The 71,542-nt window shown below is 46.5% G+C and overlaps 1 protein-coding gene across 1 annotated transcript; it reads left to right on the top strand.

Annotated features, from left to right (window-relative positions):
- The first annotated feature begins 758 nt into the window (after positions 1-758).
- On the top strand, positions 759-33,336 carry ATP1A1 (ATPase Na+/K+ transporting subunit alpha 1). The gene is made up of 23 exons (XM_059058221.2): positions 759-1,138; positions 12,210-12,314; positions 13,004-13,063; positions 15,197-15,400; positions 16,054-16,167; positions 16,556-16,690; positions 16,803-16,920; positions 17,380-17,648; positions 18,176-18,374; positions 18,631-18,740; positions 20,650-20,784; positions 21,433-21,625; positions 22,896-23,071; positions 25,373-25,509; positions 26,360-26,510; positions 27,117-27,285; positions 27,431-27,585; positions 28,183-28,306; positions 29,481-29,626; positions 29,741-29,871; positions 30,160-30,261; positions 32,426-32,517; positions 32,979-33,336. The coding sequence occupies exons 1-23, from the start codon at positions 1,127-1,129 to the stop codon at positions 33,005-33,007; spliced, it is 3,066 nt and encodes a 1,021-aa protein (XP_058914204.1). The 5' UTR covers positions 759-1,126; the 3' UTR covers positions 33,008-33,336.
- Positions 33,337-71,542: the final 38,206 nt, after the last annotated feature.

A 71,542-nucleotide genomic window follows, 5' to 3' on the forward strand; every position in this document is an offset into this window, starting at 1 on the left:
CATCTCCTCGGAGGAACCCCTTTTGCTAAGGATATGCATTCCCTTAGGTTTCAGTTATTCCTCCCCCCCAAAATGAATCCCCAAACTGGAAAAGCAGCTTTCATTCACACAGTAGCGTGAATGAATTCTTAGCAGGCCCTTTGGATTATCATTTGGGGGTCTTGAAGCAAAGGAGGGAGAAGGCACTTGGGACCTTCGGCAAGGCCAGCTCAGGCCCTGTGGGGATATGGATAACGGGGATACCAAGACCACAGGAGGCATTCGGGAGGGCACCAAGAGGCTGGCCGGGGAGGCCATCGCAGGTGGGCGCGGGGGCCTGGACTCCGCAGGGGGGCGCAGTCCCTCCTGCGGGCGCTGGCTGCAGGCACATCCGACCCCTCACCCCCATCCCGGTGCTTCCCTTAGTCCCAGAGGAGCTTTCCGATGCCCAGAAAGGCCCCTCCGCGCAAGGTTTCTGCCCCGGGTCCGCGGAGATTCGGAGACCCAGTTCGGTGGACGTCCCCGCACCCACTGAGGACCTTGCGTGCCCTCCAAAGCAGGCCGGTCACGCAGGGCGGCGGGAGGGGGTCGCGGGAGCTGCATGGCCGCCGAGTCCCCGCTGCCCAGCCAGCCGGCTCGCCCGGGAGCGGCGCGGCCGCGGCCTCCCGGGACGTGGGCACACGCGCCCCAGGGCTCGGCGCCCTCCAGCCGGGAGCCCCGACCGGCCGCAGCCGGCGCGGCCCCGGCCTGGGGGTGGGGCTTGGGGCGGGGGCGGAGCCAGGCCCGCGGCCGGTGTCAGGTTGCTCCGGTAACGGTGACGTGCCGCGGCGTGGGCGGGGCTAGCACGCAGGTTGCATATTTTAGGAAGTGAGGAGGAGGCGCGGGCTTGAGCTGCGGCTGGGTCTGGGGCGCAGAGCAGCGGCGGGAGGAGGCGGACACGTGGCAGCAGCAGCGGTAGCAGCCCCGGCAGCGGCGGCAGAAAAGGCATCGGCCCGAGCCGCCGGCCGTCTTCCCTCCTTCCCGCCCCGCGGCAGCCCTAGCTCCCTTCTCTCCGCTCCCCCGGTCGCGCTTGCTCGGCCGGGAGCCGCTCTCTTCTCTCTGATTCTCAAGCAACAGGACCCGGCGCGGGGCACAGACCACCGCCAGTATGGGGAAGGGGGTGAGTGTCGGGGGAGCCAGGGGAGGGGCACGGGGAGCCCTGGAGGGGAGGAGGAGGAAGAGGAGGAAGTCAGGAGGGCGACCACAGCCAGCGGGAGGCGGAGGAGGAGGAAGCGGCGGGGCGCGGAATGGGTTGGCAGAGCGGCGAGGCTTAAAAGACGACGCACTTTGGAAATGGAGGAAGCGCAGTAATGAGGGGCGGGCGGGGGAAGGGAGCGCCGGGGGGATGGAGGGCGGCAGCGCCGGGCAGCGAGCAGACCCTGGAGAGGGGCTGCGGGCCCTCGAGTCCGAGCGCGCCCGGGGTCCGGGGCTCCTGGAGGCGGCGCTCGGGAGCCGCGGGCCCGGGAGGAGGAGGGAGGACGGCTGCTGGGCGGCCCCGGCAAGGAGCGGGCCGCCGGCGGCATCCCCAACCCGCTCCTTCCCTCCCTTCCCCCCTCCCTCCCCCCTCCTTCACCTCGCGTCTCTCGCCTTTCTTTTTTTCTCCGCCCTTCTTGCCCCGAGGAAAGGCGTGCTCCTCCCCTTCCCCTGGGGCGCTCTGCTCGGCCCCTTCCCGGGCTGCCGTTCCCGCCGCGGCTCCGGCCCGGCGCTGGGGGGCTTGCGACGCGGGGGCGGCCTTAGGGTTCCAGGCTCCTTCTGGAGGCGCCGGGCTTAGCCAGTTGCCCGCAGGGGCGGCCGCCCTCTCCTAAAGGAAAAAACTGGCTTCCCCTTACTGTAGAGCCGGTCTGGCAGGCTGGTGCCAGAAAGGGTGTGTCTCTGCCCTAGGATGGCCTTTAAGGTATACTTTTGAGAGCTTTAATGGGCCCCTTTCCATAAACATGGGATGCGCTCGGGGCAGCTGGAGCAACTGGAATGGTTATCTTACTGGTGGGGAGGGCGTGTGTGTAGATTTTTTGGAGGGATGATCCAGGAAGGAGCACAGGCTGATCCACCAGGGTTTCCGGGTACTATAAACACGAAAAAGGACGGGAAGCCAGGGCAGTACGCGGTAGGAGTGCCGACCTGCAGAAGAGGGGTGTTCCCGAAGGAACGAGGGGGTCCCCTGGGCAGGAGAGGCGAGCGCTGTGGGGATACCAGAACGATGGCTGGTTCCTGCATTTCTGTAATTTGGAGCTGTGATAACCCGTAGCCACAGCAAGAGACTGGGTGCCAGACCCCAACGGGGCCAAAGTCCAGTCGAGAAAAGTTTATACAAAAGAACAATCAGAAGTGTCAGTTGATGGGATAAAATGACCAGGTCAAGAGAATACTGGTAGGAGAGAATCCGCTCCATTTGTGTCCAGGGCTTGCACAGTGCCTTGGCGGTTAGTAGGTCTTGAAGGTTCTGAGGGCTCCTTGGTGTCGAGTGAGTGATGGGCGAAGAGGGACGGTGCATTCTTTGGGGACTGTAAGTGGATTTTGAAGGAGGTCATTGAAAGGCTTGGACCTGGTGGAGAAAGTAAGAAGTGGGAATGCACATCTTGCATCTTCTAAAAGCACAAAATGTGGAGGGCTGGCTCAGGTCAAGTAGCTGAAAAGAGCTGAGTGCCAGCCTCTGTACTTTCAGGATGAAAACTGGGTTAGTGGCCTGTGCTTGTACCACACTATCAAACCCTAAGTCATTCCAGTAAACAAGCTCTTTAAAGCTCATTTCTTTGTCTCTTTCTCCTCAAAAAAAAGTTTATTTCTTGATCCTCACATTACTGACTGGGGGCCTGTAGAGATCGTAGATATGTACCCGGGGCCTAGGAAGGTGAAGTGATTTGCTCAAGGTCAAATGGTTGGTTAGTGACACACCAGACGTTCCTGATTCGTGAACAGCCTGTGGTCTCCCAGCCAGAATACTCACTCACTCCTTAACATTGCCTGATACTCAGAACTCTCAAGTTATTTTTCAGAGGAAACTGGGGTGTTTGTGAGGCTGGATTAATGGACCAGAGAGATGTTTGAATAACTAAGTTATGTCCATAGATCTGTATGTCCCTTTCGTAACCACACACATGCAGAGTGGTGGTAAAGAAAGCGCAACATACCTGGGTCGTGGAGGTTCAACCTAGATATCTTATGGATTTTTAATAAAATGTCTAGTGGCTGGCAAACATAAAATTGCATTGTAACTGGTTAACACAGGCTGATATGCTGCTTATCTGCTGGGTTGTAGTTAGTATTTTGGGTACTCTGATAAATTAAACAAGGGGGTGGTGGCGTTGGGGGGGAGGGTGATTCCCCTGGGATAAAGTTACCCCTTTGTCCCCAGTGACTTAACGTGATAGTCCAAATGTTCAGAAGAATATTTTATGCTCAAATGTTGGGATTTTTCCACATGGGGATTAAAATGTGGGTGGAGTGGTGACTAAAGCCCTGCTGATAATTGGTTAACCAGGAAGCCAGTGTTGGCAGCTAATTTTTAAGGTCATTGTTAATTTCTTCCCCTCCCCTTCCCATTACTGTTGGGAGCCCAGGTTTTGACGATATTTCAGGTGATTTTATTTCTCCTTAAAAATCGATCTCCTAAGCTTTTGGTAAAGAAATGGAAGAACAGCTCCTGCTGAATCATTGCTGGATGAAATAGGATTTTGTCCTTTTTTTCATACTGGGTGTTTTTGCCAGTCACTTGGCTTAAATCCACAGCTAGGCCTACCACCCACAATCCTTTAGCTCACCAAAGGTACGCAAGAAACTTTCTTTTTTCTCAAGTTTACAAAAGGTGAGGGGAGGGGGATGTCACCTGGTCCTTCACTGCAGTTCTCCATTGTTTGAACATTAACTTAGTTACCTAGAAAAGAAACCATAGTTTATGAGTAGTGATTTAAAGAGGAGCCTGGAAAAAGGTGCAGGTGAAGGTTGTACAAGGGATACAGATGTCAGCAGAAATCCTGGTCGTATGGTAGCACTATCAGCTGCCCTCTGGGAGCTCAGCTTGAAAGTGTGACTAAATTCCCTCTGGCTGCTTAGAGCTAGTACTTTAGACTGAAAACATCGCACGGCAGAGTCCTCAGAGTGGAAGGTTGCCCAGGCCTGGCCCGAGCAAGTGGAGTGGAGTGGTTACTGGAGGAACTGGTGACTAGCCCTAGGGACAGAGAAGAAGGTCGAGGATGCATCACACCGTTTGCCCCTGTCAAGTGTTCAGTGTATGAGTGACGAACACACCCCCCCACACACACCCCTCGCCTTTCTGTACCCTGCTCTGAGGGTGTATTCTCTTTGGGTAACTTACTGTTTGTTAATTTGTAGTTTTCTCTGCCAGTAAGTTTGTAACACTCTGGTGACTCACCTTTAGGTGGGAGGGTAGGAAAGGGGTAGGTCTGCATCATACGTCTGAGAAGATTGAGAGTAGGCTAAGCCTGACAACCCCCGTCCCCAAAAGGGGGCGAGGAATTTTTTTAAATCCAGTGAAATGTTTATTCAGGTGAGGAATAAAACTTAAAATATTCAGACCCCTGGCAGTGTTATTACTAAATTGCACTTAAAAAGTGAATTCAACATTATAAAACCCAATAGATTGGGTACCCATCCATTCTCCATCCCAGAACCCTTCTAAAGCATTGTTTTCTGATTATTTTAGCAACAAATGAACAGATAAGTGACTTTCTGTTCAGTCAGGCTATGTTCCTTTTGGGTTTTTTTTTTTTTTTTTTTTTTGGCTGCATTGGGTCTTCGTTGCTGCGTGCAGGCTTTCTCTAGTTGGCGGCGAGCGGGGTCTACTCTTTGTTGCGGTGCGTGGGCTTCTCATTGCGGTGGCTTCTCTTGCTATGGAGCACGGGCTCTAGGCATGCGGGCTTCAGTAGTTGTGGCGCACAGGCTCAGTAGTTGTGGCTCGCGGGCTCTATAGAGCACAGGCTCAGTTGTTGTGGCGCACAGGCTTAGTTGCTCCGTGGCATGTGGGATCTTCCCGGACCAGGGCTTGAACCCGTGTCCCCAGGCGGATTCTTAACTACTGTGCAACCGGGGAAGTCCAGGCTATGTTCTTTCACATAGTATATCCAAACTTAAGAATGAAAGAAGCTTTAAGGAAAATAGTTTTCGAAGGATTTTGTATGGAAAAGTAAGTAAAATTAGTTTTCTTTATTTAAAACAGAAAGTTTATTAAAGCCCTGAAGTGTCAGTTTCTCATCTGGCCCTTAGGTAGAATACTCACCCAAGTGAAAGTCACCTGTGTTCCCTTTACAGACGGTACAGGGCAAGTGTGAGTGACAGCTGTTGTTGGGTTTTTTAAGCATTTGGCATTGAGAGATCTAATCTCTATCAACTATGGGTTTTTGCTGTTCGTCAGTCTCAAGTCTTTTCAAAACTAGAAAACAGGTTTTTCTTCCACCTGGAAAAAAAAATACTGAAGATTGAAAAGAATGGGAAATATTGAAGACTATGAATTACCCTCCAAAGGGAAGCTGAGTGGAAGTGTCATTGGACACTGCTGGGATGCTGTTGAACGAACGGCATCTTCGAGTTCTCGTTTACTTTCACTTTCCAAGTAAAAGGCTTTACGTTTTTAGAGTCTTGGTCAAAGTCTTGTGAAATAAAATGGGCTTTTCAGGCCTCTGTGAGGGACAGGAGGGTGAACATTTGTGCTGTGGTGCCGCCTTCTAGTCGCCCAGGGCGCTCTGCCAGCCAGCAGGCCAGAAGAAGAAACACGAGTGTCAGATCAGATGGGCTCACAGTAATCAGAGTTGCTGCTTTTGGCCAGCAAAACACTGGGCAGAATGTCTCCCCATCGCTGCCAGAGCTGTCCAGTTTTGGATTCCGCTGAAATTACGTGTCCAGTAAGGGATAACGTGAAGGACAGAGAATTATAAAATCCACTATTTTTTAAAAACTCTCCTTCGTTTATATATTTTTGGAAAAGGAGCCATAACCAAGTCAGGTCTGAACTTTCTCACGTTGCTATGAATCGAATGTGTGTGAGAGGAAGTGTATTCTTTGGCTGTAGTCATAGAGAGACTGTTCTTTGCATATGAGTCACCTCCTTAGTTGCGCTTAAATCTGTCGTCAGGAGTCCACAAGCAGTTCTTCACATTTATTTGACTAATGCTTCAGATAGCAGATTCTGTCAGTGAGAATAGAGGCACCCCACTCTATCCCCCCAACCCACCCTGCAGTTTTTCTCTCTGGTTTCATTTGGATCCTGAGCCAAGGGAATTTTGGCCAGTGGACCCCATTCCTTAGTTCCTTTGTGACTTTACAATGGATTATATCTGAACATTAATTATCTCTGTACCTGGTTTTATTCAAACCCTGTTCAGTAACAGCTGTTAGATGTTTTTGGTTGGTGATCTGAAAAGTTGATCCTTGATGGCTTGTGTTTTTGTCTTTGGGACCCGTATTGTTTGGGGGCCTGATAATCAGTGTGTTAAGGTTTTGTGGATCATTGGGACTTGGTGCCTGGTTTATCTTTCCAGTTTCTCATCATGGTGAGGGCAGGGCCTCACGCACCTGGGGTGTTTATCTTCTTGTGTTTTTCCTTTATCCTCCACATGATGCTTCCATGGTGCCCTATTTGTTTTATTGGTTTCAACTCAGGTGGCATTTCTCTAGGGCCTATCACTGTCTTTGTTCTCTTCAGCCCTGCAGCTGTTTTACTTCCCACCCTAGGCTTCAAGGTACCAATTGAGGAGTGATCAGGACTTATTGGAAATTGATTCAGTCCCCTTTTAATGCTTGTGCTGGTTATTAAGCCAGGGTCTCTCAAACCAATAACTTCTTTTGAGCAGCACTAGCTAAAGAGTGGTCTGACAAAATGATAGAAGGCATGAGGAGGGCAGCAAATGGGGGGAAACGGGCAGAACATTTTAACTCTTCATAACCCAGGTACCTAATGTAAAAGTAGAAAACCCCATTGAAAAAAGTTTTTTTTTTTTAAAATAACTGAAAAAGCGTATTTTTAAAGAGGTCGTAAATCTAAATTATATTGATTATTTAGATGTTTTAGAATCGTTTTGAATGATCATGGATGTATACTAACTATTGCAGGGAGGGTGGGCTGGCAGGCTCATTGAAATTTCACATTCAGGCGGATTGGGGGGGAAGGTTAAGCCTTGTTCATTTTAGGCTGAGGGAACCCGCTGGCTAGAGCTGGAGCTGTTTTCTTTGCCCCCTGCTGGCTGATGGGCTGCAGCCCAAGTTTGGAGGGACTGAGCTGGGCTCACAAAGAGACCCACTGCTTTGGCCTGGCTACTTGATATTCCCCAGCTCGGGGCAGGTTTAGGTGAGTGAGAGGAGGACTGTGAAGGCTAGGTGTCCCTCGGGTCACGTCCTCTTCCTTCTCTGCCCTAAATGCTGCTCTGGGCTGCAGAGCCCGGCAGTGTCACGGCAGTGCCGTTCCTCTTTCAGCCGCAGCCGTCTCCAGCCTCAGCTCCCTGGCTGGAGAATCCCTTGTACATAAACTAAACTACTTAATCATTTAGGAGCCATCGGAGGTGTGATGAACTGGGATTGGTCATGTCATATCTTTATAAGTTTCAATTGACGATGAAATTAAAAATGCCCCAAATGAGGTGGTTGTTTTTTTTTTTTAATTCATAAAGACTTTTCATAGTAAGTGATGAGTGGCAGTGATTTACATGTTCATTAAAACCAAGTTATAATAACCTTTTTGTAGTGCTTTGCAGAGTACCTTCACGTACACATTTGTATTTGATAATGATTAATAATATATCATCCCAGGGAGACTGGAAAGCCTACCGGCGCCCCCCTTTTTACACAAAGGAAAGATGTAGCCCAGACTAGGCAGTGCCTCTAGGCAACCAGTGAGGATCGGAGACCATCCCTCCAACTTCCTGCTAAGGTGGAATTTGCCAGTCGGGTTCAGAGGTATCCTTTCTACAACCCTCTTGGCCAGCTTTGAAATGCGCTGCATTTGGGGCTGTTACTTTTACCCTCCTTCTGGCCCCTCCTGATAGTCCAAAGCTTTGTCAGTTTTGGAAACAGTGCTGTTTTTAGGTGTTTTGGTTTTGGATTTGATGGCAGCCCCTTGATTCATCTGACTATCAGAATGCCTCTCTAGAGTCTTTAGTAGGTACACCAAGTGTTATTCCCATTTTAGGCAATGAGGAAACTGAGGCTGACTGTTCAGGGTCGTCTAGCTGGCACATGGCAGAGCTAGAATGACTTGGGACTGACTTAACTACCATCCACAGTCCTGTCCAAAGGGTGTGGACATCTCTGCTTCCAAGTACCCTCCAGACTTTATCAGCAGCAATTTCTGAAGTCTGAAGACCTCTGACCTCCTGGCTGGCCACAGGGTGTTGTGCTGATGTGGTGGGAGCTGTGGCCAGACATCACACTGCACAGTTGAGAAAGCCTCTAAGGCCTGATGGGGGCCAGTTGAGATGGGTCCGAAGGCCTCGGGGCAGTTTCAGCTTAAGCAGACGTCAAGTGACTCACCTCTAAGATGGAAGCTTGTCTCCTAAACTCATTGCACCTCCTTTGTGTGTCTTTGTAAAAATTTTTGGGATGTTTCTCTGCACCTGTCATATCCGCTTCCCACTCTACCCCCCTTTAAATTGTTAATTACTGAAGAAGAGGAAGGAGCATCTCCAGCTCTAGCAGGCCTTGCTCATTGTAAGGATTTGGTCTGTGTTTTTAAAAAAGTGAACATTGGGGCCTCAGCCCTGGGGGCTGAGAGTGGGCACCTTCCCAACGTTGCACACCAGCCCCCACTCTGTGCGTAAATTCACAGACAAAGGTGAATGGATGACAACAGAAAACAGTCTTAGAATAGTGGGAATCAGCAACTTTGCACAGGAAGCTTTGGGAGATGTTTACTGACTGTAGACTCCCTGAAGTTGGGACAGAATTGAACAAATGAGGAGTTTGGTGCTTTGGAAAGTGAAAAAGCTGCTAGTGAACTCTCTTCTCCTCTATCAGGAGAAGTCACTGAAGTGAATGACGCTTTTGCAGAAAATCCAGGGCTTGTCAACAGATGTTGTTATGAAGATGGTTGGCTGATCAAGATGACACTCAGTAACCCTTCAGAACTAGATGAACTAATGAGTGAAGAAGCATCTGAGAAATGCATAAAATCCATTGAGGAGTGAAAATGGAACCCCTAAAGAAACTAGTTTGAAACAACTAAAAAAAATAAATAATAAACAAGCGCACCTTGCTCCAGGTTTCAACCTTGGTTCCTCCTGTCAAGAATTTTCTCACCCCATCTCCTGAGCACCCTTTCCCTCTACTCAGATCAACTGGTGGCAAAACTCATAGTGAACCATCGAGAGGATGAGATCCCCAGGAAGCACAGGGCGAAGTAATGACACTTTATTTTAGGCTGTGTCACACTGGGCAAGCCCCTGCCCTTGTTGTGACCTCCCACTTCCTAAATTAGAATGGGAAAAACAAATGTTCACAAGTGGCCCTTTTGGGGGTGGGGGTATGACAGTGGCCTTGAGCCTCCATCGCACGCTTCCCATGCCTCAGAGACCACACAGCGGTGCCCAAGGGTGCTGTCGCAGGGAGCCCAGTCACTGCCCGTCTTCTGTGGAGGAAGGAGAACTGACCTGCATTTCCTAATGGAAACAGTGGGAATTGTGTGCCCAGAGGAGTGGGCAGGTCATCGCAGTAGATGCGGGAGACCATATTATGATTCCCCTTTTCATGACCTTTGTTTTTCCCAAATGCTTTTAAAAGAAATAATAAAGAAAATGCCGTCTACCCAATTTTAGGTTGTTCCCTGTCCTACCCTGCACCACCGCACCCCACCCAAAACATGCACACACAGATTTTTTTTTTCTGCTTTGAAACTAGTAATTGAGATTGGTAGGGACTCCAGTAATATTTGGTTCCCATCAAGATAAGCTAGTGTTATTGTTTTACTTGTAAGGAAGCACTGAATTGCATAAGCTGCCTGGTCTTCTGGACATTGCCTAGTGAAACAATTAAAATCGTGAAGGAGAAGAAGTATCACTTGTTAGCACTTCCCCTGTCTCTTTCACAGATATCCTGTTTTAAATCACCACCCCTTATATGCCGTGAAGGGATGAAGAATGGGGAGGGTTATTAGGGGATCTTGATTTCCAGCTACCTTAACCATTGATAACTGAGAAGCTTCAGGCAGGAGATCTGTTCTGTAAATGGGGATAAAACTCTGGAACATGTCCAAGGTCTAGCTGCTCCAATAATTCTCTCCCCCTCTTTTGGAGTGGAAAATATTGAAAGTCAGAGAATAATCAAAGCCTATAGGTGGTGAGGCAGAGGGCTTTTAACTCTGATTTTCATATATTGAAATTAAATATGTTTTAATGATACTCAACTTGCTTAGCGAGAATTTGTGAACTGGATTTAAAAAATCAATACAAACGGGCCACGTGAGTCTTTTAGAGATCCCTAGTCAATGTCTTTAACATGATTTTTCAGTGTTGTGCTTCCTTATTAAATACATGAAGGAAGTCCCACTTTAGTTCCTAGCTGGTGGGAGCCCCATCCTTTGTTCTGTTTGTCTGTTTGCTTCCAGTGTGTGTGATGATGTTCCACTTTAACTCTGGCCCCAGGGCTCTCCCAGAGACGCTCTCAGCAATGGTGGTTGCTCTGTAGTGGAGAGAATGTGGAGAATGTTGACTATCTTTAGACTTGTTTCTTTCTTAACAGATAAGATACAGAAACTAAAGAACACTCTGAAAAGTTAATGGGCAGGGAACACTGTAAATGTGACCACACAAGTTGAGCAATGTGAATACTGTATGTGTCTCTGTGTTTTGGCAATGCCAACTAACCTGGGGCCGGGATCTCTTTACAGTCATAAGAGGGTATTTTCATATTCAAGTGAATGTTGTATTTATTTGCAACCATATCAGCTATGACTGAAAGACACCTATATGCTTTGATTTTTTAATTTATGTTATATTCAGCACAGTACAATTTTAATCTAGACAGTGTTTCTACTTGTTGCTTTAGTAGCTGGTGAGGTACTCCTAAAAATCAGAGATGATTAAGGGAGAGCCACAAATGAAAACAAATAGCACCACATAGCATCCACTGTAAGAAAATTGCTAATATAATTTGCCTTTCCTTGCCCTTCTTAGGTGATAGTGGCAGTTTGTGGGCTGGGGGCCTCTGGAGCGAGGGGCGTCTTCTCTCCAGTGACTGCTACCCTTGGGAGCAGGCTTTGTGTAGTTGAGCTCAGGCATTTTTAACAGGAGGTGGGGGAGTGGAACAATCTTAATTTAAACTGTGGAATCAACGTTTTCTCTCAAAATTGTTCCAGTTTTCGAGAGGGAGGCGTAGGTGGATCCTGCGAATCGTGTGAGAATGCACATGCTTTTCCTACATCCTGCTTATGTCAAAACATTTCCAGGGACTTTCATTTGGGGGCTTTATTCTCAGGCTGCGGATTGGGGTGGGGACTCCCTTTTTTTTATCTTTCACTTGAAGAATTTGAGGGATCCTTGGGCTGACTTTTTTTCAATAAGATGTAAAGGTCAGTGCTCTTAAGGCAAACCCTAAAGATATTTAAAGTTGATCCGAAATGACTTCTTTCCAAAGATAAGAATTTAAACATTATAATAAAAGTCATTCGAATTTAGGTATATATATATCATTTAATCCTCTCAAACCTCTAAGGAGGTAGGCGCCATTATCTCCATTCTAGGGAAGAGAACAGAAGAATTTCAGAATTAGTGACTTGCCCAAGGACACACAGCTATTAAGTGGTGGAGCCCAGGGTATGAACCTGTCTCCTTCAGAATCCAAGTGCATAAGTTACTATACTGTACTCTAAGTTAGTGATGTGAAGAGAGTTTCATTCTTTAAGTGGGGAAGATGGAGGGCCGTGGCATGGAAATGTTGACAGCACAATCCCCCCCACCACCATTTACCCCAAATGGAAGCAACTGGCAGGGCCATTCTGATGCCTGACAGGACTTTCCCATTGGTCTTAATGCCCTAGGGTGCAGATGGCCTGACCTGAGCTAATGATGGCAGTATTAATCCTAGACTGCTGTTGAGTGTGCAGCATTAGAAACATATATTTCTGTGGATATTAGCCCAGTGACTCTTCAAAATGATGGCTGTCCCAAAACTGCTGAAAACCCTTTCTCCACAATCTTGAGTTTCGAAATGCTGTTCCGAATTCACAACCACACGTTGCCCACATTCCTCTATAGGTTGGACGTGATAAATATGAACCCGCAGCTGTCTCAGAGCATGGCGACAAAAAGAAGGCCAAGAAAGAGAGGGATATGGATGAGCTGAAGAAAGAAGTTTCTATGGTAAGTACTAGGATGAAGGTTGCTCTTTGTTCGTCTTAAAAATTAATTTTATCTTACATCCTTTGAGTGTTATGGTACCCCCTCCCCCCAGTCATCCTTCAGTCAGAGACTTGCTTCGTTTTCAAAGTAAAGAGATTATAGCAGTTGTACAGATTTTACTGAATTGTAGAGGTTGCTATGGAAAAATTTCATTATAAAAGCCATGAGAGGGTTGGACAAGTTACTCAACACCCTGGCATAATCAAAGGTCCACAGAGGAACTGTGGATGATATCGTGGGCCTTTGCTTTTGTGTTTCTGCATCATACTGAACACGGGGAACTTCCAGCCTCCTCAGTCTGCAGAGACGTCCACAGATGCAACCTGTCTGTAGTCTGCCTGGTCACCAGAGAAGGTAGATGAGGTCTCGTAGGTCTCTAAGACTGTTGGGTTTCTCTGACGATAGGTGGCAGACAGTCGGGCTCCCATCACATAGCTTGAGCCATTCTCCAGTGAAGACCATTCAGTAGGTAGCTGTATGGTTGCCAAGCCATTGGGGAAACAATGGTGAAAGTATACTAACTTGTGCACTGAAGAAAAACTTGTCTTCTGAGCCTAATGATAGTGAGGAGTGATGATATTGATACTTTTTTAAATCTTTTTTTAAAAAATTGTACAGTGTTTAATTCTTTTCCTTCTCTTTTCCCTTAGGATGACCATAAACTTAGCCTTGATGAGCTTCATCGCAAATACGGAACAGACTTGAGCCGAGTATGTTCTAATTTGTTGTGTAGAATCCTGATTTTCCCTATCCCGTTTACCCCAGTATCACAGGCCTAACCTTAGGGACTCAAGGAGAACAATGACAGCCACCATTTGAGTGTCTGCTACATGATGTGCACAAAGCTTGGGCCCTTTTTTTTTTAAGATTTTTCATGTGGACCAATTTTTTTTTTTTTTTTTAAGTCTTAATTGAATTTGTAACAACATTGCTTCTGTTTTAGGTTTTGTTTTTTTGGCTGCAAGGCATGTAGGATCTTAGCTCTCTGACCAGAGCTCAAACCCATACCCCCTGCATTGGAAGGCCAAGTCTTAACTACTGGACCACCAGGGAAGTCCCAGAGCCTGGGCTCTTTCTTATATGCTGTTTTACTATTTTGTTTCCCCTGAAACTTTTTGGAAGTACGTGTTATTTTCCCTATCTTATAGCAGGTGACAGCCAATAGGTGGGAGTCCCAGGATTTAAAACTGAAAAGCTCCAAAGCCATGCTCATCCCCTGACCTTGTGATTACCAATCTTCTCTTTACTCTTCTACATTTGTTAAATTGAGTTGATTATTTCAACTAGTTGAATCTTGAACGATTCAGATTTTTGCACTTTTACCAGCTAGCTCATTACTGTATGTCAGAGCACCTTTGGTTTATTCTATCATTTATTTGAAACTTGTTTTTTGAACAGCTCAAAGGAAACTTTAAATAAAGTATGTATTGTGTATCCTTGTTTTCGAGGGGATTTTGGTATTAACTTTGCCACAAACAATGTAAAAGTAAACAGTCAGGCGTAGGGGTGGAGTTTGTTATTTTCTAGACAATCACTAAAAAGTCTGAGGAATGACTAGAGTGCCAGCTAATATGTAGCTATTGTTTCAATAAATTATCAAGAAGTTCTGAGAAGTCTGGGGGCCTTAAGCTCTGAGAGGAGGCCTGACTCTAAGACCCAGCAGGCAGTTCCTCTCTGAGCACATCACATGGGTTATCTCACTGCAGTTTTCATTAGATTCCTATGAAGTATGTTCTTTGGGACCCTAAGTTACTTATTCAAATGCTGTGGGTCTGTTTTCTTACTTGTAAAATGGGTTGTGGTGAGAATTAAACAATTAATTGGAAGCACTAGATTGATTCAGTGCTCAACAGGTAGAGACAGCTCAGATGGCTGGTGGTAGTCGTGTTTATTCTGTCCAGGGATCACATCACGAACTTGAGGCAGGGGAGGGTCCTAAATAAGTCCTTGTTTTCCTTGAACCATTAGATGTTCTTTATCCCTTTCCCTATACTCCCTAGTTAATGCCAATATTAAAAATAACATTAAAACAAAATATATCTACACACTTCAGGCAAAAATGTGTTTTATGTCTTTTTTTATGAATTGGTATTCTATGATGAAAGTAATCACATTTTCCCCTCATGGAGGGAGCCTTATGTCTCTTGTCTGCTATCATCGCATCTTGGTTTTAAGGCCCATTAGAAAACAGCAGGGCCTCAGTACAGTGGATGCTTCTTCCAGTGAATACTTTTCAACTGACAGGTGTCCGGGGGGTTAGCTCAAATATGCACATGTGTGAACCCTTCCCTGCTAGACAAGTATTTTCATTGCCTTCCAAAGAATAAAGTTATACTGAAGCTTGGCAAGTTAACTCAATAACAGGTTGGATTCTGACAGAGTTTTTTTTTTTTTTCCTCCTTTGATATTTATAGAGTGATTTTTCCCCCCCGCTTCCCTGACAGATTCAATACATAGGAAACTTAAGCTCTTAATTTGCAAAACTGAATCGATTAGTTAAGATTGATACCGTTTTGGTAAAAATGCAGTTTGGCATGAATCCCTTATCTAAAACCCAGAAGAGACCGGACCAGATTCCAGTCTGTCTGTGGATCAATTTTAAAAGAACTTTAGTTTGGGTGTTCTAGGTTCCTCAGGAAACTTGGGCTGTTGTTTGCCTGAACCTTTGCGGACGTGGGCGGGGGTTAGGCGGGGAATCATCAGAATTTTCCAGCTTCTACATTGTCCTGGGACATTTAGTTTTCTCCTCAAGTCTTTTATTGCAGCTTCCCAGCTGTCAGGTGCCTGTATTAGCTTGTAAGTCCTGAAGCAGTTTGTCTTATTTATGTTCCTCTGTTTCTCAGGGCTTAACACCTGCCCGAGCTGCTGAGATCCTGGCCCGAGACGGTCCCAATGCCCTCACTCCCCCTCCCACGACCCCCGAATGGGTCAAGTTCTGTCGGCAACTGTTCGGGGGTTTCTCAATGTTACTGTGGATTGGAGCAATTCTTTGTTTCTTGGCCTATGGCATCCAAGCTGCTACAGAAGAGGAACCTCAAAATGATAATGTGAGTGCCATAGTTTCTAATTTGGATAATTAGGTATGCATAAAGTATCCTCTGTCTTTGCCACCTACTTATTTTCAGTTATCACTGGTTACTTGATGGTTTTAAACACTGGGGAAAAGTAGCATCAGCCATGATTGCCTTCAAGGCCCATCCGTTCTTCCTTCTTCGTTTCAAGTTCTCTCTCTCATCTCCTGCTCTGTGTGTAGATGTTCTTCCAAGCTGGGCATCTGCCCTGCATGTTGTTTCTGTGAACAAGCAGCTCTGCTGAGGCCCTGGCTCAGGTCTTGCTGCCACTGAGTGCCAGAGCACAGCTTCTAATATTGGAACATTACGCACGTCCAGAAATGTTTGGTAGCCGTTCTTCAGAAGTCACAAGTCGTTTTGAAAATATCTTTCTTTAATAAGGCAGGAGAGACGGATTCATGTAGAATATTTCCCAGAGTCCGTCAAGCTAGTGACCGAGCATCTGTGTGACTCCATTTCTGACACTCTCGTACACCGTCTCTTGGAAGATAAACGTGAAGACATGAGTTCTGTATTTCTGAAGCCTTGGTCTCTGTTAAAAGTCTGGTTTTTATTCAGTCGAAAATGAACTGAATGTTCCCAATTCTTTACTAAAAGCCATGCATCCTAACTTGTTTGTTCTGTCCCAGCTGTATCTTGGTGTGGTGCTGTCCGCCGTCGTCATCATAACTGGGTGTTTCTCCTACTATCAAGAAGCTAAAAGCTCAAAGATCATGGAGTCCTTCAAAAACATGGTTCCTCAGGTACCTGCCGCTTTGTCCTTCCCCATCAAGTGACTTGACAGCCCCAAGAATGTGAGCTGGTGTGAAGTTAAGGTTTTCCAAATAGTCAGTTGCTCCATCAGAGAGAGGGAGATGCCTTCTCCCCCCACCCAAAACCAGATCTGTCTTTCTTACACCCCAGAAAGTGCGTGTCTTCCCTCTGAATGTACACAGCACGATGGCAGCCTGTGGACCGCCTCTTAGATAACTTGAGCGAGCTTTTGTAACTTGTATAAGTAAACGGGTTAATATCTTTGCTGTACATTCAGATAATTAGGATTACAGATCATTTTGTAATTTTGACACTACCTTCTTGCTGGTATTCGTTTTTACCTGATGGAATGGTGTAAACTGTATCCTCCTTCCAAAGCAAGCCCTCGTGATTCGAAACGGTGAAAAACTGAGCATAAATGCAGAAGAAGTTGTCGTCGGGGATCTGGTGGAAGTGAAGGGAGGGGATCGAATCCCCGCCGACCTCAGAATCATCTCCGCGAACGGCTGCAAGGTGGGTTTAAACAGTCTCCGTAGTTCCGGACAGAGTGAGTTGAGTGGTCCAGTAGCCCAGGATGAGGCTTGTGTTTGTTGCTCACGTGACACGTCACTTTTCTCACGGGCAGGTGGATAACTCCTCACTCACTGGAGAATCAGAGCCGCAGACCAGGTCTCCGGATTTCACCAATGAAAACCCCCTGGAGACACGGAACATTGCCTTTTTTTCAACCAACTGCGTTGAAGGTAGACCGTTTTCAAGCACTCTTCAGCACGGCGTGGCATTTATCTTGGGCGTTAACAACCACCACCAAAAAAACCCATGGCCACAATTTCTCTTTCTGTCTTATTGTCCCCATTTCTGACCACTTCAGTTAGGCACGGGGCAGAAGGAATTGACTTGCTGGCAGGAAGACCCAGGAAGCCTCGGGGCTGTTTTTTCCCTCTTCCTTCCACCTCCTGTGAGCCTCTTCTGTTGGCAGTGCTAAGCTGGCATGGGGTTTGGAGCCGCTGTCCTGCTAATGGAGAGAAATCCCTTTGCCAAAGTCCCTATAGTTTAAAACAGACGGCGTATACCACCAAGGAGCTGACCCTTAAAAACGTGTGTTTTTGTCTCTCTTTTATAAACCCTGCCAGGTAATTGTGCAGATTCTGCGGCTTCATTGGTAAAACTTAGTACAATTCCCCCCCCCTCCTCCTCTTAAGGTACTGCACGTGGCATTGTCGTGTACACGGGGGATCGCACCGTGATGGGTAGAATCGCCACGCTCGCTTCTGGGCTGGAAGGGGGCCAGACTCCCATCGCCGCGGAAATTGAACATTTTATCCACATCATCACGGGTGTGGCCGTGTTCCTGGGCGTGTCATTCTTCATCCTTTCTCTGATCCTTGAGTACACCTGGCTTGAGGCCGTCATCTTCCTCATCGGCATCATTGTAGCCAACGTGCCAGAAGGTTTGCTGGCCACCGTCACGGTAAGAGGCTTGGGGAAGGCGATGCTCGCTCACTGACGGCCTGCCTGAGTGTGAGACTCATCTGCTACCCTTTCCTCGGGGACTGCGGGGGCTGCCGACTTAGGTTTTTTTTTGCATGTGTTTGTATGTGGGTTTTCTTCAGAGCCACCTGGTAGGGTTAGACAGTGAACAGACCTCGGCATGTTTTTATATGGAAGATAGTAACCCAGAAGCATACTTTTTCTTCCCTTGAATTTTATCACATGATCCAGAACAGTGTAGCACAGAAAGGAGAAGAACTTGTGGGTAAGTAGGGAAAACAGACTATGGTAAATCCTGGCTATTTTCACTTTTCTTAATAGTCTGCTTTTTGGAGGGGGGGTGGGGGAAGCCCCATAGACACGTTACTATTATTATTTCCTCCAACTTCAGAGGAAGCTTGGAGAGATTTAGTTTTAGGCAAATTTCTCCTATGTTAGGGGGTAGCCAGAGTTAGTATGGAATGGCCGCCTGGTTGAGTTTGAAGTAATCTGGCTTCAACGCTTTAGGTGTGCCTGACTCTGACCGCCAAGCGCATGGCCAGGAAGAACTGCTTAGTGAAGAACCTGGAGGCTGTGGAGACCTTGGGGTCCACGTCCACCATCTGCTCAGACAAAACCGGAACTCTGACCCAGAACCGGATGACGGTGGCCCACATGTGGTTCGACAATCAGATCCACGAGGCCGACACGACGGAGAATCAGAGTGGTAAGACCAGGGCCTGGCCCACACCTGAGCCTCACCTACTTGCTTGCTTTTTATCATTTGGTAGAGTAAGGGTTTTAGATGGTTTGAGTTTTTTGACTTCTGGGGTTTTGTTTGCATGTCAGTACAAACATGGTTGGAAAATGCCTAAAACCTGACTAGTTTCGTTCGTTGGGAAATGAGACGTGTCACCTCACATTTCTGTGGGCCCTTGGTACAAAGCTAGTGCATTATTTTCCTCTCTTTTTGCTTCCACCAGGTGTTTCATTCGACAAGACCTCGGCCACCTGGCTCGCTCTGTCCAGGATTGCAGGGCTTTGTAACAGGGCCGTGTTTCAGGCTAACCAGGAGAACCTGCCTATCCTGAAGGTCGGCTCAGCAGTTCTGTTAAGTTTGCCTTTGAGGTGTGCAGATGCCACCCAAGAACTACCACTTGAGGGTTCTCCTTAAATAGCATGTGACCTTTGGGGGCTGTAGAGTAACTGGGACACTTGGAATGGTCCATGGGATGCTTTGCTATGTGTAACTTGAGTTGTTTTGCCTGTAGACCCCAAACTACTTTCAGTACCCTGTGGTCAATGTAGGTCAGTAAAGGGGGAATAGACAGTAAAAACTGACCAAAGAGGAGTTGGGGGAGGTGGTAGGCAATCTTTACTGGTGAAAAACCTAATCAGTAAAATCCAGCTTTACTATTCTTGAGTTTATGTGATGGTCACCTAACCTAGCAGACAGTGAGGGCTACTTTTGTGACTTAATAATCACATTTGCATATTAGGATACAGCAGATTCCAGTCAATCCCTTAAGCCATTTATTTTCTTAAAATAGCTCAGCTATTTCTCTTATTTGTTCTTAGCTGGCTACTAATGTTGCAGAAATAAGCTAAGCATAGCCTCGTGGAATTTGCATGAAATTTGAAATGACTGAGAGATTTTTCTGTAGTGTGGCCCAGTAAAGACTTGGTCCCAGGAAGGTCACGAGCTGCACAAGGTCCTTGCAGACAAGAGGAGCTGCATGGGGCCCTCTGGGTGGCTCCCTCTCCCCAAAGCTGCCTGTGGTGGTTCTGGGTCGAAACTGGGTTGTCGAAGAGAATGTGGCTCCGATGGAACCGAGATGGCTTCTGTTGTGAAGATAGGATTCCTTTATTCTTTAAAGGAGATTCTCTTGGCATTGAATTGATGTTGTTTTGAGGAGGATGTTGTTGATCTTGGGATAAAACTTGAGATGCCAGCTTCATCCATTTTCTTACCTCGAAGTGGAAATTTTCTAGGCTTTGAGCACAGGGACTCCTAAGTATCCAGTCTTTGGTCATTTAAAATCTCCAGAAAGGCAGCATAAGATGTTATTTCTAAGTTACTTCAGGGGATTGGGGCCACGTTATATTAGTGGCATTATCAAAAAAAAAAAAAAAAAAAGCATGCAGCCCTATTGTGCTTTAGTAACTGGCCTCTATTAAAGAGATCCTACTTATTTCATGCTTCTTACCAAACCTCGCCAGATTTCTTATTCAACAGGGCTACTATATTTGTAAGTGAGGATTAACTTGCTATCTGCACGTGCGGCCTGGCATGCCAGAGTTCTAAAATGTTTATCTGTGTAAAAGTTGGCTGTAGCCGAAAATGTTTTTAGTATGTCAAAATCTAAGCGTTACAGTGTATCACACAAAATATATGTGTTACCGAAAATGTATGCATTAACTAAAATGGTGGCTGATTACATTACCGTTGGAGCTCATAATAGCTTTCAGTTTGCATCATTCAGGCCCAGACAGTCCTGCACAATTGAATTAGTTTAGAATGTGAAGTCCTGTTTTGCCCTTGACACAGACAGCTTGCCCTCCGTCCTGAGAACCCAAGGCGTTTTCTTTTTTAAATTGCAGAGCAGTGAAGGGGACCGTAAATATTTACATTCTCACTCTGTATTTTCAGATTCATAACTAGAAATAGATGGTTGGGAATGGTTGGCTTTGAGACTTCTCAGCAGGCCCAGGGAAGGTAAAAAAGGCCAGAGTAGGTTGGAAGAGTATGTTTGCTTCACCCAAGCGTAGGTGACACCTTCTTGCACCGGTTTTGGGGGGGCCTCTGGGTGGGGCAGGAGGCAAGGAGGAGGTTGGAGTTTAGGGGTTGTGACGCTGTGGTCGCTCGCCACAACTGTGCTCCTCCTCGTCCAGCTCCCCTCTCCTCCTGACGGGTGGGAAGACATTCTGAGTCTTCTCTGGCTTTCAGGGATGCCTGGGTAGAGCACTTTCAGGGTGACTAACAGAGGCGTCTCTGTTCACAGCGGGCCGTTGCAGGCGATGCGTCCGAGTCTGCGCTCCTGAAGTGCATTGAGCTGTGCTGCGGTTCTGTGAAGGAGATGAGAGAGAGATACACCAAGATCGTCGAGATACCCTTCAACTCCACCAACAAGTACCAGGTCTGAGGGTCTGGGGACCTTGTGGGGGACCCAGGGGACAGAAGAGAAGGACATACGCTGGAAAAAGATCCATCATCCCTTTTGGGGAATTTTCCACGCTGCAATGCTTTCTAAAAACGAATGAGTCACACTCTTTATGAATGCGTTAACTTTATATCTTGCCCTGACTCCGTATAGAAAATCCTAATTTATTTTGAGTATTAGTAGGATAAATGAAGCCTCTTCTAATATGTTGTCCGGGCCCTTTTGAATTCTCATTTGTTGGTTGGAGTGGGTGTGGGCATTTGGAGAGGGGGCCAGTCCCTTTTCTGAATGTTCTTTGGGAAAATTGTGTACATGTGTCAGGGATGTATGAGCACCTCACGTTTGTTTCTTCTGTTAGCATTCAAAGTATGTTACGAGGTGTGAGACACTTCAAAGTTCAGAAATAGGGGATCTTGGATATTTTTGAAAACAACTACTAGGGATTTACCTGGTGGTCCAGTGGTTAGGACTCCACCCTTCCACTAACGAGGGCCTGGGTTCCATCCCTGGTCGGGGAACTAAGATCCCACGAGCTGTGCGACGCGGCCAAAAAAAGAAACAAATTCCCTCCCTGGGCTGCCCGGCCCAGCCATCCAACGTTTGCATCTCCACCATCCTTCACAGCTGTCCATCCACAAGAACCCCAACACGGCTGAGCCCCGGCACCTGCTGGTGATGAAAGGTGCCCCAGAAAGGATCCTGGACCGCTGCAGCTCCATCCTCATCCATGGCAAGGAGCAGCCTCTGGACGAGGAGCTGAAGGACGCCTTTCAGAATGCCTACCTGGAGCTGGGTGGTCTTGGAGAGCGCGTGTTGGGTATGCAGATAGCCTGGCAACAGGGCCGCAAACAAGTCCGGGAGATCATTGCAAGTTACTGGGTTAACCTCCGTTTCTCCTTAACTTCCCTTAATTTGCCCCCTATTGTTTTGAAAACAATAAGCGCCGGAGACACTGGGCAGCAAAATGCTGCTGGTTTGCTTCTGACTCGGACTTTGACCTTTGGTCTCATGCTGGTCAGTTCTGTTTGCTCAAAAAAAGAGGGGAAAAGAGTTTTATTATCTGGCTTTTGTTGCTGTGCCCATGATCTGTAAACTTAATGAAATGAAAATTAATTCCCTAGGGCATCTAGAATAAAGCCACTTCCTGATTGCCACAGAATGGCTGTGAATTTACACGGGCACTTGTGCCGCCAGCTCATAAATTAGATGAAGGGTAAACTCGGGGCCCAGGATGCCACCTGTCCTTCCTGCTCTTTCAGCCACCTCGGGTTAGAAGTACATTCACCCACTGTGTCATTGAGAAAGTGGCATTTATAATCTTGTAGGTTGACAGATAAAAATTCATTATTGATGTAATTCTTCTGTTCTTAGTTTGGGTAACTTAGAACTGGTCCCTTACTCATGTTCTTACCTGCTCTCGTCTAACTTGAGGTGTCTTAGGTCTCTATCCAACTGAAAGGTCGCTCTTAAGTGGTTTTTGTTTCTGCACCTCCCACCACAAAAGAGGAAGCAGCCTCTCTCATATGAACTCCACTTGATACCACTTTAAAGTACACTGTAACCTTCACACAACATTGAAAGAAATATCTTGAATATCATGATTCTTGTGTGAACAATAATACTAGATATAAACCCCTTGGGCAGAACCTGTCTGATCTGCATTTATCCTCAAAGAAGCTGGCACGATGGCCCACGTGGGTGCTCAGCAGTAGTATACTTTGGTTAGATGAACAGTCAGCGGAGATGTGGCCTTGATTTTTCCCGGAGACGGAAGTGGAGACAAACAATGATATGCTGTGCCGCATCTCAGTAACTGAGTGGGCAGGTCTAGGAGCTGGAAACCCTGGTGCCAGAGTCGGTCTGCTGTACATTGAACAAAGCCTCTTCCTCTGAGGCTTAGTGATGGATTCTGTCTTTTGCACAGCTTTTCTTCTAGGCATTCTGTGTCATTCATAAACGATCGATAAAACTCACTTGGTTATACAAGTAGACTTGAAAAAACCTTCCAAACAAAGTGAATAATAAGCCGCTGTCCTGCTGCTGCCTCTATCACTAGAAGTCCTCACAGGCTCCCTGCCCTCCTGCAGGTTTCTGCCACCTTTTCCTGCCAGATGAACAGTTTCCCGAAGGCTTCCAGTTTGACACCGACGATGTGAATTTCCCTGTTGATAATCTCTGCTTCGTGGGGCTCATCTCCATGATCGACCCACCACGGGCTGCTGTCCCTGATGCTGTGGGCAAATGTCGAAGTGCTGGAATTAAGGTAATGCCCCGCCCCCCTTTTTGGCATCACCTCTCAGCAGCTCGGGGCGCCCAATGTCACGTTGCCTTGTGGGGTCCATGTGGCAGCTGGTGTTTCTCACTCGGAGTATCAATTTCTCATCTCCAAAGCTTTTTAGTTTCCACCAGAGAACACCAAACGGTATTAAAATGTTGGTGCAAACTGCAGATGAGGGATTTAAAAAACAAACAAACAAACAACTTTTTAAGGGAAATGTAATGTAGCAAATTCAAAAGAGCAGAAGACTTGGTAAGTTGTTTTTTTTTAATAAATAAAATAAATTTATTTTAAAAGTAGTATGGTTTAACATTCAACAAAGTTACATTGGCACTTTTTTTTTCCTTTAACATCTTTATTGGAGTATAATTGCTTTACAGTGTTGTGTTAGTTTCTGCTGTATAACAAAGTGAATCGGCTATACATATAGACATATCCCCATATCTCCTCCCTCTTGCGTCTCCCTCCCACCCTCCCTAATCACACCCCTCTAGGTGGTCACAAAGCACCGAGATGATCTCCCTGTGCTATGCGGCTGCTTCCCACCAGCTGTCTGTTTTACATTTGGTAGTGTATATATGTCCATGCCACTCTCTCACTTCATCTCAGCTTACCCTTCCCCCTCCCTGTGTCCTCAAGGCCATTCTCTATGTCTGTGTCTTTATTCCTGTACTGCCCCTAGGTTCTTCAAACCTTTTTTTCTTTTAGATTCCATATATATGTGTTAGCATATGGTATTTGTTTTTCTCTTTCTGACTTACTTCACTCTGTATGACAGACTCTGGGTCCATCCACCTCACTACAAATAACTCAATTTCATTTCTTTTCATGGTTGAGTAATAGTCCATTGTATATATGTGCCACATCTTTATCCGTTCATCTGTCGATGGACACTTAGGTTGCTTCCATGTCCCAGCTATTGTAAATAGAGCTGCAGTGAACATTGTGGTACATGACTCTTCTTGGATTATGGTTTTCTCAGGGTATATGCCCAGTAGTGGGATTGCTGGGTCGTATGGTAGTTCTGTTTTTCGTTTTTTAAGGAACCTCCATACTGTTCTCCATAGTGGCTGTATCAATTTACATTCCCACCAGCAGTGCAAGAGGGTTCCCTTTTCTCGACACCATCTCCAGCATGTATTGTTTGTAGATTTTTTGATGATGGCCATTCTGACCTGTGTTAAGGTGATACCTCACTGTAGTTTTGATTTGCATTTCTCTAATGATTAGTGATGTTGAGCATCCTTTCATGTGTTTGTTGGCAATCTGTACGTCTCCTTTGGAGAAATGTCTATTTAGGTCTTCTGCTCATTTTTGGATTGGTTTGTTTGTTTTTTTGATATTGAGCTGCATGAGCTGCTTGTATATTTTGGAGATTAATCCTCTGTCAGTTGCTTCGTTTGCAAATATTTTTTCCCCTTCTGAGGGTTGTCTTTTCGTCTTGTTTATGGTTTCCTTTGCTGTGCAAAAGCTTTTAAGTTTCATTAGGTCCCATTTGTTTATTTTTGTTTTTATTTCCATTTCTCTAGGAGGTGGGTCAAAAAGGATCTTGCTGTGATTTATGTCATAGAGTGTTATTTTGAAATATTTGCCTTGTTTAAAATTAATACGCTTCATGCAGTGAATGGCATGTGTTCTGTGTTTTCAGTTAACTGGTTTTGGAAGGAATGTTTGGCGTACTCTGTATTGGTCTTAAGTTGCAGAGTATCGTTCAGGTACGCTGATACAGTATGGTTCACTCTAGTTCGTGTAGTCTCCCTTGTTGCTGGCTGTTTGACTCTCCACTTTCTCATTCTCTTGAGTACTACTGCCCTGAAAATCTTTGTAAAAATTATTCTCCTACCACCTCGACTGTATTCTAAATATAATCTGGGGTCAAAAAGAGCAGTGACTGGTTTGAATTCTTGTTACTTACTGCTTTCCCTCCAAATTGGGCCAGTTTCAGGATGCTGACCCTTTACTCAACAGCATCAGATTTTTATCTTTTTTTTTTGTTGGTTTCAGTAAATTTGAGTATTTTTCTGTGATGGTGTAAAAGGAAAAAGATATTGTTTATTCTGTGAGATTGTGTGCCAGGATAAAAACTGGGTATTGCTTTGTGTCTTCTGTGAACTCATGTCTGTATTTTGGGCTAGTTCATGTTTATCGATTTTATATTTGCATTTCTTTCCCTTTGATATTCCAAGCCGAGTCATCCTTGACATTTACTCTTGCGTACTTGTAAGACTTCTCAAGGTCATTTGCTTGGCAGCTGCATTCAATAAATTGTCCTCTTCCTTGTCACAGGTCATCATGGTCACCGGAGACCATCCAATCACGGCCAAAGCCATTGCCAAAGGTGTGGGCATCATCTCGGAAGGAAACGAGACCGTAGAAGACATCGCTGCCCGCCTCAACATCCCAGTGAGCCAGGTGAACCCCAGGTAAGGCAGGAAGGTCAGAGCACTGTTACCTTGAATGTGCAGATGCTGGTAGTTGGGCATCTTCAGCTCGTTCTACACAGTTTTCTTCTAGGCTTGCTCCGGGTTAGAGATGCCCCTCCAGTGCCAGAAAACAGCCTTGTTGTTCCTAGGGAGGGTTTTCAATAAGAGCGGTCACCATAAGCAACACTTAGATGGTGCCTACCGTTCGAAGCACTTGCTACAGTACCCACGAAGGTAGGTGATACTCCCACCTTGCAGAGCAGGGAGGCTGAGTCTGAGTCACGCAGTACCCTCGGCAGTCTAGCTTCTGGGTTCACACTGTTAACCACTGCGCGTACTGCCCTGCACCCAGCACCTTGTCATTTTCAGGTCCACACTAACAAAGTAAAATGGGCAAGGCACGATTGTCCAGGTAGCTCAGGCGAGAAAGGGAGATTTTGGTAATAAAGTAAAATAGATAATGTGAGACAGCTTTGTTTTTAATGTTTTGTTAAGGTTTAGGGCCACCACCACCCCCCAGCCAAACCCTACTTTGGGTTTGGTTTTTCATCAGCTCTGTCACCGCCTAAAACTTAGTTATGTTATTTCAATGTGTCTTATAAAGATGGAGAAAGGAAGGTGAGAGACAGGCCTGCCCAGTGATTATTGTGAGTCTTGACGGAGATAATATATATGAAAATGCTTTGGAACCTGTAAAACACTGCACAGATAATAATACATAATGGGGACAGTCCCCTCTGGCTTTGTGGTGCTTACGCAGTGTTCTGCATAGCGTGGCAACATTCCTTCTTGGGGATGAGCGTCGTGCCGGTGAAGTGACGGGTGACTTGTCTTTCGCTCCTAATGGTAGGGATGCCAAGGCCTGTGTGGTACATGGAAGCGATCTGAAGGACATGACTTCTGAGCAGCTGGATGACATTCTGAAGTACCACACGGAGATCGTGTTTGCCAGGACCTCTCCGCAGCAGAAGCTCATCATTGTGGAAGGCTGCCAGAGACAGGTCAGCGCACAGCCGGGGCCCGGCTCTTTCAGGCGCCACTGACCTCGGTGATGGCAGGTCCAGTAAAAACAAAAAACGAAGCAACAGTGGTGGAAACATGAGCCACTTTGTCTCAGTCTCAGTATACACGTGCCAGTAAGACGCTCCGGGCATAGAGAGAAGGGTGGTGACTGGATCACGGTTCAGCCGAGACACGTACTCCACTGTACAGGTCTTCGCTGTGGCCCAGAGTCGGAGCTCTGGTACTCACCTGGAATAGCAGAGCAGGGTCCTAATGTGTACACTGGAGATGTGAATGTCCGGGAGACTCGCATCCCATAACCTGGGAAAGACCTGGGGGTGGGGTGGGGGGCTTTCCAAAGCACCACTCACCGAAGTCATGACTTCGAGTAGCCCTTGTGAACGAGGTGGGGGACACGTTTGCTGTCACTCCTGGATTCTGGCTGTGGCTGTGTGCTTTCCTGGCTGAGACGGTTCCGCGTCTCTGTAGAGTCTCAGTGGGAAAGGAGCAGTGTCTGTCTTGAGGGGCGACTGGAGGCTGCACCTCCCTTATACCCATCGCTAGACTACACGATTCCTAACCCGCATCCCTCCTTTTTCTGGCAGGGCGCCATCGTGGCTGTAACTGGTGATGGTGTCAATGACTCTCCGGCTTTGAAGAAGGCTGACATCGGGGTTGCCATGGGGATTGCTGGCTCAGACGTGTCTAAGCAAGCTGCTGACATGATTCTCCTGGATGACAACTTTGCCTCAATCGTGACTGGAGTAGAGGAAGGTGAGAGTGCTGCATGTCAAGCGACCGCCAAGACCTCATCCAGATGCTGCCGAGCCGTGTCCGTTTCTGTATGCTTAAGGGATGTGTGCAGTATCTGGTCCCTCTCATTAAGGTCTACAGTAAAAACAATCTTTTGCTTTCGTAGGTCGTCTGATTTTTGATAACTTGAAGAAATCCATTGCCTACACCCTCACCAGTAACATTCCAGAGATCACCCCCTTCCTGATATTTATTATTGCAAACATTCCACTACCCCTGGGGACTGTCACCATCCTCTGCATCGACTTGGGAACAGACATGGTGAGTGACTGTCACAGCTTCCACACATCACAGTGTTAAGGTGTGGCATTAGCACTCACCACTGTGCTCTCTGGGTCCCCGTGGCCACTGTAAGGGAAAGAAATTCTCGGTAGTGACATTTCCAGTGTGTGGCAGCCTCAGCATCAAAGATTGAGTGTTATCATTCCTCAAGACAGCTGACAACACCTATTTATCAGAAATCTTCCCTTTTGTATAATTTCACCCCCCCCTTTTTTTTTTGAAAGTGGGACTCGTAATATCTCATGTTATGAAAAACATTTTTTAAAGGGAGTGCAAGGGCTTCCCCGGTGGCGCAGTGGTTGAGAGTCCGCCTGCCGATGCAGGGGACGCGGGTTCGTGCCCTGGTCCGGGAAGATCCCACATGCCGCGGAGCGGCTGGGCCCGTGAGCCATGACCGCTGCGCCTGCGCATCCGGAGCCTGTGCCCCGCAACGGGAGAGGCCGCAACAGTGAGAGCCCTGCGTACCACAAAAAAAAAGGGGTGGGGGGGCAGGCAAGAATTTTAAAACAAAAGGTTCACAACATCAGCTTGCTGGTTTCTGATAACTTTAAATCCCTTTTCGCGCCCCCTCCCCAGGTTCCTGCCATCTCCCTGGCTTATGAGCAGGCTGAGAGCGACATCATGAAGAGACAGCCCAGAAACCCCCAAACGGACAAACTTGTGAACGAGCGGTTGATCAGCATGGCCTACGGACAGATTGGTGAGCCGGCAGATTTAAAGTGTCTGTAGGGGTGGTGTCTGCCTTCTGGGACTTCAAATGTTGGGTGACTTTCAAATCTAGGGTGAGCCATGACCTAGGGTGAGACTGGGGCTTTTTTTTAGATTCCCTTCCAAGTGAGAATAAATCCTTCACTGTCTGCCAAGAAACCATAGTTCTTTAGACGGGGCACCTGCGACTGAGCTCATCTGCCTTAGAACTGAGGATGCCCCTGCTCACAGAGCCTTTCCATGCCAGGCACACAGTTCCTGGGAGCTGCACTATTAACTCAAAGGCGGCTTTTCCTGGGGAAACCTAGTATCTGTCACTCACTTGACTCTGCAAACCCTAACTCACTGTCCAGAGTTTGCAGGTTGGGCCGATAGGTCACCTCCGAGTGGCTCCTCTGCATGCCCACCCTCCCCGCCCCCAGTGCTTGATTTCTCTTCCACCAGTGGCGCATGACCGGCTAACAGATGGTCTAGGTGGTGGGCAGTGAAAATACCCTTCGACCCTAAATCCTCTGCCTTTAGGAAAACTTGGTGAAGCCACCATTAGCAACTTGTTCTTCTGGAGTAAGGGGTTGCATCGCTGCGAACACTTGGGCAAAATGGGACAGACTGGTACATTATGGAAATATGGGGAAGATTGATTTGACAGCTGCTGACACCAAAGTAATTGGCTGGTGGCCGGAAAAACCTACTTTTGAGCAGGAGGAAGACTGTGTCCAGAGCGTGGGATGAAATCCCACCCCAGGAAGTTGAGCGCATAGTGATTGGATTGGATCCTGGGGAGAATGATCCTGAAAGTGGGGGTGGAGAAAGATGAGGTCAGAAAGGGCCACATTCATGATTTCCACAGTGGCTGGCAAAAAGGCGATGTGTGAAAATTTTGAGACATGGGAGGGAAAGTCATAATTTTTCAGAAATTAAAATGTAGGGAAATGGATTTTTACCCCCAAGGCTCGTGCCCTGATAGAAGCAGATGATGGAGTAATAGAGATGGACGTTTAAGAGCAAGGCCTGGGTACCGTCTTTTAAGCTCTAAAAAGTGACCCATAGTGGAGCAGGCGTGAGCGAGGAGTGTGTCCCGGTCGTCCGTCCACCGGTCATAGCCTGTGAGTGATCAAGCCCTTCCTCCAGGCCCTGGCGTTCAAGCTGTCTTTCCAACCTCTCAGGTATGATCCAGGCCCTGGGGGGCTTCTTCACTTACTTTGTGATTATGGCTGAGAACGGCTTCCTCCCGACTCACCTGCTGGGCGTCCGAGTAGACTGGGATGACCGCTGGATCAACGACGTGGAAGATAGCTACGGGCAGCAGTGGGTGAGTGAGGGCTGCCCGCCTGACCAGTACTGGATGGAGCTCCTCCAGCCCCAGGGCCTGGGGCCGCATGGCCTCCAGACACTCATGCTCATCTGTCTGCCTTATGCATTTCAGACCTACGAACAGAGGAAGATCGTGGAGTTCACCTGCCACACAGCCTTCTTTGTCAGCATCGTGGTGGTGCAGTGGGCCGACTTGGTCATCTGCAAGACCAGGAGGAATTCTGTCTTCCAGCAGGGGATGAAGTGAGTAGGGCACAGTGAGGGGTCCTGGCTCAAAGAAGGGGTCTGGTGACGTCTAAACCCTTTGCCAAAAGCGCAGCACCTGACACACAGGGCAGAGTTGCTGGAAACTTATTTGTGGAGCAGATTGAGGAAGCAAAATGTTTTCTAGGTTTTTTCATCTGACCTCAATCAAGTTCCTAAGTATAACTAATAATACATAAAGACATCGACCTGCCATTTGACACACAGCGTTAGAAGATACACTTCTGTTTGTGTTTTTTAACTTTTCCCCACTCCTGTTTTTTTTAGGAACAAGATCTTAATATTTGGCCTCTTTGAAGAGACGGCCCTTGCTGCTTTCCTTTCCTACTGCCCTGGAATGGGTGTTGCCCTGAGGATGTATCCCCTCAAGTAAGTCCATCCTCTTCTAGCTCCAGAAAGTGGGAAATAGTAAGTGTGGCTTTTCCTCTCATGACACACGTTAGTAGCTGTTATTTGGGGAACTCTTGGGTGATGTGTACAGGATGAGTGTACAGGAGTTCCTCTGGATTGGAAAATGAGGAAAGGCTGACTCAGTAATGCAGACCAGCAAATCCACAGACTGTGCTTAGGATTTGCCGTCACTAGGGCCAGCTGGGCTCTGGCCCTTGGGCTTGCTCGCCAGCCAACTGCACTGAGTACTCAGGTCCCCCGTGGCCACAGCCCTGTCGTCTTGTGGCCAGCGGGGGATATCCTGGAGTCTGGGGACACAGGTTCCAGTCTTGATTGGCTCACCCAGTCACTGCGTCACGTGGCAAGCCCCTCACCTCTGTGGGCCTCTGGCTCTTCTGCTCTCGAAGGAAGATGGTGGAGTACATCTGAGGTCCTTTTACTTTACAGTCGAGCACGGCTAGTGTTAGGAGATCATGGGTGGAGGATCGGAAGAGGCTGACCACTAGTCTTTGGCCAGAACCAGACTGGCCTTAAACATGGTGAATGACTGCACTTTTGATAGACCTGAATTTTCGCATATAGGATTTGCCACAAGCTCCAGTAGTGTTTTGAAGCATTGAGTGTGTTTATGGTGTCTGCTAACTGGTTGTGGTTAGGCAGCTGCAACCTATTAAAATATGCTAAACCACAGAAAATGGGACCCTACGAGTCAAGCTTTTGATCTAAACATCAGTCTTCCCATGCTCACTCAGACCCATCTGGACTCTCTCGACTAGCCTGTTGCCCTTCACCTCCTCTCACTGATCTCATCCCCAAAGTAACCAAACCCTGTGGGCTTCCCTGACTGCCCAGCTGTGGTGCAAGGGGAGCCTGGCATCCAGGGTCTTATTACTGTGCCAGCCTGTCTTCCTAGCCTTATACCCATCCAGGCTTATGTTAGGTGAGTTCAGTACTTCTCTTCTGCCCACATGTTTGGTTGGGAAGGCTGTTCCCTTCTCACCCCATCAATCCCGATAGTTCTTCAAGGTTGGTTTTCTCAGGGCTTGTCCCCATGTGATCTCACGCTCCTGGGCGTGTGCAGCTGCACCCCTCCTTTGCTATTGTTGTCACTTCTGCTCACGTAGATCGTTATTTTCAGAGCATGGACCACGATGTCTTTTTTGACTTTGTGTCCAGCCCCCTGCACGGAGCTGGCACACAACAGGGGCAAGTCTTATCCAACCTGAATTCTGTCATCTTGGGCCATTGTTGGTTAAGAGGAGGCTAAGAGGATCAGAGCTCTCTAAAAGGCCAAAATGGAAAATCTCTACAAAACAGGCTGGTGGTGCCTCAGGGCACCTTTTGCTATGACTAGAGAACTTGCTCCCAACAGGTTCTACCCAGTGTGGAAGGTGGCTTAGCTACAAGGGTCCCCAAGTCAAACAAGGTCATCTTCTAGCATGTGGGGGACACACGAGACAGGAAGAGGAGGAGGAGATGCCAGAGCTGTGTCTTGGGACAGTCTTCCTCCAGTGGTTGCTGTGGGAAGCTGGTAGTCAAGAAAGCGTCAAGCCTCCTTTGGAGGCCGCCTAGGGATCCTGTCTCCAGGCTGGGGACTGTGGCAGCAGCCCCTGGGCCCCCAAAGGCCTCGGATCTCTGCTAGGGTTCAGCTTCTTATTCCCCAGGTCTGGGACTCAATGCACATGCACTCCTGACTGTCCCAAGCCCCACTGTCAGAGACCACATTCAGGGGATGATTAAGCTGGTTGTGACCCACACCGGCCGTTCTTTATCTTTAGATGCCAGGGCATCAGACAGATAAACTTGAGTGAGCTTCTTAAATACTTTAGAAACGGAAGAAAGAAAATGTCCAGTTGCTCTGGAATCGTCAACAAAAAAAATCTAAGCTGACCTACAAACCAATTCTCATGGAAAACCCAACTGAAGGTGGCAGTCCACTTTCTTCTGCCTCCCCAGGCCCTGAGCACACAGCAGCAGGCTGTTTTTATCATGTGTTCTGTGTTAATGCTCGGCCAGCTACCCATGACTGTACTTGGCTTCTCCTTTCAGGCTGATTATTTCATTATCACTATGCTGATGTGCAGTTTCTTTTTCCTTTGAGTTGTATGTATGTGTATAGATTGTCACTTGGTTCTATTTCCAGACCTACCTGGTGGTTCTGTGCCTTCCCCTACTCTCTTCTCATCTTCGTGTATGACGAAGTCCGAAAGCTCATCATCAGGCGACGCCCTGGCGGTAAGTACAGGCATATTTAGTTGGGGGTGGCGGGCTGCGGAGAGGCACCTGTGGGTCTACTGGCTTTTGCTCTTTTTCCTTTGAAGTGTTTGGGCTCCTCCACAATCAGTCTGCTTGGCTAAGTCCATTGAAAGCCAACTGTAAACTGACTTGAGTCACAGCCCATCCTCAGAATGGAGGTCCCAGTTGAGGTTTCAGAACTGACCAAATACAAACCAAATAGGATGCAGTGGAAACTTGGTCAGAAATCTAAACCATCTTTCCAATTAACGCGTTACTCTTAAAAGCATTTAAATAAATACAGTTGAGGGCCCAGATTGAATTTGGGTCAAACACACCTGGCCCCCCGCCCACCCATTGGCTTTGTTCCCCTGAGGTCCATTTTGTCTTTCCCTCTGCTCCCTCCCGAGGAGGAAGACTCACTGTTGCTTATCTCTGTCTCTCTCTGTGGCCCCCCCCAGGCTGGGTAGAGAAGGAGACCTACTACTAGACCCCCTCCTGCACGCCGGGGAGCATCACACCACACACTCTGCACCCACCACCCACCCCCTCTTTGTGTACTTCAGTCTCGGAATTCGGAATTCTACCCCGGTAGGAAAGCACCGAAGCATGTGGGGAAGCGAGATGTCCCGGAATGAAGCATGTAGCTATATGGGGGGGAGGGGGGAGGGCTGCCCGAGAAACATCCGTCTGTGGGGACAACATCGGGGAAGGTTTTTATGTGCCTTTTTGTTTTTGTAAAAAGGAAAACTCGGAAAGACTGAAAGAATACATTTTATATCTGGATTTTTACAAATAAAGATGGCTATTATAATGGAATTGGTCTCATGCCCTCGTCACTTCCATGGTCCAGATTTTCTTGTGTGATCGGTCTGGAGCCATGGTTCCCAGCGCACGAGTCCCTGGCCAGCAGCTTCATCGGTATCCCTTGGAACTTGTTAGCACGGCAAAGCCAGGGCCACTGAACCAGAAGTTAACCAGTAATCTGTTTAATAAGTCTCCGGGTGATTCTGATTCACATACAAGTTTAAGGACCACAGATGAAGGGGAAACTCTCTGCCTGTGCTTTTGTGGTCCGAGTAGGTGAGCTTACCTCCCCATCTTCCCGTGGGCTACTGCGGGTGGTATGGCTGGAACTCCCCCTGCTGCCTTCACATCTGCTTCTTGATGGACACACCGGTCACGAGAAAGATTTTCAGACCCTCAGGGGAGGGCCCCCTTCCCATCCTGGTCACAGCCCCAGCTGTGGTCTCTCAGATCATCACCACCACCACGACAGCCTCAAGTGTCTCTAGACCAAGATTTGTCTGAGAAGCAGAAACCTACCTATACACAGTCCATTGGGACATCACAAAGTGCTTCCCTTCCTTGTAACTTGTTCCTAATTTAGCATCGAATAGCTCCATTTCAGATAGTGGTTATGTTCCAGAAGCTACTTAAGAAAAAAAGGTGAAAGATCTGTTTACTTCAAGTATACCTCCGTCTTTCCAAGAGTTAGTGTAAAAGGCCCCCTCAAGTCCCATCACTCAGTAATCCATCCTGCGTGCTGTAAACTACCTGTACTTCAAGGCTGTCCTTGCTTCAAGCCAATGCAATGAGGAGCCCTTACTTCTGGCACCAATGATCATGATCTGCCAGGTGGTCATAGATTGGGTTCGAGTATTTTTTCTCTGAAAAGCTTAATTCATCGCTCATGCCTCTTGTGCTGCTCACTTCCAAGCTGTGCAGATGGGAAGGGAACAGGTGACGCCTGCATACCAGCCAGTCATTACGCCCAGCCTCTCCTGCTAGGGGCACTGGGAGGGCCAGGTGATCTGGGCCGCCTTAGTCCTACCCACCAGCCTTCCCTTCTTTCTCGGGGCACTTTCTTCCAGGATGATCTCTATGCCTGTAGGCAAGTCATTTTTAAAGAGACACTTGTTCAGGGCTTCCCTGGTGGCGCAGTGGTTGAGAGTCCGCCTGCCGATGCAGGGGACGTGGGTTCGTGCCCCGGTCCGGGAAGATCCCACATGCCGCGGAAGGGCTGGGCCCGTGAGCCATGGCCGCTGCGCCTGCGCGTCCGGAGCCTGTGCTCCGCAACGGGAGAGGCCACAACAGTGAGAGGCCCGCATACCGCAAAAAAAAAAAGACACTTGTTCAGCTGAACATAACGAAACTAGGATAAAGCTAAGAACCAACAGAGATCACAGGCTCAGAGCTGGTGGTTACTGGGTCCTCCCTGAGGACATAGCTCTGAGGGCAAGAATGAGGCTGCCCCACGTGCTTAGACTGGCACAGCCTTGTCAGGCTTGCTGGCCTCTCCTCTACTCCCTACACGTCTGTTCCCTGGCATGCCTGACAGCTGACCAGTGAACATACCCCTGATGAAGGTCACGGGTATTCCCTACTTAGAGGCATTTGAACGTAGACTCTGGAGGTGACCCCGGATAGCTTTTGGCCAGGCCTCTGTGCAGCCCTGGACTTCTGGGAACACGGAGGGTAAGGCACAGCAGGACAAGGGCAGAGCGGAACCTCCCGCCGTCTTTCCACCAGAATACCTCTGCCCTTTCTCTGTTTGACAATCCCTTGAATAAAAAGTTTTACAGCCAAACGTTTGATCTAGGGACCGCAGATAAGCAGCAGGCAAAGCTGGCACCAAAGCCAGGCCTCCCAAAGGGTGAGATTTTTCCAAGCTTTCTACAGGCAGCAAGAGTAAGTGCCCGGGCCTCAGCATACGCCTTTACATTCACCCACTAACTTGAGCCCTGTCAGGAGGAGCTCAAATTTGCTCCAGAACACAATGGAAATGGTCTACCCCACAAATCTGCAGCTGAGCCCCCTTGACCCCCACCCTCCCCTCCCCTGCAATGCCCTCCAGACCTCCCCAAGGTAATGCCCTCTTGGTCTCCCTCTGTGATGCCCTCCTGACACTCTCAACCACCTGCCCCTTTGGCCACGTCGATATCTGAGCTCTTGCCATTTTCAACGTCCTTACTGCTTCCTTATCTCTAGCTCTCACCCTCCTTCCTTTGATGGACAAGCTTCTAAGAAGAGTGCTCATCACTTCTTCATCTCTCTGCCTCCTCCTGCCGCCTCCCATTAACCCTGGTCCACCGAAGTTGTCCTGGTTGAGGTCATCGCTGATCTGACTGTTAATCCACTGGGCACTCGCCGGTCCTTCCTTGGCCTCTGCAGCACCTGTGACTCCATCACATGCCTCCTGAAACAGCCGCTGTGTCTTTCCGACATCACCTCTGCCCTCTCACCTTTCCCCTCATCTCCACCTGCCCCTTGGCTGCTTGTTTCTTCAGGGAGGTCCTCACCCACTCCCGCCTCATATTCTTTCTGGGGTTTCACAACAGATCACACCTACGTGATGCTTTCCAACTCTCCAATCTGGTCCTCCCTCCTGAGCCCCAGACCCATAAATCCAGTTGTCTCCTGGACATCTGTAATTTTTTTCAGAAAGAGCACAGCACACTATAGAGTCTTAACCCCGGTGACAAACCCAATTCTGAGGTCCCTCACAACGAACATGCTCTAGGCAAAGACATCTGTCTCCCTGTTGCCACTTTAGAACCCTGGAAGTCATGTGAGGCTTCTCTCCCCAACCTTGCTGTGGCCCTGCCACCCTGCCAATCACCAACCACTGCTGGTTCCAGTTTGGTGTGCTGAGAGCATGGGCTTTGTGTCTTAACACCCTGGACACAGTGGCCCCGTCACTGACTGACCACAGGCACGGAATTTAGTCTCTTTGTGCTTCATTTACTCTAGAATAAGGGTGGTGTCTCAGAGTTGTTAAATGGATTATGTGAGATTATATGTAAAGGGATTAGCACAGCGGCTGGTACTATAAATCCTTTTCTCTGCCACCACTGCCTTTCACATCTGGGCATCAGCAACAGCTTCCTGGCTGGTCTCCTTACTCTCTGCCTTCCTCTAATTCAGCAGCTCTCAAAGTGTCATCTCTAGGCCAGCATCACCTGGGAACTTGTTAGATAGTGCATTCTAATTCAGACCTACTGAATCAGAAACTCTGGGGAGTGGGGAGACAACAAGTGATCTGTTTTTTTTTTTCTTGTGGTACGCGGGCCTCTCACTGTTGTGGCCTCTCCCGTTGCGGAGCGCAGGCTCCAGACGCGCGGGCCCAGCGGCCATGGCCCACGGGCCCAGCCGCTACGCGGCACGCGGGATCCCCCCGGACTGGGGCACGAACCCGTGTCCCCTGCATCGGCAGGCGGACTCTCAACCACTGCGCCACCAGGGAAGCCCAAGTGATCTGTTTTAATAAGACTTCCAGGCGATTCTGATGCATGTCAAAATCTAAGAACCATTGCTCTACGCCATCTTCCAAACCACTCACTTGGCTGCCTCTCACCATGCATGTCTTCACCCTTGACCTCAGCACAGAAACCCATCTCTGCTCAGCCATCCAAACTCCTGGGCAGTGCAAATGTGCTCCACACTGCTTCTCCAGCCATCCTACAAGTCCCCTTGGCATCCCCCTTCCAACCCAACCTTGGCCCAACCTGCATTCTCCTGGCTAATCGACTCACCTTTCCAGATACCATTCAGGCCTTTGTTCCTTGGGAAAGGTTCAATGGGCCCTCGTTTTTGCACACCTTACTGTTAGCCCCTAGGCCTCTGTTTATTGGTTTGTTCCCTTATCAGGGAACTAGAGTTCCTGAGTGTGTGGATCAGACAACACCCACCCCAACATCTGGCACAATCAGTGCTTGTTGAATGAATTAAAGCATGCTCATTACCAGGCTTTTATTCTGCTGCCCAAGCAGCCATATTTTTAACCCTCATCTCTTGAGTCTCTGTTTTTGGATCAGAACTGATAACCACCCAAAGGAAATCCATGCCCAGGCTTGCCAAAGATCTATGAGTTAGGGTCTCTCCCCATCTCTCAAGACTCTGAAGTTGGAAATCAGAGAGTATTAAGAACGAGTCATGGAGGGAATTAGGATGGCCAGAAATGGACTAGGAGACCACGGCAAGTGACACAAGAAGGTAAACAAGGGGAGGAGATCTACACACAGACACTGAAAGAGACACAGGTCCTCGGACCTGCCTGGGTTCCAGAGCTTTCAAATCCCTGTCCTGAGCCTCAAATAATCTCACAAGAAACCCTTCCCACCCTCCAACTAGGTTGGAATCTCCTATTAGGTAGTTGATTAGTACTCTGCTTCTTCATAGAACCTCACAATTCTAACTAGTACTCAATTATGTAATAATCTAACATCCATTTTTGCCTGCTAACCTATAAGCCCTATGAGGTCTGGGAGCTGGTCTGTTCTTTTCCATTTTATCCCTGGTGCTCAGTTCAGCACCTTAAAAAGAGAACTTGGCACTTAGCACAGTGGCCAACACTCCCTATTTAAAGAGAAGGGTGGGTTCCGGCTCAAGAGGACGATGTAGGAAGATTCTGAATTCGCCTCCTCCCACAGACATGCTGAACCTACAGCTACATATGGAACAATTTCCTCTGAAAAAAACCCCTAAAAACTAGCTGAGCAACTCCTACACATCAGGCAAAGCACATTGAAGCAGAGAGGAAAGGCTGAGACACAATCTGGCCGTAAACTCTACCCTCAGTGTGATGACCCACAATCAGGAAGGAATCTAAAATCCAGAGCTTCTCCCTGAGGAGCAAAGGCACCCCAACTTTAAGACCTGCATCTGAGAGACAAGCCCGCAAAACGTCTAGCTTGGAAAACCAACGGGGCTTGTGTCCACAAGACTCACAGGCTATAGTGAATGGAGAAAGAGCTCTTAAAGGGCTCATATGTTTGGACTCACTTACCCCAGAGAACAGCGAGGAGCTGATTGAGAGGCATCCAGACCTTATGTGAAAGAGGCTTATTTGCTTGCCTTAAAGCATCAGCCTGAGGGCAGACATCTAATTTAACACACACCTAAGGGCCTGCAGGGTTCTTTCTAGGGATGAAGGCTCCTGGCAGGCACCATCTGCGCTCTTCCTCTGCCTTGCTCCAGCTTGCTAGTATCTCCTGAGAAGGAACTTGTACCCTCCTCTAACACCCTGATTTTTGTGGCTGCCACAAAGGAACACCTTTAGGCCACCTGGCTCTGGTGGCCATTGAGACTTATGCTCAAGGGTCCCACAAAACTGTAACAAAGGGAGAAAGAGTTTTTAAACAGCCGCCACCTCCAGGGCACGGCATGAGGCAACAGTCCAAGGAGCCCAGTCTTCCTATGAAATAGGCCTATAGGCTGTGGCCTGAGGGTTCTAATTAGACACACATCTAAGGTCCTACAGAAATCCTTTCCAGAGATCTCAGAAGACGGGCACTGGCTTTACACTCTCCATCTGCATGCTTTAGAGCATCAGTATCTCCTGGAGGGGAGCTTTTGCACATGACAGGTGCCCCAGGTTTTAGGTCTGGTGCCCAGGGGACACTCCTTGATTGCCTGGCTCTCATGGCCAGAAGGGCTTGCATCCTTGAGCCTCACAGGCCTATAACAATCAGAGAGAATGTGTTTGGCTGGCTACCACCCCATGGCACAGCACAAACAGCAGACTGAAATACACACCCAATCACTCTGAGGAAGAGGCCTATTTTATTGTCCTGGAGCTTTAGCCTGAGGAGCAGACTTCTGGTCTGGCACACATCTAGGAGCCCACTAAGGTGCATTTGAGGGATGATGGAGGCCATCTTTGTGCTCTCCCTCTGCCTTGTTCCAGGTAACTGGTTTCTCCCAGAAAGGAACTTAAACAATCATCTAGCACCCCCATTTTTGCAACAGCTACCCAGAGGACATATCCACATCACCTGGCTCTAATGGCCAGTGGGACTTATGTTTGTAGTCCCACAGGACTGTATATAGTATTTGCATACTTTAAAAGCTGCTGCCTGAGGGTCTGGCTTCCAGTGAGCCTGAATCTAGGTGCTGAGATCCTTTCCTTTGGGACACTGACAGGTCTTAGCATACCTTTAACTACTGGGAGCCACTAAAAATAGACTGCTTAGGCAATCACAAAAGTTTGAGAGACAACCGAGAGCTAGGGCAAGTTTGAACAATAAGGTCCATCTCCTACACAAGGCCACTCTTTCAAGACTGGGAGAGGTGGCTGTTTTATCTAATGCATAAACGTCAACAGAAAGTCAAGGGAAATGAAGAAACAGAGGAATATGTTCCAAATGAAAGAACAAGATAAAATCCCAGAAAAAGTTCTTAAGGAAATAAAGATAAGTGATTTACCTGAAAAGAGTCCAAAATAATGGTCATAAAGATGTTCATCCAACTTGGGAGAAGAATGGATGAGCACAGTGAGAACTTCAACAAAGAGATATAAGAAAGTACCAAATAGAAGTCACAGAGCTGAAGAATACAATAACTGAACTGAAAAAAACACTACAGGGGTTCAACAGCAGACTAGATGAAGTAAAGAAAGGATCAGTGAACTCAAAGACAGGACAGTGGAACCTACCCAATCAGAGAAGCAAATAGAAAAAAACAAAAACAACAATGGCTTAAGGGATTTATAGGAAAACATCCAGTGGACTAATATTCACATTATAGTGGTCCAAGAAGGAGAAGAGAGGGAGAAAGGGGCAGAGAATGTATCTGAAGAAATAATGGCTGAAAACTTCCCTAACCTGTGTAAGGAAATGGACGTCCAGATCCTGGAAGCCCAGAGAGTTCCAAATAAGATGAACCCAAAGTGACCCACACCAAGACACATTATAATTAAAATGTCAAAAGTTAAAGACAGGGAGAGAATCTTAAAAGCAGCAGGGGAGAAATAATTGGTTGGTACAAGGGAAGCTCCATAAGGCTACCAACAGATTTTTCAGCAGAAACTTTGCAGGCCAGAGGGAGTGGCATGATATATTTGAATTGCTGAAAGAAATACTTCTAAACAAGAATACTCTTATCCAGTAAAGTTGTCATTCAGAATTGAAGGAGAAATGAAGAAGAGTTCTTTAGACAAGAAAAAGCTAAAGGAGTTCATCATCACAAAACTGGCTTACACAGAAATCTCTGGCATTCTTATACACTAATGATGACAAATCTGAGAGGGAAATTAAGAAAACACTCCCATTTACCATTGCAACAAAAAGAATAAAATATCTAGGAATAAACCTACCTAAGGAGACCAAAGACTTGTATGCAGAAAACTATAAGACACTGATGAAAGAAATTAAAGATGATACAAATAGGTGGAGAAATATAACATGTTCTTGGATTGGAAGAATCAACATTGTGAAAATGACTCTATTACCCAAAGCAATCTACAGATTCAATGCAATCCCTATCAAATTACCACTGGCATTTTTTACAGAACTAGAACAAAGAATTTCACAATTTGTATGGAAACACAAAAGACCCCGAATAGCCAAAGCAATCTTGAGAACGAAAAATGGAGCTGGAGAAATCAGGCTCCCTGACTTCAGACTACATTACAAGGCCACAGTAATCAAGACAGTATGGTACTGGCACAAAAACAGAAATATAGATCAATGGAACACGATAGAAAGCCCAGAGATAAACCCACACACATATGGTCACCTCATCTTTGATAAAGGAGGGGAGGAAACACAGTGGAGAAAAGACATCCTCTTCAATAAGTGGTGCTGGGAAAACTGGACAGCTACCTGTAGAAGTATGAAATTAGAACACTCCCTAACACCATACACAAAAATAAACTCAAAATGGGTTAAAGACCTAAATGTAAGGCCAGACACTATCAAACTCTTAGAGGAAAACATAGGCAGAACACTCTATGACATAAATCACAGCAAGATCCTTTTTGACCCATCTCCTAGAGTAATGGAAATAAAAACAAAAATAAACAAATGGGACCTAATGAAACTTAAAAGCTTCTGCACAGCAAAGGATACCATAAACAAGACCAAAAGACAACCCTCAGAATGGGAGAAAATATTTGCAAATGAAGCAACTGACAAAGGATTAATATCCAAAATTTATAAGCAACTCAGGCAGCTCAATAACAAAAAAACAAACAACCCAATCCAAATATGGGCAGAAGAACTAAATAGACATTTCTCCAAAGAAGATATACAGATTGCCAACAAACACATGAAAGAATGCTCAACATCATTAATCATTAGAGAAATGCAAATCAAAACTACAATGAGATATCATCTCACATGGGTCAGATTGGCCATCATCAAAAACTCTAGAAACAATAAATGCTGGAGAGGGTGTGGAGAAAAGGGAACACTCTTGCACTGCTGGTGGGAATGTAAAATGATACAGCCACTATGGAGAACAGTATGGAGGTTCCTTAAAAAACTACAAATAGAACTACCATATGACCCAGCAATCCCACTACTGGGCATATACCCTGAGAAAACCATAATTCAAAAAGAGTCATGTACCACAATGTTCACTGCAGCTCTATTTACAATAGCCAGGACATGGAAGCAACCTAAGTGTCCATCAACAGATGAATGGATAAGGAACATGTGGCACATATATACAATGGAATATTACTCAGCCATAAAAAGAAATGAAACTGAGTTATTTGTAATGAGGTGGATAGACCTGGAGTCTGTCATACAGAGTGAAGTAAGTCAGAAGGATAAAAACAAATACCGTATGCTAACACATATATATGTAATCTAAAAAAAAAAAAAAAAGTCATGAAGAGATTAGTGGTAGGATGGGAATAAAACACAGACCTACTAGAGCATGAACTTGAGGATATGGGGAGGGGGAAGGGTAAGCTGTCATGATGTGAGAGAGTGGCAGGGACATATACACACTACCAAATGTAAATTAGATAGCTAGTGGGAAGCTGCAGCATAGCACAGGGAGTTCACCTCTGTGCTTTGTGACCACCTAGAGGGGTGGGATAGGGAGGGTGGGAGGGAGGGTGACACAAGAGGGAAGAGATATGGGAACATATGTATATGTATAACTGATTCACTTTGTTGTAAAGGAGAAACTAACACACTATTGTAAAACAGTTATACTCAAATAAAGATGTTAAAAAAAAACACTGGCTTACAAGACATGTTAAGGGAACTTCTTTAAGCTGGAAAGGGTACTAATTATAACAGGAAAACATATAAAAGTATAAATCTCACTAGTAAAGGCAAACATATAGTAAAAGTTAGAATAATCTAATGTTGTAAAAATGGTGGATTAATCACTTATAAAGCTAGTATAAAGGTTAAAAGGTAAAAGTAGTAAAAATGACTATAAATACAAAAATTAGTTAAGGGATATACAAAATAAAAAGATGTAAAATGTGACATCAAAAACATAAAACATAAAATACAAGAGGAGGAGAGTAAAAATGTAGAGCTTTAGAATGCATTCATACTTAAATTATTATCAACTTAAAATAGACTGTTATAATTTTTGTATGTAAGCTTCATGGTAACCACAAAGCAAAAACCTGTCCTAGGTACACAAAACATAAAGAGAAAGGACTTTAAGCACAGCACTAAAGGAAATAATCAAATTATAAAAGAAGAGAACAAAGAAGGAACAGAGAAACTACAAAACAGCCAGAAAACAATTAGCTAAATGGCAATAAGTACATACCTATAAATAATTATTATAAATGCAAATGGACTAAATGCTCCAATCAAAAGACATTGAGTGGCTGAATGGATTTAAAACAAAAACAAGACCCATCTGTATGCTGCCTACAAGAGACTCACTTCAGATGTAAGTGACTGAAAGTAAAGTGATGGAAAAATATATTCCATGCAAGTTTAGGTAGCTTAGGAATACTTACTTACTTAGGAATAAATAAATACTTAGGAATAAAGTTAACTCAGAAGGTAAAAGACCTGTACATGGAAAACTGTAAGACACTGATGAAAGAGATTGAAGAAGACACAAATAAATGAAAAAAATATTCCATGCTCATGGATTGCAAGAATTAATACTGTTAAAATGTCCATAGTACCCAAAGCAATGAATAGATTCAATGCAATCCCTATCAAAATTCCAATGGCATTTTTTGAAAATAGAACAAATAATCCTAAAATTTGCAAGAAACCACAAAAGACCTAGCATAGCCAAAGGAATCTTGAGAAAGAAGAAAAAAGTTGGAGGAATCATGCATCCTGATTTCAAACTACATTACAAAGCTATAGTAATAAAAACAGTATGGTATTGTCATTAAAAACAGTCATATAGATCAATGAAACAGAATAGAGAGCCCAGAAATAAATCCATGCATATATGGTCAATTAATTTGCAACAAAGGAGCCAATAGTATACAGTAGGGAAAGGATGGTCTCTTCAACAAATGGTGTTGGGAAAATTGAACAGTCACATGCAAGAGAATGAAACTGGACTACTATTTTATACTACACACAAAAATTAACTAAAAATGGATTAAATATTTGAAAAAGACCTGAAACCATAAAACTCCTAAAAGAAAGCATAGGTGGTAAGCTCCTTGACATCAATCTGATTTACTGGATTTGACACCAAAAACAGAGGCAACAAAAGCAAAAATAAACAAGTGGGACTACATCAAAGGAAAAAGCTTCTGCACAGTGAAGGAAACCATCAACAAAATGGAAAAGGGAAACTACTGAATGAGAAAATATTCACAAATCATATATCTGATAAGAAGCTAATATACAAAATATAAAAAGAACTCATACAACTCAATAGCAAAAACACAAATGATCCAATTATAAAATGGACAGAAGACCTGACTAGACGTTTTTCCAAAGAAGACATCCAGATGGCCAATATGTACTATTAAATGTACTCAACATCACTGAAACATCACCAAGGAAATGCAAATCAAAACCACAATAAGTTATCACCCCACACCTGTTAGAATGGCTATTATCAAAAAGATAAGAAATAGCAAGTGTTGGCAAGGATGTGGAGAAAAGGGAACCCTTGTGCATTGTTGGTGGGAATGTAAATTAGTGTAGCCATTATGCAAAACAGTGTGGAGTTTCCTCGAAAAAATAAAAATAGAACTACCATATGATTCAGCAATTCCACCCCTGGGTATTTATCCAAAGAAAATGAAAACACTAACTTGAAAAGATAAATGCATAACCTTGTTCACTGCAGCACCACATTTGAGCCTTGAACAACATGGGGTTTGGGGTGACAACTCTCCACACAGTTGAAAACCCTAATAAAACTTCACAGTTCCTCCTCTGTATCCAAGGCTCTACATCCATGGATTCAACCATCCACAGGTGGTATAGTACTGTACACATATTTAGCAAAAAAAATCCACATGTCAGTGGACCCACACAGTTAGTTCAAACCCATATTGTTCAAGGATCAACTTGGTAGCTAATATATAGAAACAATCTAAGCGTCCTTTGTTATACACACATACACATGCACGAGTGTACACACACACACACACACACACACACACACACACACACACAAAATGGAATATGACTCAGACATAAAGAAGCGTGGAATCTTGACATTGTCAACAACATACATGGACCTTGAGGGCATTATGCTATGTGAAATGACTCAAAGACAAATGATCTCATTTAAATGTGGAATCTGCATACCAAAACAGAACATTTAATAGAGCTCATAGATAGAGAATAGATTAGTGGTTGCCAAAGGTGGGGGGGGGGCAGTGAAATGGGTGAAAGGGGTCAAAACGTACGAACTTCCAGTTATAAAAGAAATGTCATGGCAATTATAGTCAATAATATTGTAGACCATATTTGAAAGTCGCTAACCATATATCTTAAAAGTTCTCATCACAAGAAAAAAAAATTTGTAACTATGTAAGTTTAAATAAAATAGATTTATTTTGGTGATCATTTCACAATGCATACAAATACTGAACCATTATGTTGTACACCTGAAACTAATAATATGTTTATTATACCTCAATTAAAAATAAATAAAATCATTTGATGTATCATAAATAAAGAGAAGGTCAGAGAGGCAGAGAGACTTGCCACGATCTCGTGTAGCTGAGAAGAAGAGGCAAGGCTTAGCTGGTGAATCTCCTGCTCCCTGCCCTCCTGGAGGCTGACCCGGGCATGCAGAGCTGCAGAGGTGAAGAGCCTCCTAGGTGGGCTTGCGCTTGATTGTGGGGCTGCCTGGCATCTGGGATCAGAGAGTTTCAGGAGCTGGGTTTCTTTTCTTTTTTTTCTGTTTTGTTTGTTTGGGTTTTTTTTAATTAATTAATTTTATTTTTGGCTGTGTTTGGGTCTTTGTTGCTGCATGTAGTCTTTCTCTAGTTGCGGCGAGTGGGGGCTACTCTTCGTTGCGGTGCCTGGGCTTCTCATTGCAGTGGCTTCTCTTGTTGCAGAGCACGGGCTCTAGGCACGTGGGCTTCAGTAGTTGTGGCACGCGGGCTCAGTAGTTGTGGCACGCGGGCTCTAGAGTGCACGTTTCAGTAGTTGTGGCACACAGGCTTAGTTGCTCCGCGGCATGTGGGATCTTCCCGGACCAGGGCTCAAAACCATGTCCCCTGCATTGGCAGACAGATTCTTAACCACTGTGCCACCAGGGAAGCCCGGGTTTCTTTTTTATTCCTTGTCCCTCTCAGCCTGTGTGCCTAGAGAGAAGCGGTCTCAGCAGTGGTTTGGGAAGTCTGTTTCCTCAGCTTGTTAAATGGGAGATCTGGACAGGTAACGGACTTTCTCCAAACCTCTCTTTCTGCCTGCACAATGGAGGCAACTACCTCCCCTACCATATGAGGGTGCTGTGAAGATTAAATGAAAAGAGTCTGGCTCTCCATCAGCATTCATTAAAGGGTACCTCACTTCCCACACTCGCCCACCAGCGCATCTGCACGGTAACTGTGCTCCAAGTGTCCCCTGAAGACAAACCTAGGAGAGCAGACTTGGTGTTCCCAGAATAGAAATATCTACGTGGGCTAGGCAATGGCCCAAACTACAACCATTTTACAAATGAGATAACTGAGGCTCAGAGAAGTGGAGTAACTTGCCTGAAGTCACACAGCTAAGAAGTGGCAGAGGTGGGCGAGTCTGCCTTGAACCCAGACAGTTGAGCTCGGAGTCCAGACTCCTAAGACTTTGTACCTGGCCCATATTTAGCAAGCGCTATGGATGTGTTGGCGTGTGACAGAAGGCTAGTGCCGGGGCCAAGAACTGGAGATGGGCAGTTTTTATGAAAAACAAAGAATAGGGAAGGTTGTAGTTGGTGCTAAAACATAAGATCGTGGAAAGTTTCTTGGAAATTAAGCACACACTGTTGAACAGTTACTCAAATGGATTTGCCCCCAGGAGGTGCTGGGTGACTAAACCTGCAGTTTGCGGAACTGGGCAGCATGAAGGCAGGCAGCCCTAATCCCTGCCAGCTCTGTGCTGCCTCTCCCGTGAGGCTAGTGGCAGATCTATTTCCCAGGCTGTGGCAGGACCGTGAGCTGAAGGATGGCGGGTCCCTTACATCCTGCAGGCTCTGCTTGGATGACTGCTCTTCAGCGGTCAGGAGCTAACCCTGCCCTTCCCAGCTCTGCCTTCTATAGAAAGGAAGGATCCCTCCCTTCCAGCATTCCTGGCTGCCCTGGTGTGCTTAATTTGTGCGCAGGAAAGCAAAGCTGTTTAAAGAGGTTGTTGAGTAACGCAAAGAATCTCTTTGTAGTATAAATAATTGCTCCCTTTAAAACTAGTTGCAGGGTTTAAATTTTTTCCTAAAATGACAGACATGTAAGGACATTATTGCCAACAAGATACTGTCCCAGAAATATAGTTTCATCCTTTACTATAATGAGTTCTGTGAGGGTTTCTCTCCCAAAGGACAGCAAAACACTCACAGCCAGTGCTTCACTACATGTGCGTGTGCGGGGGGAGAGACCCAGAGTCTCGGCAGGTCCCCTGTTTCAGTTGCCTTATCTCTGGTGCTAACAGGGCAGTATTTTCGAAAGGAAAGGGAACTGACAATTATGGAACAGATACTATATGCCTACAGCACTCTCTGGGCTTTATACTAATTTCACTTAATCCTCTGAAGCAGATAGATAGATACTGTTCCCACTTTACAGAGAAGGGACACTGAGGCTCGGAGAGATTTGTCACTTGTAAAAGGTGGTTGAGGAAGGGAGCACAGGTCTGTAAGCCTCGACTCTTTCCACCACACCAGGCTGCCTTCCTCTAAGGACATAAAAGCACCCCATGTTGCCATTGGTCATTTTTATCCGGACATACCCTAAAGCCAGGGACTCCTACACGCTCATGTCGGCTCACAGAGACTTGTGGGTCCACCTGTGTGGGCATCCCTCCAGGTATACTTGTTCCAAAGCAATAGGAAGGAAGTAGTTACGGCAGCAACTCACTAGTTTTTCAGCAAACCATGCCCCCTTTCCTCCTGAGCTCCCAGTGAGACCACACTTCCCAGCCTCTGCCATGTGAGATGCAGCCAGGCTCCAATAGATCACTTCCAGGCCTGGCCCATAAACCCTTCCATGTAAAGCCCTCACTCTCTTTCCACATCCACCTGCGAGTGGAGGAAGTGACAGTAAGGCCCTAAAGCAGTGGTTCTCATCCTTGGCGGCACAATGAAATTACCTGGAGAGCTTTAATGATCTCCAGGACCAGGCTGCCTCCTAGACACGTGAAATCGGGAGCTCAGGAAGTGGAACCCCGCCATCAGGAGTTGGGTGATCCCTCTCTGCAGCCAAGGTTAAGAAGTATTGCCCTAGAGCGGTGGTTCTCAGCACGGGTACCCTGTCTGGCAGCATCAGCGTCACCTGGGAACTTGTAAGAAAATGCACATCCCCAGGCCCCATCCTAGACCTGCTGAGTCAGAACTCTGGGGAAATCACGTTTTCACCTCTGCAGCTGATTCTGATGCACACTGAAGTTTGAGAGCCACTGCCCTAGAGGAAGGTAGCCGCAAGACAGGAGGAGCCTGGGTCCTGAGCTGCTGTATCAGGAATACCCGTATTGGAATATGAGAGAGAAATAAACTTTTATTTGTTAAGCCACTGGTTCAGTAGGTCAGTGTTTGCACAGCTTCACAGAGAAAATGGAAGGTCTGACGGTGGGACTGAGCAGTGGCGCGTGAGAGCTGGCTCCTACCAGCTCACTTGATTGATCCATTGTCGGGAATTTTGCAAGTTTGGTGACTTCACATCAGTAGCTGAAATTGGCGGAGGCTAGAATATTTACACCATGGAAGTCGTCAAATGCTGCAAACCATGGCTTGTTTTCCCAGAGAGCCAGCTGTTAAACATTAACCAGCACACTCTTAGGCCCAAGTATCAGCATGAGAAGGCAGCACGGTGCACCGACGCAGGGCTGTAATGAACCATCAAAAGAAATGCCACCAACGTGTGAAGCTCCCTAGACCCAGCCAGCACTCGGGCTTTTCTTGACAAACCCTGTCTTGGCCAAGTCCTTGTATGTAGGAAGCAGAGGGGGTGAATGGTCAGAACTTTCTTACAGGTTAAGAGTGATTGATAGGTTCAGGGCAGGGTTTCCCAACCTTGGCGCTGTTGACACGTTGGGTCAGGTCATTCTTGCTTGTGGGGACTGTCCTCTGCCCTGTGCACCATTGCATGTTTAGCAGCACCCCTGGCCTCTACCCGCTAGACGCCATTAGTCACCCCCTCTCCCCCCAGGTATCGCCAAATGTCTCCTGGAAGGCAAAGCCACCCCCAGTTCAGAAGCGCCGATTAAGAACTACCTAGAGGGGAAGAGACACACCAAGGGGGAGGGCTGGGCTCAGCCTACCATCTCAGCCCCACAGCAATTTCAAGAAGATGCTCTTGGGTTCAATTGCAATCACGTGATGGTCTCCCACCGCTGTCTTCAGCAAGCTCTTTCCCTTGGTTTCCCATCTCCCTCATCGGGCCCTTTCCTTCTCAACCATGCCTGTACCCCAGAGCCTTACCACCACCCTTAGCCTTTGGTTTGGGAGTGTAGAAGACACCAGAAGGCGCTTGCAAAGTGCTGCAGGTGTGTTTGCTTCTCCCTGTAACACCAGTGGCCTCACTCTCTCCCTCAAGACAGTATGGTACAGTGATTGAGGGTATTGGTTCCAATGACAGATGGTCCAACTGGGCCCTGCTCTGCCGAGCTTTAGCTGTGTGACTTTGAACACATTTCTTAACTTCTCTGAGCCTCCATTTCCTTGTTGACCAAATGGGGAAAGTACTATTTCCTACTTCATAGTGTTGTTTGTGAGCATAAAATGACACAATGCTCAACAAGCCTTGGCTATTGTTTTTTAATAAACGGAAGTTGTAGAGTACACTGGTGTGGTGGACCCTGTACCACGTGCCAGGGATGCACTACTGTGCAAAACACAATACACAGCCCCACACCTTGTAACTCCCAGTCTGCTGGGGAAGACCTTGCAGTCAGCAGCCCTTAAGATATTGTGAAGTAAGTGCCAGAAAAGACTCCTCCCCACTCCTGTGCCCTTGCCACCCGACCCCCTTGCTGCAGAAACTCACAGGAGGAGCCTAACCAAGCCTTGGCGGTTGGAAGGAGGCTCCTTGAGGAAATCAACACGGGCACTGTGCAGATCCTGCTGTTTGCCTGCAAACATACATCCGCCCCACCCCCGCTTTTGCCCTTAGGCATCACAGGCTCCACTGGGGGCATCCTGAGTTTTCTGGGCCTTCCTGATGGAACACCAGATAGTTTTTTTATTTTCCTTTCCCTTTTATTCACCATCTCCAACTCCCATTCCTTTCTTCTGCCTTATAGGTACCATTTTAATGTGTATCTTTTTATTTCAGTGTCTTCCCACAACATGGGTATTGTTTTTTGTGTGTTGTTTTAAACTTTAATTATGAAAAATCTCTAAGATACACAAAAGTAGAGATAATATAACAAAGCTCCACATAGCCGTGACCTAGTTTGAACAACTACCAACATTTTGCCAAGTTTGTTTCATCTCTTTACCCCACTCCATGCTCACTTTTTTCTTTGAGGAGTATTTTAAGACAAATTCCAGACATCATGTCATTTCATCCAGATATACTTCAGTATGCATCTCAAACAGAAAAGAACCTTTTAAAAAACTCATAGCCACCGAGTAGATTTTTTTTTCCCCCAAAATACATTGTTTTTAAGATCCACGCATGTTCCATGGGTACCTCTGATCCATCACTTCTAACTGCTGCCTAGGGCCTTGCTGGTGCACCCACAATTGACCTCTTCCTTCTCTCAGTGATGGACATGGGGTTGTGGACAATGTCCCTCCACCACAAGTAAAGCTGCAGGGAATACCCTCACACACGTCTCCTCTCACAAAGTGGCCTTTGTGAGAACTTGCCTGGGAGTGGAATTGCTGGTCTCGTGGTATGTGCATTTACATAATTTGACCAAGAAGACCAGACTGCCCTCCAGAATGGCTGCACCGGTTCACACTCCTACAGGCAGCGTGTATGGGTTCCCATGTCCCCACATCAACAACTGGAATTGCCCAGCTTTTTAATTGTTAATCTAATGTATATAAAAATTCATTTGAATTCATTTCTTTGGTGATTAGCAATGATTTTGAATATTTTGTCATCTGTTTCTTAGCTTTTAGTGTTACCTCTTCTAAAAATTGCATGTTCATATCTTTTGCCCACTTTTCTCTTGGGGTTGCTCTCTTTCTTCTTGGGTGTGTAGGAATTTCTTGTATATTCTAGAAATCAGTTTCGACATTGCAAGCATCTTCACCCATGCTGTCCTCTGGTCCATGGTCAGAACGCTACTTTGATCAGGTAGCCACCCTTCCCTCCCATCTCCAGCTCCAGGGTGATATCGTGCTCAGTCTCTCTATTCATGGGAGTCATAGACTTCTTGCCAGTGATACATTTAGGAATACGGTTGTGACCAATTCCCCACTGAGCTAGAGAAGTCAGCCAGATTTCCTCACTCTTCAGAGCCACAAGAGCCAGTCTCTGCTTCCCGTGATGTACTCGTGATGTGACATGAAGCTTCCGTAGCCATGTTGCTACCAGCCTGAGGATAACCAAGCCCTCATGAAGGCTTGCCATCCTTGGTGGCATAGAGGAGCCTGAATCAAAATGGATCCTGTATCCTGAGACCTGCCCCACCTTTGGACTTCCTTTTAAGTGAAGTAATAAATATCCTTCTTGTCCAAACTAGATTGAGCCAGGGTTTCTGATGCCTGTAGTGAGAAGGATATGGACAGATATAGCCTCTAAGCCAAAGGCTTTCAATTTTTTGAAATGACCAACGAGAATTCATTTCATACACGTAACTGAAACAACAGGTATCTTTATTACATCTGATGTGCCCGGATGGTCTATGCTATTCCTTTTAATGCTGGGTGCGACCCACTAAATTGATTATACAAGCGACTAATGGGTCATGACCCACAAATTGAAAAACGCTGCTCTAGGTCTCAGCCCTCTGAGCTGAGGCCTGAAAAATAAGCATTAGTCAAGTAAGACAGTGGGCAGGGAGAGTGGCAAACAGAGTTTTTTTCTACAAGGCCCCGAAGGGGAAGGATGACCACAGAGTGAGCCCTTGATAAGCCTTTGCTGATTAGCTGTGTTCCCTCCTCCCCTCAAGAATTCTGTGAATAGATGAGGCTGGAGCTCTTATCTCACTTCTGCCGGGCCCTCAAGATGCCCTGAAGCCTGCTAATTAGAGATGGCTGGGAGGATTACCAGGGCCCTGTTCTGGCAGCTGTGCCCAGCTCGAAATTCAATATCCAGTGCCCCACAGGGTAAGGGTTCACCTTGATAAGCCCCCAAGACAAAGCAGGGAGACAGACAGGGTTTGTTCTCAACAGAGCCCTCACTCTCTGAATACAGTTTTTGTTTAAGCCCCAAGGCTGGGAACATTCCACGGCTTGGCCAACTCCCCATCTTCTCAAGGTCAGTCCTTCCTCAGCATTCCTCTTTGGAGACATCTCCCACAGCTGGCCCTGCTCCTGCCCCCTGGCTTCGGGGGCAGTTACATAACCTTTAGGAAGACCTAGAAATGCAAGCATACGGTGTCCTCAATTCCCAGCACAGATTGGCTGCTTCACGTTTTTAGCTGCTGCTGAGAGACCGGCTTCACACACAGCGGAGCGCACACATACGCACACATCCCAGACTCACCACCACATTTCTGCTGAATTTTTAAAAAAATTAAATCCAACATCTGGAGCCACATAAAGGTGAAAGCATAGGACATTTTGTCCCAATAACTGGTGGGGAAGGGGAAGTGCATTCACTGAACAGGCAGATGGAGAGGCCTCTGAGGCAGGACCCAGGGAGGCCATATCAGGGTGTGTCATTGCAACTGCAGAGCCAAGGGGCCTTGTACCCCTGGATTTCGCTCTGAGGACTTGGCTGGGCAGCCGGTGGTTTGCAGCTGAATTCCCTAACCAAACCCTACTTAGCATGGGTGCTCAGTCATGGTGCTGAGCTTACCAATTCAGCATGCATGTATTATGTGCTTACAATGAATAAGAGGTTAGTGAAGGAAGCCTGGTTTCAGCGGGTGAAGGAGAACCTAGAAAATGTGTTCTGCAAAAGACTTTATTAGAGGCCCCGAAAATGAAGATACCGAAAGCATTTTATTTAAAGTGGAGAATATGGGTATACATTTAGAGTAGTGTAGTCTATAAATCAGCCCAATTCACATTCAGGCTCTGCTATTTGCTAGCTGTGACCTTCAACAAGTCTCTCAATCTCTGAGTCTTAGTTTTCCAATATGTAAACTGGATAGAACACTGTGAGGGTGGTCATGAGAGTTAAATGAGATTACAGAGCACTTAGTACAATGACTACAAAGAGAAAGCATTCTACAAAAGTAGCTGGGACTACAATTCACCTTAAAGGCAAGTGAAACGCCTTTCCTTTGGACAATGGAATAAAAGCATGCCAATTTTCTCTTCTCCAGTACCTATAAAGTCTGATTTACTGCAGAAAAGGAGGGACTGACCTTGGCAGGCCCCTGAGCTGGCTCTTTCCATGAAGCTAACCTGCAGGGCCTCACTGACCTGGAGCTTACGGGACCTTCACCTGCTGACTTTGAGGGATACTGCCGAGGGTGTGTGCTGCACTCTGCTCAGTCAGGACAAGCTGTCCTCGTGCTCCCTGCCTCAGAGAACAGGTGTGGGAACTGATGGGTGCAGCAAATGCAAACAGCAGCAGGCAGGGCCCGGCAGAGAGCAGACACACTGCTGGCTGCCTGGGCTCGGCTGTCTCCCCTCTGGCTCTCTCAATTCTCACAGCATCTGCCTTCTCTCTGCCCCAGCTCCCAACTCATGAGAAGCAGCTGCTAAGGGTGGGTGTTTCTAATGGTGCCGCTTGTGTCGTGAAAAAAGAACTGCTACCATTTCCTAAGGCCTAATTAAATGCAGGTTCTGTATGTGTATTTTCTCACTTAATTCTCACAGCACACCTATTGACTCCAGCTTACAAATGAGGACACCCACCAGGAGGCTGTTGCAGACGTCCAGTTGTAAGGGGCAGTGGCAGCAGAGAAAATGATTTATTTTAGCATCAGCCACGGGGCTAACCCCTTTAGATATAATCTCGTTTATTCCTTTTCACACTCCAGAAGCATCATCCTTATTCTAGGGTAAAGGGATTTGGTATCTCTTTGGAGAGCCGACACTATCCCCTGGCTAGTGCCGGGAGTGTCCCTAACAGGGGTGCAGCTGGAAGCTCCTCTTTAGGCTGGCTGCCCACATCGGGCTCGGGCACCGTGACAAGCACTTTACTACTGCATATGCATTACCTCATTCAGTCCTCACACGGCCCATGAGGTAGGAAGCCATGTTACAGGTGAGGAAAGCAAGGTCCCGAGGCCCTAAGGATGCACCAGAGTCTCCCAGGCTGTTCCGACAGCGCAGCAACAACAGCGCTCGGGATGCGCGGGGTCGTCTCCGCGCTACGGCGGCCGCCGAGGGTCCTGCCGCAGAGCCGGAGCTTCGCGGCAGCGCTTCTGGCCGTGGCCATGGCCGCGGGAACGCCGACCTAGGTCTCCAAAGCCACCCCTGCCTCGGCCGGCGGGGAGTGCAAAGGGTCCTTTGTCCCCCCTCCGGGCCCTCGGATCCCTCGCCAGGGCTCCTGCGCCCACGGCCACCACTTGACTTTGGTCGCCTCCCCCTAGAGAATCTGTTACCCGTTCCAGGAGTCCTGCTGGGAGCCGACTAGCAGGAGAGTTCCGTGCGCTTCTGCACCAGGCTTAAAACCGTAGTGCAGCACAGAAGCATTCCAGTCATCACATCTTGGAAAATACTGAGAACAATAAAATGATTTTACGAGCTCACCTAATTCTACCACTAAGCAAATCACTGTTGCCGTTTACATATATTTTCGCTTCATTCTATTTCTATGTATATGGATTTATTTTTACATAGCTGTGATAATGCACCTACTAATGTGAATCAAGGCTTGTTTTCACTTTTATAACAAATATTTTTGTTATGTTATTACAGACTCTTTCTAACTATAATTTTTAACGACAGGATATTTTTTCATTGGGTGCATATGCTAGTATTTACCTGAGCGTTTTTCAAACGTGTAACATTCAAGTGGTTTCCAGAGTTACACAATTATGAATTATTTTGTGATAAACGTTCTTGTGAACAAAGTCCTCTCAGTATTTAGACCAATTTCCTTAGGTTATATACACAGGAGTAGAATTACTAGGTCAGAGGTATGAACATTTGTAAGGGCTTTTTCAGTATTCTTGCCAAATGCCTTTGCGTGGGAAGAATGCACCACTCCAGAACTGATGGATTTACCCCCTAGCTGCTGGCGGTGCCTGGCAGATAGCCCTAAGTTGTCAGTCTTCTCTAGGAAGTCTCTTTGCAGAGTGAGAGGCCTCTTCAAGGTCACACCGTCTTTCTAGGGCAGTCCACACCCAACGTGGGTATAAAGGTCCGGTACCCTTACCTCAGCTTCAGAGCTCTCCAGGGGATCAGCTGTGGCCTTTGTTGAGATTGCTTTGTAGTCCAACATCATTCACTGCCCAAACCACCTTTCTCTCTTCCCATCCTTCCAAAGGTTGATCCCAAGAGTGCTACCTAATAAATATCCTGCGTGGAAATCTCCATCATCTGGGGGAATCCAACCTGTGACCGAATCCCACGTGAAATATTCACTTACTACTCTCTAGGTCCCTCTTCAGTTAACATTATCTAGAAATAATATGAGGATAAGTCATAAATCAAAATAGGCTTATTTATGTCTCTGTAGCTTCTTTTGTGTCACTTCTCTTTTCTCCCATGACCTGCCACGTTGTGATACCTGTTTCTAGGTATGGTAGACAGAATAATGGCCCCCAAAGATGTCTGTGTGCTGATACCTAGGACCTGTGAAAATGTTAATTACATAGCAAAGGGGAATTAAGATTGCAGATGGAATTAAGGTTGCTAATTAGGTGATCTAAAAACACGAAAATTATACTGGGCTTAATGGAATCACAAGGATCCTTTCAAGTAGAATAGGGAGGCAGAAGAAGAGAGTCAGAGTGAGATATGACTACAGAAGAGGGTCAGAAAGATGCAATGTGAGAAGTGCTCTATTCACCATAGCTGGCTCTGAAGATGACAGAAGGGGCTGCAAGCCCAGGAATACAGATGGCCTCCAGAAACTGGAAAAGGTAAGGAAATGGCTTCTCCCATAGAGCCTCCTGAAAGGAATCCAGCCCTGCTGGTACCTTATTTTTAGCCCAGTGAGGCCTGGGTCAGATTTCCAGCCTACAAAATGGTAAAATAATCAATTTGTACTGTTTTAAGCCATTACATTTGCAGTAATTTGTTACAGCAACAATGGGAAACGAACACACGAAGCAATTCCACTTCTGTAGTGATCCTAAGGGGTCACTTATAGGGGAAGGAGGCCTCAGCAGGAACAATGAGAAGAAAGCAGCTGGTACAATTCTTGCAGGAATTACCCTTGGTCCTTCTTATAGACTGAATGTGTCCCTCCCACCCCCCATTCATATATTGAGATCCTAAGCTCCAATGTGATGGTATTTGGAGGTGGGGCCTTTGGGAGGTTATTAGACCACGAAGGTAGAGCCCTCATGAATGGGATTAGTGTTCTTATAAAAGAGATCCCAGAGAGATCCCTCATCCTCTTCCTGCCATGTGAATGTATGAGGAGATGGCAGTCAGCAAGTCTCACCAGAACCTGACCATGCTGTTACCCTGACCTCGAACTTCCAGCCTCCAAAACTGTAAGAAATAAAGCCACCCAGTTTATGGTACTTTGTTATAGCAGCCCAAACTGATTAAGACAGCGTTCTTGTCTTGGTACTATTATCCAAGGAGAGAGATTTTAGTATTTCTCTATAACCTACTTCTTGGAGTGAAATACTAAATCTGAGAATTTTAGCAGTAGAAGAGAGTGTAGGGTTCATCTCTCTTAATCATTTTCAAGCTTGCTTTTATCAGAGGAACTCTTCTTTTCTCAAGTAGGAAATAATGACATTTACTATCCAAGTCAGGTCAAAGTGGAGCTGTTCTGATTGAAGTCCAAGGTTCCTTTTCTTTCCCCTCACCTGAGGGGCTCCAGAAATGAGGATGAAGTTTGGAAGCCACAGACCTAGGTCACTGGGCCCCTGAGAGCAGCAAAGCAGAAACAAGAACTCAGGTCTGAAGCCTAAGCAGAGAAATTTACTGTGGGGCCTTCTCAGAACACTCCGTGTGGAAAGACTTTCCCTGCTGCCTCCAATCAATGAGATTTATGTAGCAGAACATCTGTGAATTTCCTACAGGCATATCTACCTCTTTATTTTCATAGTTTGGTTTATGTTTTCTTTTGTTGTTATGTACCGGCTCTTCTCACTCATGGCCACTCTGTACATGGGACAGGCAGCTTACTACATGGTGTGATTCATGTGGACAACAAAAGTACCAACTGACTCCAACCTTTCTCCCCCCACCGGCCAAGGACCCTGACACTCCACCACGGGAGTCACCAAGACATTGCCTCAGGAAGGCTCCCTTCAAAATTCATTTACCAGGGGCTTCTCTGGTAGTGCAGCAGTTAAGAATCCATCTGCCAATGCAGGGGACATGGGTTTGATCCCTCGTTCGGGAAGATCCCACATGCCGAGGAGCAGCTTAGCCTGTGCACCACAACTACTGAGCCCGTGCGCCACAACTACTGAAACCTGTGCGCCTAGAGCCTGTGCTCTGCAACAAGAGAAGCTACCACAATGAGAAGCCCGTGCACCACAACAAAGACTAGCCCCTGCTCACCGCAACTAGAGAAAGCCTATGCACAGCAACGAAGACCCAACGGGGCCCCCCCCAAAAAATTCAATTACCATATATCATTGAGTCTAAGGCTCAGATAGTGCCATATTTAAACATCTTTCAAACCAGGACATAACTTAAGATCTCTAGAGTCTTGAAAGTATGATTGTTTTTTCTTAACAGCACACAAACTAATGGAGCATCTTGCAATCGATGACATCTTAGATTTGAACAAGTATGGTATGGGACTTGGAAGATGTAAAATAAATTAGGCCATTAGTACTCTTGAAGGCTGAAGCAGAGATCAGAATGCACAAAGAATAGACCACTTCAGAGAGGAACTTAGTTAAGGGAGAGAAGAACAGGAAAGACTCTGTGTGTATAAATAGGAGTTTGTGTGCATGTGTATGTGTGTACACATGTGTGTGCACGTGTGTGCACATGTGTGCACATGTGTGTGCACGTGTGTGTGCAAGGTAGAGTCTCCACAGTATGCAGAGGGGCCTGAGCAACCATGAGAGGCAAGCAGATGGGGGCACAGAGGGGTTCTCTAGGGCTATATAAAGTTTCTACCCTGACATAAGAAATTAAGTAAATTAATATCTTCATTTGTTCTTAGAAGCAAATAAGATTCCAAAATGATTCACGGGGTTTGTGTTACAATGACATTCCTTATTTCAGAGTCTGTAAGGAATCAAGTAAGTATAAAATATATAGTTTCAAGCATAACTCTTACTCGTTCATTCTATGAAATGGACATACTGTCATTTTTGTGTACTGGCTAAAGGCTAAATGACAGCTGCTGTCAACCGTAAAGAGTAAAAGTTAGTAAACTGGGTATCTGTTTGCTCTTCCAGCCCATTAAGTTAAATGAACTGTTAATTCATTTAACCAGAGTCCTCTGCCTTAATCAAAGGTAACAGCCCCCAAGGATTTGCCGCTCCCAGGATGACATTTAAGATCTAAAAAACAAAGATATACTTTTGAGGGGCTTCCCTGGTGGCGCAGTGGTTGCAGAGTCCGCCTGCCGATGCAGGAGACACGGGTTCGTGCCCTGGTCCGGGAAGATCCCACATGCCGCGGAGCGACTGAGCCCGTGAGCCATGGCTGCTAGGCCTGCGCGTCCGGAGCCTGTGCTCCTCAACGGGAGAGACCACAACAGTGAGAGGCCCGCATACCGCAAAAAAAAAAAAAAAAAAAAAAAAAAAAATACTTTTGAAATACAGACATACTTTCATTAACTAATAAGTATGATTAAGGCAGGCATTTGTTATTTAAACCATTTTGTTTGGGAACAGAAGGAGAAACCCAAATTGCAATTCAGGGACTTGTTATGTTGTCTTCCTGCTGCAAAAATTAGCTAACACTTGGTGTCCAGCCAAGGCCGTGAAGTCCCACTTTGCTTGCCTTTCATTATAAATTTGGAGATGTGCTCCTCTGGAAAACAAATTGGCACCAATGCATGATAAAATTCTGTGCAAAAGGACAACAGATCTTTGAAAATCACACAGAGGAAAAACAACAGTTTTCCGCTGAAAGATTCGTTGTGTGTTACTCTCTGCAATTCACCAATATGGATGCAAATGGTTGAAATATATATTTTTATGTTTGGCAGAAAAGCATAAAGGTCTAAAGAAGAAATACCGTGATGGCTTAACTGAACAGAACGTAATGAACTGAACATCCCTCAGCTTTAGCAACTCTCGCCAGTTCTTACAGAACACTCAACGCTGCACAAACCCTGTTCCCAGGGCGCTCTGCAGAAGCTGCTGGCATTTCACAATGTACCTGCTGATCTGAGGGAAGGTACAGGGTGATAACGGAGATGCAGAAGTGACCACTGAACATAGCCCTAAGTCAACAAATGGGTTGAGGGAGCTGAAAATTCTGCAAACAGTTTCCATCTGTGAAATCAGTTCCCTGAGTGTCAGGCTCTCTAACAATGAATTCCTGTATGCTGAGTTTCTGCAGAGCACAGCCCATCCCGTTAGAAAAATGCCATACCAGCAGACGTTTCCTGAAGGCATACTATGGGCAAGACATTGCATTGGGCACCAGGGAGGATACAAATTGGCATCACCTTCCTGAAATGTCCATGACAGGCAGATGAGGTGGTGCTGTCACCCAGCCACAGAGGATCACGGGGTTGGGTGGGAGTCATAGAGGAGGGGGAGATACGTTCTGATGCTTGACGGCAAGGGGCAAGCAAACAGTGTAGGAACACATGGTAGGTGGAGGAAGATGCATTTGGTCCCCATCTTGAAGGAGGAGTGGGATCTTAACAGGGAATGATGGAGAAAGGGCATCAGGGCAGAGGAAAGAGTATGAACAAATGGATGAAGACCAGAAAATAACGGGGTGTTTGGAGGAAGGGTGAGTTGCTTGGAATTATGGTGCTAGAAAAAGGGAGGCTGGGGCTGGGTTGAGATGGGGGCCCAGATGTTGCTGCAGCACTGTGGACTCTGGGTAGCTGTGAAGCAGAGGGATATCCTATCAGGTCACATCATCTGTCCTTGCCTCTAGTCCCATACTTCAAGGACCCTGCAGAGGGAGGAACGAATGCCTGTTGTATTGTAGCCTGGTTTTCTAACAATTAGAGGAATCGTTGCCCTGTGTGTGGTCTGACCTTAAGTTGTAGCCTCAGTCTTCAGGAACTAAGGTTTTGTTGTGGTCTAGCAACCACTGCAATGAGCCTGCCTGGAGTCAGGCCACCCCCTGGACCACCAAAGGGAACAATAAAGTCAGAGCCCAGCCAACTGAGTGATGCTCCTACTACCTCCCCCTCCCCACCCCCAATCTGGAGCTGGGTTCTTAGAGGTAGAACCCCATTCACCTCTGCACCATGATTAAGTTTAGAACATTTTATCACCCACAAAAAGAAATTCTGCTCGCCTCAGCCATCACCTTCCAGCCCTTCCTATCACCTCTTCAACCCTATGCAACCACCAATCTACTTTCTGCCTATAGAAATCTATAGAGATTTGCCTGTCTGGGCATCACATGTAAATGGAATCATGCAATGAGTGAGACATCTTGTCTCATTCTTTCACTTAGCATAATATCTTCAAGCCTCATCCATTCTGTAGTATTATCAGTACTTCATTCCTTTTTTATGGCCCAATAATATTCCATTATGGATGTACCCCATTTTATCTATACATTCAACACATGTAGGACGTTTGGTTTGTTACAACATTTGGGCTACGATGAATCGGGCTGCTGTGAACACTCACATGCAAGTTTTTGTACGGATGTGTGTTTTCAATTATCTTGGCTATATACCAAGATGTGAAGTGACTGAATCTTTTATTATTCATCTCCATTTCTCCTAGCAACTAAAATGAATAAATATCTGTTGAATGAATGAATATTTGTGGAAAAAAATGAATGAATAAAAGCATCTCATTTTCTTAGAAGGTGTTTTCCGGGTTACTACAAAATACACCAACTTTAACAACTACTACTGGCAGTTAAACCTGATCACAGTTCTCGTAGTGGCTTATTTAGGTTGAGGTAAGCATGGGGTCCATCAGCTCACCTGCCCCAACCTTCCTGGGAAGCTGAGGAAGCTGGGGTGAGCTGACAGAATGAGTGTGCGCCTCCCCAAGTCATCCAGGATTAAAAGGCTTATCTTGACTCTGTAGATTCTCAGAGCAGTGAAGGCCCTACAGTCTGGCTGACTCACTCCAGAAGATGGAGCTGCCAGGAGCCCATCAGACAAGATGGGGCCTCACAAGGACGGCTCCTCTGAGCTCGGCTGCAGAACCAACAGGGGGGCGGGAGGGGGAGAGGGGCTGCATTCCAATGACATGTCAATCTAAGGGATGCTCGGCGGTGAGGAGTACAGGGCCTGAATATAAGTGTATTGGGGGGCAGGCAGGTATGGGGTGGTAGCCTGGGGCTCATGCATCCCACGTGCACTTAGTATTCCAATGAACATGTTGCCCGTAACCCGAGTGTATTATCGGTAATAAAGAGCCACGCAGGGATTTGGAGCTCTCATCCTGATGTCAGATGCCTCAGCCTCTGAGGCCTCCGCCTCCGTGCATACCTCGTGCACCACCCACGCTCTTGCCCTGGCTGGCACTGGGCAGCTCAGCCAACAGCACAAGTACAGGGCCAACTGCTTTGGCAGGTATAACCCAGATTCGTGAAGGGCGGTAGACAGGTGGGCAGGCGCCCTCCCAGCTGGTGCTAGGCAGGGCCGTGCTCTCCTGCAGGGTGCCCTGATAGCACGCCCACCCAGGTCAGGTTTCTCACAGATGGTCTCACAGCCAAGGACACAGCTGTACAGGGTTCACTGGTCTGAGCAGAGTGACAACAGGCGGCTTGGATATGTAGGGCAGAAGCAGAAGGAAACACCTCTTCCCACCTAGGTTGTCTGCTCACCCCTCCTGCCGCCCCACTCTGGCTTTCTGACTGCCCTCCAAGGCCCAGCCGCCCGCTGGAGGCATCTTGCCCCCTCATCACGGCTGGACTCACGCAGACACGCCCTCCTTTTTCCCTGTTCTCTCATGCTTTGATGTGCTCTTTTCTCCCCAGTAAGATGAAAATGCTTAAGGAAGAGAGTATTTCTTTTTCCATAAAAGCTTTCCTGAAACCTTCAGAACACAGCCCACGATTCAGAAATCAGCAGAAATATTTTCTCTGCCTTATGAAATCATGGTCATGTCTAATATCATATCCACAAGCCTGGCCCTTACTCAGAGCCTCCCTGGATATTTAACATGTAGCCAATATTTCAGGTGGAAATAGAATTTAAGTGTTTTATTTTAAAAACAACACTTGTTCAATGTAGAAAATAAAATCATACAGAAAGAAAGAACCCATCTATAACCCACACCCAGAAGTAACTCCTGAAAAATGTTGATATATATTCTCCTGCTATTTTTCTGTTTGTTTATTACTTTTTTCAAGATTGTCATCACAATGTACATGTTGTTTTACAACCTGCTTAACATGTTATGAATATATCATAATGCCATGATATAATTTTTTGCAATTTCAATGGCTTGTACATATAATAGTCTATCACATGGACTTAATGTATTTTATTTAATTAATGCCCAATTGTTCCTTCTATCAACTACTTTCAATTTGTAAATGTATAAAATGGTGTCACGATAAATAATCTTTTTTTTTTTTTTTTTGGACGTGCCACGCAGCTTGTGGGATCTTAGTTCCCCGACCAGGGATGGAACCTGGCACCATCCACAGTGAAAGCGCTGAGGCCTAACCTCTGGACCACCAGGGAATTCCATGATAAATAATCTTGTACAGAAATATTTTTGCACATTCCTGAATATTTTCTTAGACTACATTTCTAGAAAGAATCAAAAATTATGAACCTTTTAAAAGCTTCTTTAACTCATTGCATAATTGTCCCTCAGGAGGGTTATATCAGCTTACACTCCTACTAGATTTGCCTACAGCAACTTGTAATAAGCTTGACTTCTGATTGGAAGCTTTAAAATACAAAAAGAAGACAAGGACTGCAATGAGCAGGCCCAGTGACATCAAAAGGCAGAGTAAGAAAACCTGATAAAACAGATCCATTGCTGAGCGGAACAGAAAGACATGTGCTCACCAAGGTACCTTTGTTCATCAAGAAAATGTTACACCACAGCACACATTCCCCACCCCCAGCATCCTCTGCTTCAAAAGGCAGGCAAGTATGTAATATATTTTAGAAAGAGTTCCTTCCAAAGCCTTCACCAAAGCAAGTGGCATCAGAAGTCTCAAGGTCCACCTCACCTGCAAACCCCACAGAAACACACTGAATCAGTTGCCTTCTCTGGTCCTCAGTTTCCTCCTTTGTAATTAAGAAGAATATTAGAACCCACTCAGTAGGGTTCGTGTGAACCTCAATCAAGATCAAGCATGTCAATGTACTTTGTAAACAGTCAACTGCTGACCTTATTGCTAAGACTGGGAGCTTGAAGGAATAAGCACAGCTCTACTGAGAGTGGAAGGTGTAATTCCCTGGAGATGCAGGGAAAAATGGAGCAGGTCTGCCATTGTCTCCTGTTCCCACAGCACCTGAGAACCTTTGCCCAAACTTCCCATTAGCACTTTCTTTCAACATTGAGGAGACTGCATAAGATCCAATTTCTGTGAGTCGCAAGAGGAGAAAGGAAAGGTCTTCTCCTGTTTAAATCCTGGTCCACAAGGGTTTGCTCTACACATGGCCAACTCAAGGCTTTTCTTGGTCCTACATGTCATGGGAATTTCACTGTTCTACATTTGCGGGAAACTTAATTGGCTCCTCTGCTAGAGGATCTGCTCCTGCCATTTTCCTTTGCATTCGTGGCAGGCCTCAGAGGAGAAGCTGGAAATAATAATGTCCCAAGGTGAAATGAGGTGATGCGCTAGAAATAGCTTGGAAGAGGATAAAATGCTATGCAAAGGTGAGCTCTAATCCTCATTCAGTTATGATGGAAGGACTAGCTATGCAGGACAGCCTGTGTAGCACAGAATCAGGAACGTGAATTTTGGTACAGATAAGTATGATGTTGTGTCCTGACTTTGTCCCCTACTAATACATGACCTTGAGCACATTATTTAATCCATCAAAGCCTCATTTTCTCCTCTTCATGGCATTTTTGACCTTCTGAAATCATCCTCTTTATCATGTGTTTGTTGTCGGCCTCTTCCCACCAGAAGGTGGGCTCCTAGTGAGTGCAAGGATATAGGTGGTCTTGTTCATTAAGACAAAGACAAAGCTCTCTAAGACAAAGAAAAGTGTCTACCTTCAAGGTCTTTTTTGAGTGAATGAGTGATTCTGGTATTTCCTTAAGACACCACCTCTAGGGCTTCTGCTTTGTCCTCGTCCCTCCAACCACTTCAAGGTCAATAAGTATAAGTCAGGGGTGTTGGTGGCAAGAAGGGGGGAAGGAGGGGGTACCACTGGAAGAAGAATTTACCTACAGGGGTACAACAGCATCTTCCTTTAGGAAACAACCCACTCCTTTTTTCAAAAAATGTAACTGCTGAGGAGATTGTGATCTTAGCATGTTCTAAGTCTCCATGGGCAGTAATTACTCCTAAAAAGGACTATTAATTTGAATTGTATAACACTCCTTGCCTTTGAAGTACATATATTCAATAAAGATCATTTTCCCATCCCTACCAAAAAAAAAGTTATTGACTAACTCAAAGCCAACAATCACCATACAGGACAACATATTCTCTTCATCAGGATAGCACTTCTTTCTTCACCACTTTCTTTAGCTCTCACCCATGCCTCCCTCCTTGACCTGCAGGGTATAAAGGAGCCTGCCTTTTTTGATAGAAAAATCAGGTGCTGCAAGTGCTCAAATCTAGGCTCTTCTTCCCCTGCTGAGGTTTCCACAGTAACCAGTAGCTCCCCATGGAGTGGGCAGGGCTCAAGGCTTGTTCAGATCTGCGTCCACATTCCCAACATGTTGAATGAATGAAGAAGGAGGAGAAGTTGGCTTGAATGAATGAATGTGTACTGAGAGCCATCTACCTGCCAAGGACTGCAGGAGGCACTGTTACCCATTTCTCCATCATCTTCACAGCAATGCTGTGACGTTAGAATGACCAGTCTTATTCGAGGTGAGGAAATTGAGGCAGTTTGCCACCAAAGAACTGATCCAGTACTCAGATCGTGGTGTGGAGCTAACAGATGGTTGATAAAAGCTCAACTTGTGGCTTTATATATAAGGAGTTTATAAGTAATTTAAGGTTTGTTTTTTAAAAGTTGGAGTGGATGAGTTTGGGCATGACTATCTTAAACTAGCGAGGGTCTCTTGGCACTGCCCTCCTGGCCCTAAGCTAATCAACATCTGGAATGGAGACTTAGAGAGTGTGTCATAGGATCTGTAGTTTAAAAAAACACGAAACTTGAGAGAGTTACTATACTAAATGAAAGGATCAGGGTCTAGAAGATCTTGAGGATTTAAATGAGGGACTAGATCTAAAATGATGCTCTCCCCAATTTATTAAAGTTAAGCCAATTCATTTAAAGTCTTCTCAGATTCATAAATCCAACTTTATGTGGAGGAGAGGGAGAACTTTCTTCTTAGTGATTAATGTAATTAATTGGCTATGTGATGACACTTACCCTGTTGTATTCTAATTACTGAAGAGAAGGAGGGACAGGAAATGGTCATGTCCAAATGTAAGGGAATGAACCTAGCTGTAGGGCAGTCTCAGGCCAGGGTCCAAACTACAGTACACCTCCCTTTTACTAGGTATCTGGAGGAAATTACAGAAGTTATGTGGAGGTAATTATAATTCTTACCAGATCATAGTTGTTCCTATCTTATAGAGATATGGTGAGGATTCGATAAAATAATAAATATAAAGAAATTAATGGTGCCTAGTACATAATAAGCACTTAATGAATATGAGTCATTGTTATTATTTTCAGTTCTTCCTTATTATAAATTTCTGTGTTTTCCTTTATGTGAAATATTTTCCCATTTAGGTTTATTTTCTTTAGCTAAATTCCCAAAAGTTAGATTCCCAAATCAAAGGTATAAACACCCTTAGATCTCTTCATACTTCACGTGTATTGCCAAAGTATAGTCCTAAGAAATTATAACAGTTATCTACCACAACCAGACACAAGGAGACCAGATTTTCAGTACCATCGCTAGCACTGAGTATTACTGGGTTTTATAACAATTGGACTGGTTTTTAGAGTTTATCCTTCTACAGATATTCATCCAGAGAATGAGTGGGCTGGATTTAGCTGGGAACATGGCAGGGCCAAGCAACTTGGCTGAATGAACCCAAAGGCAAGAAAGGACATCTAAGGTCAAGGAGGGCAGAGATAAGGAAACCAACAAAGGCGTGTTCCCAGGTGCTCACAGCTGCAAGAAGTGGGGCTGCAGAATGCACTTTGACCCTCCAGGAGTGCTGCAGATAAAGCATGGATAAAATAAGAAATCTCTGAGGCTTGAGTAACTAGCTGGTGCTGGTGGAAGAAAGGAAGGGCAGGTGACAGGTGGGGAAAGCACATGGACCCTGACAGTCAGTGGGTGTAAGAGTGATAAAAGGAGGGGTCCCCAAAGCACACCTTTCCCTGGAGAATGTAGAAGACGCCTCTTTGGAGATTTAGAATGCCAATATCCTTATAAGGAGGAGACAATCCCAAGATTGAAAAGATGTAGTGCTGTATGGTGTGTAGAGAGAGAAAGCAAGAAACTGAAATTCCTAACTTGGAGGTCCCAAGAAATTCTACACCTGGTATACTGTTTTGGGAAAGGTGATGTATAGGCACCTGTGTTTGGCTAGGCCAGAAAGCACAGGTCTCCCCGAGCTCCCATCGGTTCAGAAGTCTGTGGTCCTCACACATCGTTTCTAATCCAGACACTGAGACTCAAGTTCTGATATGTAGGCGCATTCTTAGAGAATTAGTACAAAGTATTTAAAATTGGAACTGACCAGGAAATGGGGGACCTGGAGTCAGTCACCTACTCATGGTGTGAGGAAGAGAAACAGCAGGACCCTGCGGGGCTCCTGGGCACAGAAGCCTTTCTGTCCCCCTTTCTTGTTTGTAGGAAATTAGACCCCAGCCTCCGTGAACTTGCCCGAGTCCCAAAGGGCAGATTCAAACAGTTGCTCATCAGGGAAGGTAGAGAATGCCAAGACAAGGGAGGAGCAGTCAAGAAACAATAGCACAGCCTTGGGGCAGGATTCTGGTTCCACCTCAAGGGATAAATATAAAGGTATCTTTTGAGCTCTTTATAGAACTAAAACCCCCAATAAATGGAAGATGTCAGCATTCTTCATTCCAGGAAAGACCATCTGAAGACAAATTAAAAGGAAGGAGTTCAGGCCCTGCACACACCCTTATCTTATCAGCAACCCCACCCTTGAACCCCTGCTATAAAACTCCTTACCACATCCTTCCGGGTGGGACACAGTTTTTGAGGGCAGGAGGCTGCTGTGTCCCTCTTTGCCTGGCAAAGCAATAAAGCTATTCTTCTCTACTTCATCCAAAACTCTGTCTCTGAAATTCAGTTCAGCACTGGTGCACAGAGGCTGAGTTTTTGGCATCAGAAGTGATTTTCAGAATTTAGAAGGCACAAGAATCACACGCATGTATTGGCATATGTTGTTGGTTAAACGCCAATTCCTAGGCCATCCCTCAGAGATGCGTTTGGGTAGGTCTGAGTGAAGACCAGAGATCTGTGCCTTAAACAAACATTCCTGATGATTCCGCTATAAGTAGTGTCAGCAGGCTGCACTTTGATAGTCATTCGTGCTGTGTGTTTGGTCTCTGTGAGACCGCTGGATAGGCTGGCGACCCTAAAACGTGAGTTTGACACTCACATACACCTGATGTGGAGCTCCTAGGAGGGACCTGGCCATTTCCAAAGACTCAGTGCCATGCAGCGATCTGAAGAGGTATGTTTATGACTGGCCCTAAGAATGTAGCTTGTAGACTTCCAACTACTAGAGCATAATTAACCAAGGGCCCCAGTGGTACATTTGGAACCAACAGCTACATTTGCACCAAATCACTTTTCTCATGGGCTGCTCCCTGGCAGTGACTGAGCACATTGGGGATACTAAGGCAGACCCAATCCTGGGGCACCCAGACTCCTCTGACAGCTGACTTTGGCCCGAGGACCTGCCGATGGCCTTGCTGAACCTTCCTTAGACTGTAGGGTTGTCCAGGATTTTTCCACTCGATCTTCTTTCTCTCTCTCCTTCACTTGGGGTCAGGCATGCAGCGTCTGATGGCCCTCCCGCCTTATCTGACTTCCCATCTATTTATTTCACAAAGGCATTTCCCCTGTTACAATCCTTGCAATTTAATCCCATCTTGCCCTCTGCTTCTCAGAGGACCTGCACTAACAATGGCCCAAAACATCCCCCTGAAATATCCATTCCATGGATACTACCAGGTCAGAAAGCAGGCCGTTTCCAGAAGGCCTGTGTGGCTTGACCCACATAAAGGAGGCCCAAGCCATATTGGATGGTATTGTTTTATGATATGGCCCTGAGCACTGGAGCTTGGAGGGGCACCTAGGGGTAGGAGAGAGTAGGAGAGAGTAAAAGAGAGTAAAAGGGGGAGTTCCAGAGTCCTGGGACCAGCCCTCAGAATGATGGGAGGAATCATATCACCCAAGCAGAAAATCTCAGACCCTCAAGAAAAGGTACCCCTTTCCCAAAACCACAAAACAGGATCTGGGAGAATAAAGCAAGAACCTTGGCTGGTCCCACACCTTCCCGCCCCAGCCTCCTGTCCCAGAAGACTGCAACCCCAGGGGCGACGGGTGGGCCTGGGGGCGGCTCCAGCCTGGGGCTGGGCTCTGCTTTCCTGACCTGCTCTCATTGCTTCATCCTCAGGCTGGCAGCCTGACAGGACAAGTCAACCTCAGAGGGAAAAAAAGCAGGGTTGCTTCCAGAAACTCACTCAGAAGAACGTGGAAGGACTCATTTGCAGGCCAAAAGGTATAATTTGAAAGGAGAGGTGGGGAAAAGGGAGATAAACAAAAACAACCCAAACAACTCCAAGGCAGCTGAGGTACAGGCTGGTCCCTGCAACACAAGGGCCACTGGCTCTCCTCAATCACCAACAACAATACAGCCTAGGAAACTCTGTTCCTCTCACAGACGTGTGACATGCAGTCTGTGTGCTTTCTATGCAAATGCCAGTTCTCTCTGACGGTGATGGGCTGGATTGTGTGAAGTGCCAACTTCACTGTGGGCAATAAAGGACCTGCAGATTATATGGCAGTAAGGGAAAGATATCTCTTCATTCTGTGGGTATATTTTCCCTGAGGATTCTCATTCCTTCTAAGGAAATCTCTGTGTGTGTGTGTGTGTGTGTGTGTGTGTGTGTGTGTGTGTGTGTTTCCATGCATGTTAATAAGTCTACCCTGTGCTAAGCACTGCTTGATGCCCATGGAAAGTTCTCAACAACCCATGAGGTAAGAACTGTGGTCCTCATTTTACATAAATGAGGAAACTAAGACTCACAGGGGTTAAGAGCCTTGCCTATGCTAGTACAAGCCAGAGCGTTGGAGTCCATGTTCACATCCCAGGCTTTCTGACTCTGATGCCGCATGGGCTCTCTGCTGAGTATTGCCAGGGGACTCCATCTGGGAGAGAACGCTCCTAGCCCAGTTTCCTATGGATCAGGGTGGGGGACCAGAGCAGCTGCCACTCGACCGCCCAAGAAAAGTGTTCTGCTGCACCACGGCTGGCTACTGCCCAGCTGGTTATCTGTCAAGTGTCCAGGCTTGGCTCCCCCAGCAATCAACTGGGTCCAGATCACCCTGGATCTGCCCCTCACACGTGTGCTGGGGAGGGTGAGAGAAAGAGAAGACGAGAGAGGGCAGTAAATGAGGGCAGGGAGAAGCAGGCTATTGAAATTCTAGACTTGCCCGCAGCCAACTGGGCCGGGAGGCTGGTGTCACTGGCTGTGCTCAGCGGGCACCCAGTGGGCAGAGATCCCATTTGCCCAGCTCTCCTGGGGTGGGGTGGAAGGGCAGACTGTAACTCTGTAGTTGTATTGTGATGGCGAAGGAGGAAACAAGAGCAGCTGATCCAGCCTGGATCGGGAGTGCCCACGTGCGCACAGATGGGCCTTTGTGTCCTGGGCCCAGACAACAGGCGGCATTCTTCCCCCACCTCAGTGACATCCTTCACGGACATGTTCCCAGAACGCATTTTCAAAGGCTTAATCAGCTATGGATCAGATGACACGGCATTCCCTCCACTACCCACTCTTTGCTCAGGCTGCACCTTCTCTTTGTTGTCTTGAGCACAGAACCGGTGGCCAACCCCAGCCCTGCCCTGGGTCTGCCTCCAATGCTCCCTGCACAGAGGCAGATGTCATGACCTCAGGCATGGGAATCTTAGAACACAGGAGCTGGATGGGCCCGAGAGCAAGTCCAACCCCAGGTCTTAAGGGAAAGGTGATGGAGTCAGAGATGCAGCCACACTCAGACCCAGGGTCCCTGCCCCCAGAGCAGTGTCCTTTCTGGCACCAGGGCTAAGCTGCCCCAGGTGTAACCCTGGTGGTTACAGCAGCCCCGCCTCAGGGCCCAGACCACCTCCCAGAGAAGCCTGAGGGGGAGGGGTTCTTCATGAAGATACACTTAACTCTAGTTTGACTCCCAGTCCTGCCTGACTGCTTTCCAAAGCAAGTGGCTTTACCTGACCAAGCCAAGTGCAGGAAACAGGAAGCACCTCAGGATGTTGCTTGTCCTGCTTAACTACACTGTGAGTCTACTGAGGGATCAGTTACCTGTAAAATGCATGCTCTCTGGATGTAAAATACATCCCTGAAATACTAATATGGCTACTGCTATGGACTGAATGTTTGTGTCTCCGCCAAATTTATATACGGAAGCCTTAACCTCCAAGGTGATGGCGTTTGGAGATGGGGCCTTTGGGAGGTGGTTAGGTTTAGATGAAGTCATGAGGGTAGAGTCCCCATCATGGGATTAGTACCCTTGTAAGAAGAGATGGAGGGACTTCCTTGGTGGCGCAGTGGTTAAGAATCTGCCTGCCAATGCAGGGGACGGGGGTTTGAGCCCTGGTCGGGGAAGATCCCACATGCCGCGGAGCCACTAAGCCCGCAAGCCACGCTACTGAGCCCGTGTGCCGCAACTACTGAAGCCCGAAACAAGAGAAGCCACCGCAGTGAGAAATCTGTGAACCACAACAAAGAGCAGCCCCCGCTCGCCGCAACTAGAGAAAGCCTGCAAGTAGCAACAAAAACCCAACAAAGAAGACCCAATGCAGCCAAAAATAAATAAATAAATTTTTTTTAAAAAAGAAGAGATAGAGACCAGAGCTCTCTGTCTCTACCAGGTGAGGACAAAGTGAGAAAGTGGCCATCTTCAAGTCAGCAAAAGATGCCCCTCACCAGATACTGAAACTGCAGGCGCCTTGCTATTGGACTTCTAGCCTCCAGAACTCTGAGAAATAAATGTCTGTGGTTTAA

Source organism: Kogia breviceps, chromosome 1 (genome assembly GCF_026419965.1).
Source record: "Kogia breviceps isolate mKogBre1 chromosome 1, mKogBre1 haplotype 1, whole genome shotgun sequence".
Classification (NCBI taxonomy): domain Eukaryota; kingdom Metazoa; phylum Chordata; class Mammalia; order Artiodactyla; family Physeteridae; genus Kogia; species Kogia breviceps.

What these genes read in the sequence shown, in the direction of transcription:
- ATP1A1 (XM_059058221.2), top strand. An exon ending in GTTTGCTGGCCACCGTCACG is followed by an intron (nt 17,649 to 18,175) that starts GTAAGAGGCTTG and finishes TCAACGCTTTAG; the next exon opens with GTGTGCCTGACTCTGACCGC. An exon ending in ATAGCTACGGGCAGCAGTGG is followed by an intron (nt 29,627 to 29,740) that starts GTGAGTGAGGGC and finishes TATGCATTTCAG; the next exon opens with ACCTACGAACAGAGGAAGAT.